This window comes from Macaca nemestrina, chromosome 11, assembly GCF_043159975.1.
Source record: "Macaca nemestrina isolate mMacNem1 chromosome 11, mMacNem.hap1, whole genome shotgun sequence".
Lineage (NCBI taxonomy): Eukaryota > Metazoa > Chordata > Mammalia > Primates > Cercopithecidae > Macaca > Macaca nemestrina.
In genome coordinates, this window is record NC_092135.1 from 4,023,714 (window position 1) to 4,095,454 (window position 71,741).

A 71,741-nucleotide genomic window follows, 5' to 3' on the forward strand; every position below is an offset into this window, starting at 1 on the left:
CACCCCCAGACGCTTCTACAGCGGGAACTGGCCACTCCCCCAACAAGAGGTGGAGTCCAGTTCTCCTCCCTTTGATTTGGGCTGACCTTACGGACTTGTTTGTAATTAGTAGAATGCAATAGAACTGACTCCTTGTGACTTCCAAGTCTAGGTGAGAATGGCCCTGCAGCCTCCACTGGTCCTGCTGGGCAGCTCATTCTCTGGACGTTCACTCCTGGGACGCTCCTTCTTAGGATCCAGCCATCATGCCGGGAGAAGCCTTAGACACATGAAGAGGCCACATATGGATGGTCTGGGCGACAGTGGTCCCAGTCCAGATACCAACACTCGAGTTAACAAGTCTCTGTATGACTCCAGCCCCTAAGCCTTTCGAGTGTTCCCCGTTAAGGCTCCAGATATTGTGGAGCAGAGCAAAGCCACGTCCAGGCCTGTGTCCTTTTGTCCAGCAAGAGATTCTGGGAACACAGGGCTCTGCAAAGTGCACAACACAAAGACTGGTTCATTCAACAGGGGAAGGACTCAGCCTTATTAGTGGTGGCCCAGGCCCAGTGGGGCCCCTAGCTGACGGGGCCCTGCAAAGCAGGATTGGAGAGCTCAGTCAGAGCAGGAAATCAAAGTGGTGGTGGCCTGTTGCTGCCCGTGTGGCCCAAGTCCTGGGGACTTGTGCATGGAGAAGTTTGGGATCTCCAAGTGAGCTTTCACTACAGAACACCCGGAAGCCGCACAGAAGCTCACAGGCCTAGGCCCCAGTTGAATGAACACCGTGGCCACTCCCACCCACCCCACCCTCCAAAAAGAAAAGGAGATGGAGCGAAAAAGGCAGACAAGGTGTACTCTGACACCTCCTGCTGGAGGGTAGGATGGTGGAAATGGGGAATAAACCTTCATGCCGTCTTTGCTCAGATGGATTTATTTCAAATCTTGTTCAGACATTTCTTTTCTTTTTAGACAGAGTCTAGTTCTGTTGCCCAGGCTGCAGTGTGTGGCACGATCTCTGCTCACTACAAGCTCTTCCTTCTAGGTTCAAGCGATTCTCCTGCCTCAGCCTCCCGAGTAGCTGGGACTACAGGTGCATGTCACCTCACCTGGCTGATTTTTTTTATTGTGTTTTAGTAGAGATGGGGTTTCACCATGTTGGCCAGGCTGGTCTCGAACTCCTGACCTCAAGGGATCCACCTGCCTCAGCCTCCCAAAGTGCTGGGATTACAGGCGTGAACCACCGTGCCTGGCAGACATTTCCTTACTGTATGATCCTGGGCTCGATGCTTCACATCTTGAGCCTCAGTTTCTTCATCTTTAAAATGGGGCTAATTAGAGTGCTACCTCTGGAGAGTTTTGAGATCTCTGTCAAGTGCTTAGCATAATGTAGGCCCTCAAATCTTCGAAATCCTTTCTCTTCTCTTTGGAAGGAACTTTAGGCAGCTGGGCCCAGTTGCCAATAATGACAGCAATGCACTATGAAGGGCATACTGTGTGCCAGGCACAGGGCTTAAGGCACAGACCCCTTTGACACCACCGTCACTGGGAAGCTACCTGCTAGTAGGCCAGTGTGCTGGGGCAGGGGAGTGGCTCAGCTGCAAGGGAAGGCCTGCAGTGTCACTGACTAAGCTTCAAAGGAGTCTCTTGGCATCAGTAGAAAATACGAGGTCCCAGGCGGTAGTGCTCGGGCTTCCTCCTGTTGGTTCTCCAGCCACGTGACTGGGACCTCAGGCACATGTCTGTGCCATAAACTCATGGGTGAAGATGCCCATACCTAAGGGTGAGCTAGCACGGATCAGAAGAACTGACTGCTACTGGCATTTGCATCTGGGAAACAGTGGATCCCTCTGGGGCCAGAGCATATGGCAAGGTATTTAGCTTTGAAGGCTGTGACAGGTGGGGCTGCTGTGGGCCAGGCCCTCGTGGAGACTCCTCTGGTGCCCAAGGAGAGGCCTCATGACAGAAGAGAATCCCACACTCACGGATGCTGGGCGAGTTTCCCAGCCTCCCCAGGCGTCTCTCCTGGCACGTGGCCTTTCCCGCATGCCTGTGAAATGCCATTTATTGTGTGCCTGCTGCCTGCCAAGGGCCGTGCCAGGAGCTCCGCAGAGACGATGGAATGTGGAGCCTCCTGCCACCCCTGGGAGCTGACGCTGGCTCTTGCAGGGCCTGCTAGGAAGATCGAAACTGGAGAGTAATGAATGGGGCACGCACAGCCACGGTCTAGCCACGGGCAGATGCTCAGCAAGGGTCGGTGGTTATTGTTAGGTTTGGATTGTTGGCTCTGCAACCACTCAGGGGAGGGTGCACTGGGGCCCTGCCCTCTCTTCCTGGTCAGGGGCTGTGCTATGGGGTGCTGCTGCCTGCCAGGTCCCGCCCCTTGCCTTCCTGATCAGTTCCCTCCTCCCTGCTCTTTATCCTCCTTACCCTCGACGGTATTCCAGTATTCAGCAGAGCTGTGGGATGCATTTTCCGATGGAAGGTTTCCTGCAAAGTGGTGAGGAAGGTGGTCAGTCTGGTCTTGGGCATCTGCTCTCAGCTCCTCGGGTCTCCATGCCTCCTCCCACTCCTCCCCAGACTCTGCTCCTGGCACCTTCTCGCCACTGTCTGAGCCACAGTTGCTTTTTGGAAAAAAAGATCCGCCCTCCGTCACTTACATGTCAGTATGTACAAGCGTGTGTCCTTTCTGCTGGGGGTGTTGGACTTCTTCGCTGTGGCTGGGCCTTGCCCTTGGGAGTTTACGCTTCAAGGGGACACAGTCATCATTTCAGAGCCTGCTGTGTGCCAGGTGCTCTATCCACTGAGTCACATTTAATCTTTACAGTAAGTGTATCAGTCAGGGTAGGCAAGGTCAGGCCCTGGTAACAAGCACCCGCAAATCTCAGTGGCCTAAAACAACAAAGACTGCTTTGTCTTTTATGTTACTTAGCCATACAGCTTGGCAGAGGTCTCTGGTCACTAAAGCCTCTCAAAAGCCGAGCAGATGGCACAGTTCCTCCCTTGGGTGTTAGGGGTCACCCTGCCAGGGGGAGAAGTGAGGGTCCTGAAAGCCTCCAGCCGGGAAGGGGAAGATGTCACCTCCACACACGGGTCATGCACAGATCTAATTATATGGCCTCTCCCAGCCTCAAAGATGGCACCTTATGACGTGGCCTGGTGGGGGGCTCCTGCCGAGGACCTGCCCTGAGGAGAAGTGGCAATGTCTGGTGACCAGTGTGGGGGACTCCCAGCCCAGCCTGTGAGGAAAGTCTGCATTCCCACGTGACCCATGGGAATGGGAGTCGCTCCTGCAGGCAAACAAGGAGGACACAGCAGACGGAACCCAGATCCTGGACCCGAAGATCCATGCGGTGGGTGAAGAGTTTCATTTTCCCAGCTCATTAATCTTTACTGGAAAAGTCATTTGGAGGATTTTAAGAGGGTATTGAACCCACACAAAGCTCCAGCCTAGAAATTGGTCATGTCCTCAGGAAACCCAAAGAAGAAACATTTGGGAGCAGTTGATGACAGGGTCCCTGCCCTCTCCCCTGCTGTTCCTCCCAGAGAACTCTGTGACTCCAGAGGGGGCAGCAGAGACAGAAACAGCAGGGGGCCTGGGGCCCCCATGTAGAGGCCCACTGCATGCTGAGCTCATGCCAGCGCAGGGTGCTATCCTCACTTGACATGTGCCGGAAGCAGGGCTCAGGTTAAGGGACCTGCCAGGGCCACACAGCTAGGAATCTCAAGGTGAGGTGATCAGAACCCCATCCTGACCCTACTCCCTGCATTCCCCTCTAAAGCCCTGTAAGATAACCCCCTCATCCCCAATGCCCCTGGCCCAGGAGCTCTTGCCTAAGCAGGTGATTCTGGGTAGGAAGATCTGGGGGTATTTATGGACCTAAGAGCCTCTCAAGAGGCTCTCAGTGCCCAGCAAGAACGGATGGCTGAGTCTGGCAGTTCCCAGTACAGGGAATAAGGCCAGCTGGCTTGTGGCTTGGTGAGTCCCAGAGAGGCAGAGAAGGCAGAGGCCAGAAGCAAAGGGAAGACTCTCAGGTCCTGGGAGTGCTGTGGGTCCTGGCTCAGAGGAAGGGGGTGCCGGGTGGTGTCACAGGGTCCATGCGCCGTGTGAATCCTGGGAGCTTGGAGCATGGACCTTCAGGCCCCACTCCAGTCTGGGGCAGCCGTTCTTGAAAGCTCCTTCCACAGCAAGGAAACCCCATCACTCCAAACAGGCCCTGAGGAACGAAACATTTGCCACTTAATTTTTCCTTTCTGCTTTCCCCCTCCTCTGGCATTTTGCCTAAGTCTCCAGGACCAGGTGTGCTTTGTAGGGCAAAGAGCTAAATCTTCAGAGCAAGACCCTCTTCCCTTCCCCACTGAGCAACTTCCACCCTGCTCAGTGCCCTGCAGAACCTGGCGGGGTTGGAAATGGACAGGGTTAAGTGTGTAGATACTGTTGCCCTCGGTCTTCCCAGTAGCCATGTGTGGTAGGCACGTCTATCTCCATTTCAAAGGTGGGGAAACCGAGGCCTGGGGAGACTAGAGTGGCTTGCTCCAGGCTGCCTGGTTAGCAGCGGGTGAACAAGGCACTGCCCTAGGTGTCTCACCTCAAGGCCAGTGCAGCCTGCACACCCACTGCTGAGAGAGGAGGGAGGGCCCAGAGGTGTGGGGGCCGTGTAGGGTGCAGGGCAGCATGCTTCCCAGCTCCTGCGTGGTCCTCCTTCTGCTGTGGGGAGAGTGTGACCCACTGGGGAATCAGGGTTCTCTCAAGAAGGGGTGGGGAACTTGTGAGCCGCATTTTGGGGAAAGTGGGGTTGGCTTTCGACTGGGGACGGGCAGCCCCAAGTTGACAGAGTGGAGGCAGCTGCTACAGAGGAGGAGAGGAGGATTCCCCAGTCTTGAAGGAACGCAGTTTTCTGACAGGTAGACTTGGGTCACTCAACTTTGTAAGGAGTGACTTTCTGACACCTGGAGACCCCATCTGCAGCAGTGTGGGGTCCAGGTTCACAGAGATTCAGGGAGAGTCTCGGCACAGCCCCTAACCAGCCACGTGGCCTCAGGCAAGTCAATTACCCTCTAGGGGTAATAACAGAATTGTAATGGGAATTATTTAAAATAGGTGGTGGAAAGAGCTGAGCCCACGACAGCAGGTAGTAAGCATGAGTGCCAGGGGTGAGCTCTGTTGTTATTACTGCAGTGGGATGGGGCTAGGGAGCGGCTTAGCACTGGAGCTCATCCAGCAGTGATGGGATGGTGTGGCTGGTGCTACAGGGGAGACCTGCAATGGGAGAAGGTAGAATCTGACCACATTTAGGTCCTTTCATCTCACTTTTGATAATGTTTTTGAGGTGCTGGGTGATCCCTGGGCAGGTTACATGGTTACATGGCCCTCTGGGACCTCAGTTTCTTCCTTTGTAAGCTCTCCTCTCTTGCCAGGGTGATAGGATGGCAATTCAACCCAACAAGAGTCCTGTTGGTGACTGAAGCACTGTGTCTCAGAGGGAGAAGGAAGAATGGCTTTGTGCTGCAGAGGCAAGGGGTTAGGATGACTTTCTTGGGGCACGGTGGTTCTGCGGATTCTTTGGGCTCTGATCTAAGCCCATCCACTGGCTTTGGTCCAGGGGCATTGGCTTGAGAGCCTCATCTTCCCTGCATTTGGCTCCAGTGCTCACTGAAGCAGAGTGCACGAAACTCCCCGTAAAAGCCTGGTAATGTGGCTCAGAATTGGGCCCTGCAGGATTATTAGAACCATCCATCTTAATTATACTGAAAATCACTTATGCGTTTTCCCTAATAACACTGCATTCACATCTCCCAGCTCTGAGCCGTCTCCTGGCAGGGCTGTCACTCTCAGGGTGGAGTGTTTTTTGCAAGTCGCATTTCTTTGTTCTCTCTCCCTTGGTGGGACGATGGACTGGGCATGACGGGATCCTTTCCTGTGGGCCATGGATGCAGGGCCAGGCCCTGGGGAGACTGAACCCTCCTGAGTGCTAGGTACTGCCCGGATTCTTCACACCCAGCATGTGATTTAACCCTTTGCATAACCCTGTGAGATCCATGTGCTTATTTACAGGCGAGAAAACAGAGGCTCGGAGAAGCTAAGAACTTACGCAAAGCAACTCCCTCAGAAATGGGGGCTTCAGGAAGAAAAGCTCCTCCTCTACTTTCCTTTGATGTGTTCGCAGACGCCCCATCCATCCTTCCACCCCACCGTTGCAGTTTCCATTCTGGCTTTGCCAGGGAGCTGTGAGAAGAAATGCTTTCCTCAGGCTGGGTGAGGTGGCTCACACTTGTAATCCTAGCATTTGGGAGGCCAAGGCAGGTGGATCACCTGAGGTCAGGAGTTGGAGACCAGCCTGGCCAGCATGGTGAAACCCTGTTTCTACTAAAAATACAGAAATTAGCCTGGCGTGGTGGCAGGCGCCTATAATCCCAGCTACTTGGGAGGCAGTGGTTACAGTGAGCCAAGATCCCGCCACTTCACTCCAGCCTGGGCGAAAGAGTGAAACTCTGTCTCAAAAAAAAAAAAAAAAAAAAAAAAAAAAAGTAAAAGAAAAAAGAAGAGCTTTCCTCCCTTGGTGCATCCTCCCCACAGAGCCCCAGAAAACATGCATACAGCACACACGCAGATACATGCACAACACACGCACACAACACACACACATGCACGCACACATTCTCTCTCTCTCTTTCTCTCTCTCTCTCTGTCCCCACCACCCACAACTCCCTCCCTGTCTAGTATAGGGTCTCGGTTTTTAGTATAGGGGAGGGCTAAGGCTGGGTCCCTCACTCGCTACTCACAGGGGGGCAACCTTGAAAGTGACAGTAAATTGGACCTTGCGCTGCCCGGGAAGAAAATGGACTTGTGGTGGGTCTCAGGAGGCAGGAGCCGGGGCAGGCCTGGGAGTAGACCTGGAAAGCTCCTGTCTGTGGCTGCTCCAGTCCGGGGGTTCTGGCCTGAGGGGGCTCCTCCCACGGTCTTGAGACTACTGGGTACATAGAAAGCAGAAGCCAAGAGACAAATATTGGGAGGGAGGGAAAACAAGACAGATGTAGTGTATGCCAACCACATGCCATTTTGCCCTAGGGGAAATGAGTGGAGACTGAGCTTTGAAGGGCTTGGGCCGGGAAGAGAGAGGGAAGCGGGAAGGGGCAGGAGGCCCTGAGCGCGGAGGTGTGGTGTGGGGAGGGAGGGACGGGGAGACAGGAACCAGGTGGAGCCTCTGGGATCAGCAGGTGATTTAGGGGAGGTGATTCTTGCAGGTGAGGAAGAGGGTGGAGGAGGCAAGAGGGAAGAGTCTGGCAGGGATCAGATACTGGAGTTCAGGCACGATTTACTGCCAATGGGAGGGTCACTCAGAGGGGGCTCCGGAAAGGCAGGGGCAGAGCCCCGTCCCTTCTGGGGCGAAGGCCAGCAGCCAGCCTTGGGCAGGAGCAGGCGCGCTGGGAGCTGAGGCCGAGCCGGCGGGCGCACGCGAGGGGGCGCTGTGGGGCTGCACCACCCGGTCGGCCAGGCCACGCCCACCCCGCTGAAGAGCCGCCGGGGTGCGTTTGGGGCTCTGGGTGATGGGCCCGACCGAGGATGGGGGGCTGGGAGGGTCGGCCTCGTGTGCCTCATCAGTCCTGTGGGGCCGGGTCACGCTGGGCACAGAGCCTTTGCTTGCAGCTGGGCCAGGGCCAGGTGACCGGCTGCTAGAGGGCGCTCAGCCTCTCCGGACATGGCCTGGCGCCTGGGTTCAACGCGCGGGGCCCTGGGTTGCAAGACTGCGGAAGCGCTTTCCAGCACAGATTTCCAGGGCCTGCCCTGTGGGTTGCCCCTGACGCCCCCACTTCCCTTCGCATCCCAGACACTCTGGTCCAGGAGGTGCAGAGTTCAGGGCCTGCAGGGCACGTCCCCCCACGAAGCCATCCTTGGGCGAGCACCAAGAAAGCTGGCTGATGAATGGGCTTCCACCCAGGGGTCCAGACAGCTGCCTGGCCTGCTGACTCAGCTCGGGAAAGCTGCCGAGGCAGAAACTTCTCTAAGAGCAGAAAAATAAGGCGCAAGGCCCTGGTGCGGTCTGTGGTGAAGGAGCGAGGTTTGAGAGAGGCCTTGAACCATGGAGGACCCTGGAGGGGCCTGGAGCTCCCAGCCGGGCCTGCTCCAGCCCAGGAGGGAACAGCAGCAGCACAAGTCCGTGTGTCCCGGATGGAGGCTTCATTTGTCCAGAGCCCTCCAGGCGCCTTTGGGAGCTAAGATGTGGGTCTCCCGGTTCCCATGTGAGGATTCCGAGGCCCCGTGGAAACCCATAAGGACATCCAGCAAGGTAGGATGGACCCACTGGGCCTGGCGTGGAGCCCGCCTGTGCACTTTGCATACTCACTGCCTCCTCAGCCCCTCACACCTCCCCTCTTCGGCTGCTCCCCAACTTCGAGACTGGGAGTGTGGCCAGAGGCTTCCTAGAGAGATGGTCAGGGCTCTGCAGAGAAACAGAATCAGTAGGATACACACACACACACACACATATATACACACACATATATATGATATGATATTATATCTATGTATGTATCTATGTATGTATGTGTCTATCTATCTGGAGAGAGAGAGAGAAAGAGAAAGAAAAGAGGAGGCAGGCTGACAAGTTCAAAATCTGTAGAGCTGATGTGCCAACTCGAGGGCCGCCAGGCAGGAAGAATTCCCCCTTGCTCCAGGTCGGGTCAGGTCAGCCTTTTCTCTTATTCAGGTCTTCCACTGATAGGATGAGGCCCACCCACTTAGGGAGGGTCATCTGCTTTACTCAACCTACTGATTCAATGTTTATCCACAGACACATCTAGAATAATGTCTGAACAAATGCCTGGGCACCCCGTGTCCTGGTGGAGTTGATACGTAAAATAGGCAGAGCTGCTGCAGGTGCCTGGGCATGAGCTCCACTGGTCTGTTTTTTCATCGGTAAAGGGCATGTCGTGAGCATGACTGAGGCTAATGAGTGGACACCATCTATAAGCCATGATGTGTGTGGCCCATGGTGGCTCTGTCGGACTCACCCTAGGCAGTCTCCATTGGCCCTCCCAGAAGGGACCATGCAGGCAGTAGTATCAATACTTTTTTTTTTTTTTTTTTGAGACAGAGTCTCACTCTATTGCCCAGGCTGGAGTGCAGTGGCACAATCTCGGCTCACTGCAACCTCCACCTCCCGGGTTCAAACAATTCTCCTGCCTCAGCCTCCAGAGTAGCTGGGATTACAGGCGCTTGCCACCATGCCTGGCTAATTTTTGTATTTTTAGTAGAGACAGGGTTTCACCATGTTGGCCAGGCTGGTCTCGAACTCCTGATCTCATGATCGCCCACCTTGGTCTCCCAAAGTGCTGGGGTTACAGGCATGAGCCACCGTGCCCGGCCGGTATCAATGCTTTTAAGGACTCACCAGCTGCTCCTTGGCCAGGATGACTGTAGCTGATGTCTGCAGGAATGATGGTCATAAGCTAAGATGACACCTGCTCCCTGGGGGCCACAGAGCCACCATCTATAGATCTGTGAGGTCACTGACCTCTAGGGTCAGTCGGTCCCGCAGAGGCTGATTTTATCTGAGGGCAGAGGAGCCAGGGAGAGTTATGAGCAGGGCTCAAAGCACATCACATTTGCTTCACGGAGAGGGCTGGGGGTGCTTCCCTTCCCTTTATGGTGACGGGTCCCAGTCTGGCTCAGTGTGTAGCCCACAGGCCTCTGTGCTGGTCAAGGAGGTAACTACAGTGGGATGTTCATCCCACACCTCCTGCCCTGGTGTGCCCTGAAACCAAATCTGGTATGAGAATGCCGGTACTTAAGTATGTGAAAGATTTAAGGTATTTTGAAAACAACTATGTAGGGCTGCCAGAGGGGAACAGATGTCATATTGGCACAGAAACAACTCACTGGGACCAGCTGCATCCTTCACTCACCATCACCTACACCATCAAGGAGAATGGCACTGTAGGGAACAAGATGAGGGCCATGAGCACTCCGGGCCTGGAAATGTGCTGGTCACCACCATTCTAGATAAGAGGCTTCTTGTTACCCCCTACCTGCAAAACTCAGTTTCCTCACCGAGTGGGGCACAAATCTTTAATAGCCACATAGCTGCCCTCAGGGGTACGGTCTGACTGGGGAGTCCAGACCTGGCCATGGGAGGCCGTTCTGGACACTGCCATGTGCGCAGAGCTGAGTTCCAACTACAGGCAGCCATAGACCAGCTTCCTGCACAGCTCTGAGGCCTCAGCCAGCCAGAGTAATCCTGTGCTATGTTTACCTCCCTCTAACATGGTCCCTACCCTATCTATGCACCTTGCGTTTTCTGTAAGCACCCAGCATCCAGGACAGGGCCGGGCATAGTGTAGGTAGGCAGGAATGTTTATTGAGTGAATGGATGAATGGATGGATGGCTGGGTAGTGAACAGATGGAGAGGTGAGTGGATAGATGAATAGGTGGGTTGATGGGTGGGAGATGGATGGGTGGATGGCGCCAAAGGGGAGCCATGTCAGTATGGGTAGAGGGAGCTTCACCGATTGTTTTCCCTACCGCAGGGCAGAGGCTGTCTCTCCCCTAGGGCTTGTGTGGCACTGGGGTCCCCTTTGTTCTCTGTCTTTGAAAGGCCAAGGTCAGACAGGCACCTGATTAGGTAGGAGGCAGGCGATGTCTGAATCCCTTTCATACTGTGGTGCTTGATTTACCTGTACATAAAATGAGAGCGCACACCCTGACGCTTGTTGCCATGGCAGGGCCAGGGGAGCACAGAGTGTGGGGTCCCAGGGATCTGCTGCTGGGTTTCCAGTAAGCATGATGTCATTCCAGAAAAGGAGAGCTTCAGGGTCAGTGGAGAACGCTGGAGATGACCCAGGGAATAAACTCAGGGAGACAGTGCATCTTGGCCTCTGGTTGCGGGCTGAGATATGAGATCTGGGGAGGCGAGCAGGCTGCTATGGAGTGGAGCTCCCAGGCCTGCCCTTGCTTCATCTGAAGGCTTTCAGGCTGTCCACTTTCCATGCTGGGAGAGGCCTCCCCTGGGATTTGAGATCCTTGTGAACTCCCCTCTGTGGGGAGGTGGGGTGACAGGCATATCTTCCTTGACCAGGAGCTCTTTCTCAGATATAGGTACTGATGCAACCCTTTACCATGCTATGTGTCCCTGTTAATTAGCCAGGGCCTGCTCTGTGGTGACTCAGCGTGCTTTGCCTTCCAGTCTCCTGGGTTGATGCGGGGCATGTGGGCTACTCTGGTGTTTGTCTGAACTATTGCTGGATGCCCAGTACAGGTAAGCACCAAACAGATGCTCTTGGGTTCAGGAGGCCCAAGAGGGGAGTCATTCACGCTCTCAGGGCTCCTGGTGGGGGCTTTCTGTGTAGATGCTGAGCTGACTGGTTGAAAGAAAAAAGGGCACAGGTGCACTTAGTCCTCCTACCTCTCTCTCCCCCACTGTCAGGAATCTGTGTTGCTCTTGGGGTGAGAAGGGGACAAGGCTGAGTTGAGTGGGTTACGGAATGGCTGCAGGGGAATGGCGCCATCTGCCCGAGCCATGGGCCAGGTGTGGAATCTTGGGGCATGTCAGAAAGGAGAGAGGCTTTGTGGCCAGACACACCTGGCTTACAACCCCCCTCTCAATGCCATGCATGTGACCTTGGGGGCATCCCTTAACCTCTATGGGCCTCAGTGTCCTCATCTTCAAAAATGCAAATGGCAACATCTATTTAGGATATTTCTTATTAGGATTGATGAGATTTTATAAAAAAAATTTCTAGCACGTGGCGGGCTCCCGGAAAAACTAGCTCCTATTGTTTTTTCCAATGCAAGTAGTTGCGGGTGAGCAAGAATTCCGTTTCCCAGCCTTTCCCATGTTGCAGAACACACAGAACTGTTTGTCTGGCACATGGGTATGTGGAGGCAGGATGTGTTAGGAGGCTCTGTTGGCTGCAGATGCCCCTCGTCCTGCCCACTGGGAGCCATTCCTGGCCAACCTGGTCTCCCTCGGGGGCACCTTTGAGCTGAAGACCCTTGCCCAGGGGTCTACATGGAGCTGAACCGCTCTCTCCCTGCCTATGGGGTGCGGACTCATCTCTTCACCCAGGATGGATTCCAGATAGGACTCTTGAGGATGAGGCAGAGGCTCCTTCTTCCTGCTGTGACCTCCTGCAACCTGCACACATCAGGGGCACGGAGGAGGCAGTTGATTGTGCTAATCATTTCGCAAATGCCTCCTCCAAGCCAGGCAGCCTGCTGGGCAGTCCGCATGCATCGTCATCACAAATCGTTGAAATCTCAAAAGAGAGAGAGGCACAGAGAGATTAATTTCCCATGGTCAACAGCTGCAACGAGCCAGATCTGGATTTTAAGAAAGTCTGAATTTTTAAAATTGTGGTAAAATTCACATAACAAAATTTACTGTTTAAGCCTTTTAAAATATACAGCTCGGTGGCATTAAAGTACATTCACATCGTTGTGCACCCATCACCACCATCCATCTCCAGAACCCTCCATTTCCCCAAACCGAAGCTCCGTCCCCATTCAACACGAACTTCCCATTCCCCTCCCTCCAGCCCCTGGCACCCCCATTCTGTTTTCTCTCCATGGATTTGACTATTCCCGGCATCCCATAGAAGTGGAATCATATAGTATTTTCCCTCTGTGATTAGCTTAACATGATGTCCTCAAGATTCATCCACATCGTAGCATGTGCCAGAATTTTCTTCTTCTTTAAGGCAGAACCACATCCTTTTGTATGTGATACCACATTTTGTTGATCTGTTCATCCCTCGATGGGCACTTGGGTGGCTTCCCTTTCGGCTGCTGTGAATAATGCTGCTAGGAACATGGTATGCAAATATCAGTTTGAGATCTTGCTTTCAGTTCTTTTGGGTATACACCCAGCCGTGGGATTTCTGGGTCATATGGTAATTGTATGTTTAACTTTTTGAGGAAACCCCCTGCTGTTTTCCACAGCAGATGCACCATTTTGCATTCCCATCCCAGTGCACAAGGATTCTAATTTCTCCAGATTCTCAATGCTTGTTATTTTCTGCTTTGTTTTGTTTGTTTGTTTTCTTTTCATTTGTTTTTTGATAATAGCCATGTGAATGCAAATGGCTCTATTGCCCTGGGGATTGTGGGAGGTCAGGAGTGGAAGCGCTTTGAACACAGCAGTAGGAAGGCAGCTCTTCCGTGTGTCTCAGCTTTGAAGCATCTATTGTGTCTTGCCTGTCCCCTCTTCCACTTCTTCCAGCCCTGCCAGGTGGGACCACTGCGCGCCCCTGCTGTCTCCTGTCTTCTCTTGGCTGCCCTACATGTCTTTCCCTAGACGAATCTGACTGACCAGCTTGAGGGCCTGAGCATGCTCTTTGCCACCCAAAGGCAAAGGCCCTTAAAAGCCCCCAGGTTGCACCACTGTAGTGGGTTTCATGTGAGTGGTTGCCTGGTCAGGATCTGGCCTTGCCCACCTCCCACCTCACCCGAGCCACACGCCCTGCCGGGTACTTGGCATCCAGCCAGCACACCCGTCAGGCCCAGGAGGCTGCCCCTACCCTCCTTGTACCTTTGCTGTTCCTATGCCTGAAGTGTCCAGAGCCCCACCTTTCATCTGGGGAGCACCCACTCATTCTTTGAGACTCTGCCCAGCCTGCAGCTCCCATACAGGCTGACCTTGCTCCCATGTGCCCCCATCAACCACACAGGGCATATATGTGCATGTGTGTGAGGTTGCAGGCGTGTGTGTGGGGCATGTGCATGGGAGTGTGAGGGCATGTGTGTGGGAGGATTGTAGGAATATGTGTATGTCTATGTGTGTATGGTTGTAGGAGTGTGTGTGTTTGTGTATGTGGTTGTAGGAGTGTGTGTGCATGTGCGCATGGTTGTAGGTGTATGTGGGTCTGTGTGTGTGGTTGTAGGTGCCTGTGTGTACATGTGTGCATGGTTGTAGGAGTGTCTGTGTATGCGGTTGTAGGTGCCTGTGTGTGGATGCATGCATGGCTGTAGGGGCATGTGTGTGCATGTGTGCCTGGTTGTAGGAGTGTGTGTGTCTGTGTGTGTGGTTGTAGGAGTGTGTGTGTGGTTGTAGGTGCCTGTGGTAGTGGATGCATGCATGGTTGTAGGGGTATGTGTGTGCATGTGTGCATGGTTGTAGGTGTATGTGTGTTTGTGTGTGTGTTTGTAGGTGTGTGTGTGTCTATGTGTGGTTGTAGGTGCCTGTGTGTATGTGTGCATGGCTGTACGGGCATGTGTGTGTATATGTGCCTGGTTGTATGAGTGTGTGTGTCTGTGTGTGGTTGTAGGAGTGTATGTGTCTATGTGTGTGTGGTTGGAGGGGCATGTGTGCATGATTGGGGAGTTTGTAGGAGTATGTGTTGCGTGTACTGGCCAGGTTGTGCTGTATTGATAAACAACCGCTCATCTCAGTGGCTTTACAAAAGAATTTAGTGCTCCTTACAGATGGCTGGCAGGGGCTCCACTCTTACTGTCACTCAGGGACTGAGGCTGATGAAGGTCCCATCTCACATGAGTTCTTCCATCACCGAGATGAATGGAAAGAAGTGTGGTAAGGCGTGCATTTTCTCTTAACACTCCTGCCCAGGGGTGATACGTGTTGTTTTGCCTTATGTTTTATTGTTCAGAACAAGTCACGTGGGGAGACCTGGCACACTTGTGAATAGCTCTGTGAACAGCCATGGGGGCCGTGAGCCCCTGGGGACCAGTTGGAAGGGCCTTCGTTCCTCTCTCAACACCTGGGAACTGAGGCAGGACCCACGGTCCCGGGACGAGGTCTGGAAGCACAGACCGGAAAGCTGAACATTCCGCCAGACTCTCTTCCTGGGCTAGAAGTTTGGATATCCTTAGAGGCACTCAGATTAAGTAAAATTCCAATTTGAAAAATACCAGTCTGTTTTGGACATTCCAAGAGGAGAGGGTACATTTCGCACTTCGGTCCTGGGGACGTGTCTAGCCAGCAGATGTGAACCTGATGATAGAAGGCGTGGACTCTGGGGCCGGGGAGTCCACAGCCCTCGCCGTGACTGCTCAGCCGCTTTCTGGCTGTGGTCTTGGGAGGCTTCACTGCTCCGCTTTGTTCACCCATCTGTAACCTGGGGCTGGTAACCATGGAACCATTCGAGCCGCTGTGCAGAGTGAACGAGGTCAGCCTGGACAGCATGTGGCCCCAGGCCTGGCCTGGAGAGGACGCTTGGCCTCCGCTCATCATCCCTGGGGTTGACCTCATCGTGCTGTAACCAGCCCTGCTGTGTCCCTTGCTGGCTGTGTGAGCGTGGACAGGTTGCTAAATGCCTCCTTTGGTTCTGAATTTCTTATTTGAAAAAATGGAGATAATGGCACCTCCATTCAGTGCTGTCCTAAGCTTATGAGGCCGGTACTGAGCCAGTACCTAGGGAGGGTGGGAGGTGTGTGGGGAGCACAGGCAGGGCTGGCTGTGTGGCCACGCTGGGGATGCGGCCCGCCACACCTCACATCTGTGCAGAAGCCTGCTCAAAAGTGATTCTACTCTTTTCCTTAATTGGGACAGTGCCCTTCCTTCCTTTCATTAAAAAATAAAAAATCTCCATGGGACGTGGAATCCTAAGAGCCGGCCATAGCGAGTGGTGGCTCTGTGGACCTCTCAGTGTCCCTCCTGTGTGATGCGGGAGCTGGAAAGACTGAATGGGCAGGGACTGTTCACCATGACAACATCTTTTTCCCCATGCCGTCGGCACAGAACTAAAGTGTTCTCGACAAAGAGGGTGGGGGAGAGAGGCCATTAATTCCAGAGTGCTGGGGAGCCAGGATGGGCGCCTGCATTAGAAAGTTCAAAATCACATTTTATTTCCATTTTGATGAGATTTTTATGAGTTCGAAGAGATGAAGTCGAATCCCATGAGTGTAATGGACCCAGAAAGATCACAGATACAGGATTGAATCCAACGAACCATGAGGAGTTTAGTAAATTAATTAAATTTAAGAAAATAATGATTTTTTTTTTGCTACTGGATTAAAATTTCTAAAACGTCTTAAAAAGGCTATGGCATTTCTCATTCATGGGAAGTAACAGTGACGCCGGCACTCCCTCAAACTCTTTCTTGTGTTTGTTTTATGAAACTGCATTGGTGGGAGAATGTTCACGGTAAGGGTGGCGAGGGGCCGGGTGGAGGAAGCTCCTCCAAAATGCTCCTACTCGGTTTGGTCCCTGAATCTAAGTTCTTGAACCCACAGACGCTGGGTCACAGCTCTCTCTGCCAGCGAGGATTAGGCACGCAAAGCAGTTTACTGTGCATGGCTTACCATTTCGGCACACTGACTCGGGATGCAATTTCTACTGCTTGCTCAAGTCTGGTAAGATGGAACACTCACACAGTTACATGAAACAGCTTGATTACTCACAGACAGGGAGCAAGCGGCAATAGAAGCTAGGATTCATGACAAGGGTCCCCTGAGGCTCAGGAAGCTGCTCAGGGCAGATGGGTTCTTGTCTGCACGTGCCCACTTGCACCACAGCTGAGGGGCTCTGGAAAGCAACCTGCCCTGGGTTTTATACCCCAAGGACACCAGGACACTCTGGGCTAAAGCACTGAAGGACATCCTGTTGCAGGAGAGACTGGCACAGAGCTGGGGCTGGTCTGGGCTGTTCCTCCTTCCTCAGGACGTTGCATTCCCAGCACATTCTATGGTTATTCTTGAGAACTACAAGAGAGAAAGTGGGAGAGAATGGATTGACCCAGGGCCACCCACAGGACTGTCCTGCAAGGGGCAAGGTCAGAATAGTTTTGAATTGGGGTTGTTGTAGTTGTTGTACAAGCAAAGCTGACCAGTCACCCCGAGGGGATGCAAAAGAAGCCCAGGCTTACAGAGGAGAAGTTTGGAACAGGAAAAACTGGTTCAGGGTTCAGGAGGCAGCCCCCATCTGACTAGAATCCCACTGTGATCTTTGCACTTCACCTCCTCGGTGCATTTTTGCCTCAAGAGGAGGTAGTGGTAATAGGTGGGGGGTTTCATGTTGAATAAATACTTCGTTTATGCTAGAAACTCTACATATATTTAACTAAATCAGCAACCAAACTGTGACCTAATTATTGCCACATTGCAGACAACAAAAATCATACAACTACATTGATGTGTTTCACTGTAAACTCAAGACCACAGTCCCCAAAGTGAACTCTTCATTCTGCCCAGCAATCATGTTGGTTTGGTAAACGGGCTGTAAAGAGCCAGGTGGTAAATATTTCAGGCTTTATGGGCCTCCTGCTCTCACTCAGCACTGCTGCCACGGGCACTAGGGAAATGAAGAAGTGTGGCTATGTTCCAATAAAGCTTTATGTATGGAAACTGAAATTTAGATTTCATATAATTTTCACATGCCAAAAAATTGTTATTCTTTTGATTTTTTTTTTTTCTCAGCCATTACAAAATGTGAAATCCTTTCTTAGCTCCTGGGCCATATATGAACCAGGCAGCAGCAGGATTTGGCCTGAGGGCCATGGTTGGTGGACTCCCGCTGCAGGCCAGCCCTCTCCCAGATCCTAAAGGACTCTTTCATCCTTTCCTCCACAACTTCCTCCCTCATCTTCATGCTCCCTCTGAAAACCTTCCTTCCTTCCCACTTCACTGCAAAAGGAGAAACAATCAGAAGAGATTACATCCACAGACCCCAGCTTATCATCCCCCACCTGTTACCATCTTGTCCCACATCCTCTGCCCTCCTGCCCCTTTGCCATAGAGGGTCCACCTGGGTTCTAACTTCAATTCAGCCCCCCATCTGGGGGTCTAGAGCTCACATCCTCTGTCTTCTCCAGGAAATCACTCCAGCAGTCCTTGCCGTCCTCCTGGCTCATTCCCATAAGCATTCAACTGTGCAGTCATCTCTCTTGTCTTAAAAAATAAACAAATATGTCTTCCTCACATTGTCCCATCAGCTACTGTTAGAAACAAATGCTTGTTCCTCAGTGCTGAAAAGAAGAAATAGCACTCAAACATAAATTTACTTTTCTCAGCAAGGCAATTTTTACTTTTATAGAAGGGTGCAACTCATGGATGGTACAATGGTGAGAACACACCTGAACGAGGGAAGGGAAAGGGTTCTTATTCCTGATGCAGGTAGCCCCTACTGCTGTGTTTTTCCCCTATTGGCTAGGGTTTGACCACACGGTCTAAGCTAATTCCAATTGCTTATTTTTAAGAGAGCAGGGGTACGAGCCAGAGTGGTGGGGTTAGTAGTTTGGCAGGAAGGGCGGTTATAGAACAGGTGACTCAGGATGAGTTAGGACGGAGGAGGTGACCAGGGGTAACTCAGGTCAGAGCAGATGACCTGGGGAACAGACGTGAACTACTGATTAGAATTGGCGGGAAAGTTGTTTACTGAAACTAGAGGCAAGGGGGCGAAGAGAACCAGGAAGTTACACTTTAAAATGGAGAACCAAAGAATAAGAGAGCTAAACATACTGACATACTGATTATTTGAAGAGAAACTTGGAGTTCACTATATCTAACATACTATACCATTTCTCTGCTCCCATTTGTAGCAAAGCTTCCTGAAACACTTGTATGTGTACTGACTCCAAAGCTCCTCCTGTCGTTTTCTCACTTTAAAATGTTTGTTATTTTTATATTGAGGCAAATTTAGATAGAGGAAAGTAAACAGATTTCAGTGTACAGTTCAAACGATTTTGACAAATATGTATTCCCATGGACAGTATATGTATTCCCACGAACCCAAATCAAGATATAAAATATTTCCATCATCCCAAAAAGCTACCTTTCAATCCTTTTCAGCCAAGGCAGTCATTGTTTTGATTTCCATCACAGTAGATTAGTTTTTCCTGCTCTCGAACCTCCTATTTATAGAATGTATCTGGTTTCTTTCATTTAAACAATGTTTTTGAGATTTGATCCACCCAAGTATCAGTGGTTCAGCCTATTAGTTTTTGTGGGGAGACCCTTGTTTAAATATATTACAATTTGTTTGTTTATTGATTATCCTGTTTATATATATATATATATTTTTTTTTTCTAGCTCTGAGTTATTATGAATAAAGCTGTTATGAACATTTTTATGTAGGTTTTCTTGTGGGCCTACACCTTAATGTCCCTTGGTTATATTCCTGTGTAGAGTAGGTGTTTGTTTAACTTCAACAGAAGCTGCTAATCACCTTGCTAGAGTGTTTTAAGCCTTTTCACCCTCCTGACACTAACACATAAGAATTTCAATTGCTCCACATCCTCATCAGCACTTTGTATTGTAAATTTTTAATTCTAGCCCTTTGTGCAGGCGTGAATGACATCACTGCATTTCCCAGGTGATGATGTTGAGCACCTTTTCGTGCACTTCCTGGCCATTTGTTTGTTTTCTTTTTTCTCCTTTAAAATAATTGTGTTGTCTGTCTTTTTCTCATTGACTTTTAAGAGTTCTTTACACATTTTGGATGTAAGTTTTTGGTCTGATATTTGGTTCAATAATTATATCACAGAAAAATCTATAGCTTTTCTTCTCTTTTTTAAAGAGTAGTGTCTTTTTATGAGCAAAATATTTTAATTTTGATGAAGTATAATTTATTCGTGTTTTTAATTTTATGACTTATGCTTCTAGGACCTGTCTAATAAATCCTACGATTGTAAAAATATCCTCCTATTTTTTCCTTCTAGAATATTTTTAGTTTTAGCCTTTATATTTAAGGCTATGATCCATCTTGAATGAAGTTGTGTGAATGGTGCAAGGTGATAGACAAAGTTAATTTCTTCCATGTGCTATGCGGTTATTTCAGCACTGTGTGTTAAAAATACTGTTCTTTCCTCACTGTTTTTGTGCCTTTGCTAAAAATCACTTGGCCATACGGGTGTAGGTCAATTTCTGGACTTTATTTTCTGTTACTTTGATGTCTTTTTCTATCCTTGAGCTAATAGCACACAGTCTTTACAATTGTAGCTTCAAATAAAGTTTGGAAATCAGGTACCGTAAGTCCTCCAATTTTGTTCTCTTTTTAGATTGCTTTGGCTATTCTAGTCCTCTGCATTCGTGTATAAATTTTAGAATCAGCTTGTCAGTTTCTATAATAAATCCTGCTGGGGTTTTGACTGGTGATTTCATTGAATCTATAGATCAATTTGGATTAGAATTGGCATCTGTTACAATAGTCTTCCAATCCTTGAGTATAGGGTATCTTTCCATTTATTTAGGTCTTTACTTTCTTTTAGCAATGTCATATACTATTTTTTGTATAGAGGTCTTGCACATTTATCAGTTAAATTTGTTTCAACATATTTACTTTTTTGAATGCTATCGGAAATTGCATTAGTCCATTTTTGTTACTTAGCATATCTGAAAGTAGGTAATTCATAAAGAAAAGAAATTAATTTCTACAGTTATAGAGGCTGAGAAATCCAAAGTTGAGAGACCGCCTCTAGCAAGACCCTTCTTACTGATGAAGACACTCTGAAGAGTTCCAGTATCACATGATGAGGAGGCTGAGGTGCTCAAGCCTAGCTCAGGTCTCTCTTTCTCTTCTTGTAAAGCCACCAGTTGCACTCCTGTGATAACCAAACAATCCACTAACCCCTTAATCCATGAATGAATAAATGCATTAATAAGGGCAAGGCTCTCATGATCCAATCACCTCTTCTTCTTCTTATTATTATTATTTGAGACAGAGTCTCATTCTGTCGCCCAGGCTGGAGTGCAGTGGCACGATCTCAGCTCACTGCAACCTCTGCCTCCTGGGTTCAAGTGATTCTCCTGCCTCAGCCTCCCGAGTAGCTGGGACTACAGGCATGCACCACCACACCCAGCTAATTTTTGTGTTTTTTAGGAGAGACGGGGTTTCACCATGTTGGACAGGCTGATCTTTAACTCCCAACTTTGTGATCCACCCGCCTCGGCCTGCCAAAGTGCTGGGATTACAGGCATGAGCCACAGGGCCCGGCCTCCAGTCACCTCTTAAAGGCTCACCCCTCAACACTGCTACATTGGGGATTAATTTCAACATGAGTTTCAGAGGGGACAAATATTCAAACCATAGCAAAAACAATATTTTTTAATAAAAAATTCATTTTCCATTTGTTGCTAGTGTTTAAAAATAATACTGATTATTTTATTTTGACTTTTAACTCTCCAATCTTGTTAAATTCACTAATTATTCTAGAAATGTATAGGTTTCTTTGGATTTTTCTACAATCATGTCATCTGCAAATAAAGATGGCCTATGTCCTTTCTTTGTCTTGCCTTAGAGGACTACTAAAACCTTCAGTACTGTACTGTATAAACTTGATAAAAATGAATATCTTTGCCTAGTTCCTAGTCTTAAGAGGGCAAATGTTGAATATTTCATCCTTATATATGTTGTCGGCTATGTATTTTTCATAGAAATTCTTTTTCAGATTGAGGAAATTTTCTTCTATCTTTTGCTTGCTGAGAATTTTTATTTATGAATAACTCCTAAGGTGTGTTTTTTTTTAAATTTAATTTAATTTTATTTTATTTTTGAGATGGAGTCTCACTCTGTCGCCCACGCTGGAGTGCAGTGGCAGGATCTCCGCTCACTGCAAGCTCCTCCTCCCGGGTTCACGCCATTCTCCGGCCTCAGCCTCCAGAGTAGCTGGGACTACAGGCGCCCGTCACCACGTCCGGCTCATTTTTTTGGTATTTTTAGTAGAGACGGGGTTTCACCGTGTTAGCCAGGACGGTCTCGATCTCCTGACCTCGTGATCCACATGCCTCAGCCTCCCAAAGTGCTAGGATTACAGGCGTGAGCCACCGCGCCCAGGCGAATAATGCTTTCTCTTAATCTCTTGAGACTATCACATGGTTTTACATATTTATTGTGTTAATATGTTGAATTATATTGATTACTTTTAAAAATGTTTTTAATTTTTGTGGGTACGTAGGTGTATATATTTATGGGGTGCATGAGATGTTTTGATATAGGCATGCAATGAGTAATAATCACATTCTAAAGAGTGGGGTCTCCATCCCCTCAACATTTAGCCTTTGTGTTGCAAACAATCAAATTACACTCTTTTAGTTATTTTTAAATGTACAATTAAGTTATTATTGACTGTGGTCCCCCTGTTGTGCTATCAAATAGCAGGTCTTATTCATTCCTTCTATTTTTTTTGGTACTCAACATTTATGAATTTTTAATTCTGAGCAAACCTTGCATTCCTATGATATACTCCATACATTTGTTTTTCATCTGTTACTGGATTCAATTTGCTAATATTTTGTTAACAATTTTTGGCATCTCTATTTATATTAATCTGCAATTTTTTTTCTTGTACTATTATTGTCAAAGTTTTGTATTAGGATTGTTAATCTCATAAAATGAGTTGCGAGTGTTTCCTTTTTTGTTCTCTGATAGAGTTTGTATAAGTTTTTTTTTGTTTTTTGCAATTTTGGTAGAATTCACTAATAAAGCCATCTGAGTTTGGAGGCTTGTTTGTTTGCTTTGGGTGGGTTTTTTGTTAATGTTTAAAGTGAGACTATTTTAATTTATAGCTTCTATTTAAAAAATAGAAAGCTCTTGAGATTTTTATTGTTTCTTAGGACAGTTTTAGGAAGTTGCATTTTTAAAGGAACTGTTCCATCATCTAAGTTAATGAATTTCTTGACATAAAGTTGTTCATAATACTTTATTATTATCCTTTTGATGTCTGCAGAACATTTCTAATTTCATTTCATTCTTGATACCGCTAATTTCTCCCTTATTTTATTTTGTTTTCTGGATCATTCCTGTTATTAATCTCTCAAAATAATTGATTTTTTGCTTTGCTGATTTTCTTCATGGCTAGTGTATTTTCTATTTCAGTGATTTTTATTTTTATTTTTGAGATAGAGTCTTGCTCTGTGGCCCAGGCTGGAGTGCAGTGGTGCAGTCTGGGCTCACTGCAACCTCTGCCTCTCAAGTTCAGGTGATTCTCCTGCTTCAGCTTCCTGAATAGCTGAGATTATAGGCACATGCCACCACTCCTGACTAATTTTTGTATTTTTAGTAGAGATGGGGTTTTGCCATGTTGGCCAGGCTGGTCTCCAACTCCTGACCTCAAGTGATCCAACCGTCTTGGCCTCCCAAAGTGCTGGGATTACAGGCGTGAGCCATCCTGCCTGGCCTTCTTGTGATTTTTAAAAACTCTCTAATATTCATTATTTCTTTATTACTCTATTTGCTTTCGAGTTACTCTGTTTTTCTTTTGCTTCGTTCTGAGGTGGAAGCTTAATCCGCTGATTTAAAACTTTCTTGCTTCCTTTTACGTAAAATTAAAACTATAAATTTCCTGGTAAGCAGTGCTTCAGCTGTTTTCTACATATTTTGATTTGTTGTGTTTTTCAGATAAGAAGAGTTAATGATTTCCTTTTGAGTTTTTCTTTGCCCTGATATTTGGAGGGATTTTTTTCCTAGTTAATTTTTAAAATAATTGCTTTTTTTTTTTTTTTTTTAATTTAATTCCAGAGTGCATGAAAGCCTGCCTTGTAAGATTTCAATCCTTTGAGGCATATTTTATGCACCAGCATGTGGTTTATTTTGGTTAACGTTCCATGTGCACTTAAAGGGAGTGTGCATTTTGTGTTCTACATGCATCAATTGGTCCAAATTCGTTAGTTTTGTTGCTTCATTCACTGATATTGTACCGATTTTTAAAAATCTGCTTTTTCTACCAATTACGGAGTGTTAAGGTCTCCAATTCTAGCTGTGAATTTGTCTATTTCTCCTGTTTAATCTGTTAAATTTTGCTTCATATATTTTAAAGCCTTGTTGTCAGACGCATCCACATTAGGGCTGTCATATGCTCCTGATTGATTAATCCTTTCATTGTTGTGAGACATTCCTCTGAATCCCTGGCCATGTCTTGAAGTCTGCCATAGCTATTATTATTTTCGTTACTCAAACTTTCTTGTTATTAGTTTCTACAAAGTGCATATTTCTCTTTTTCTTTTGACTTACATCGTTGGCTAGATTTAAACTCTGTCTTTTGTAAATAGCATAGAATTATAGATTGTTTTTTTAAAAAATCCAGTTTAACAATTTTTGTCTTTTAAGTGCTTAATTTCCATTTGAGATAATTATTGAAATTGTTGGACTTAAGGCTATCATCTTGCTATTTGTTTTATATTTGTTCATTTGTGTCTGTTCTTTTGTTCCTTTATTCCTGCCTTCTTTTGGAGTAATCTAGCATTTAAAGAAATTAAAAAAAAATTCCATCTTATTTTCTCTGCTATTTAGCTATGCTTTTCTGTATTATCAGTATCATTTTTGCTAATGTAAGCAATAATATCATAATCTACCATAAGTTATTATATTGCTTCATGTATAAAGTAATTTTCCTTTCCTCCAGCCTTTTTGGCTATGACTGCCTTATATTTTACTTCTACATATATTATACATTCTATATATTTATTATGTATTTTTATTACTTTTACTATAAACAGACAATAATTTTTGGAAATTAGTTAAAAACAGTATTCTTTTATGTTTACAGTCATATTTAGCATTTCTGGTGCTTTTCATTTCTTCCTGCATGTCTGGGTTTTCATCTGGCATCTTTTCTGTTCAGTCTGACGGACTTCCTCTAACACTTTTTTGTAGTGCTAGTCTGCTGGCAATAGATTTTCTCATTTTTTATATTTGCCTGAAAAATTTTTTTTTTTAGCTTTGATTTTTTAAAGTGTTTTTCACCTGACAGAATTCTGAGTTTGCTTTTTTCCCCTTTTGGCACTTAGAGATTGTATGCTTGTCTTCTCAGTTCCTTTTTTTTTTGTTTTTTTTCTGGTTGAAATGTGGTTGTTTCTCTAGATATAAAGTGTCCTTTGCCTCTGAATAACTTAAATATTTTTCTTTAGTTTTTATTTTCAGCACTTTGCCTATGACATGTTAGGAATGGTCTTCTTTGTGTTTGTACTGCTTGGCACTTTGGGATATCTGGGTTTAGATATTTCATCAATTTTTGGAAAAAATTTTGGTTATTTTCTCCTCAAGTATTTCTTTTACCCTCCCACTCTCTCTTTCTTTGATATTGCTCCATAAGTATTGGACCCAAAAAAATTCTCTGTGTTTTTAGTTAGATAATTTCTGTCAATATGCCTTAATCCACTGTTTTTTTTTTCTTTGTGTTAAGTCTGATGCTAAACTCATCTAATACATTTTTCATTTGTGTATTGTGTTTTTCAGTTCTAGAGTTTTGATTTGGTTCTCATTTTGTAGTTTAAATTCATCTTTTGAAATCCTTCATATGTTTGCTCACCCATTCTATTCATTTTTTTCCTCTTAACTCTTTAATATATTTACAACAGTTAAAAAAAAGTCATTGTCTTCTAATTCCAAAATTTGGATGATCAACATTATTCATGCTTTTCCTCTCAATTGTAGATACATTTTTATGCTTCTTTGAATAACTAGTATATTTTTAATTGTATGATGGATATTGCAAATATCTTGCAAAGACTCTAGATTATGTTAGCTATCTCTAGAGGTGGTTGAACTTTACAAGATGTGTATGTATGTATGTAGCAGTTGAATTACTGTTGGATCAACTTGGTCTCATATTGTTTCCTCCTTTTCTCTCCGTAACTCTTAATGCCAGAGGGTCCCAGTGCTCCTTTCTTCTCTGCCCTATTTATACTTTCCTCCCGGGTGAGTACATTCAGTCTCATGAATTTAAAATACTACATATGCTGACGATGGCATATGTGGAGTATTTTGTAAATCAGCCTTGACTTCTCTCTTGAAGTCTATCTTTTTTCTAGATTCAACAACTGCATACATCACATCTCTTCGTGGATGTCTCATAGACATCTCAAACTGAACATGTCTAAAACTGCCTAATGTTAATCCCCAAGACCATGGGGAAAATGTCTCCAGGCCATGTCAGAGACCTTCACAGCTGCCCCTCCTGTCACAGATCTGGAGGCCCACAAGGAAAAAGTGGTTTTGTGGGCTGGGCCCAGAGTCCCCATGTGTGCAGCCTCAGGACTTGGTGCCCCTTCTACCAGTGACTCTAGCCTTGGCTGGAAAGGGCCAAAGTAGAACTTGGGCTGTAGTTTCAGAGGGTGGAAGCCCTGAGCCTTGGCAGCTTCCAAGTGGTGTTGAGTCTGCGGGTGTACAGAAGTCAAGAACTGAGGTTTGGGAACCTCCGTCTAGATTTCAGAAGATGTATGAAAATGCCAGAAGATGTATGGAAATGCCTGGATGCCTGGGCAAAAGTTTGCTGCAGGGATGGGGACCTCATGGAGAACCTCTGCTAGGGCAGTGTGGAAGGGAAATGGGGGCTTGGATCCCCCACATAGAGTCCCTACTGGGGCACTGCCTAGTAGAGCTGTGAGAAGAGGGCCGCTGTCCTCTAGACCCCAGAATGTAGATCTGCTGGCAGTTTGAACCGTGCCCCTGAAAAGGCTGCAGACACTCAATGCTAGCCTGTGAAAGCAGCCAGGAGGAGGGCTGTACCCTGCAAAGCCACAAGATCGGAGCTGTTCAAGATCATGGGAACTCACCTTTTGCATCAGTGTGACCTGGATATGAGACCTGGAGTCAAGGGAGATCATTTTGGAGCTCTAAAATTTGACTGCCCTGCTGGATTTCAAACTTGCGTGGGCCCTGTAACCCCTTTGTTTTGGCCAATTTCTCCCATTTAGAACGGCTATATCTACCCATTACCTGTACCTCCATTGTGTCTAGAAATAAGTAGCTTGCTTTTGATTTTACAGGCTCATAGGCAGAAGGGACTTGCCTTGTCTCAGATGAGACTTTGGACTGTGGACTTTCGGGTTAATGCTGAAATGAGTTAAGACTTTGGGGGATGGTTTGGAAGGCATGATTGGTTTTGAAATGTGAGGACATGAGATTTGGAGGGGCTGGGGCAGAATGATACGGTTTGGCTGTGTCCCCACCCAAATCTCAACTTGAATTGTATCTCCCAGAATTCCCACGTGTTTTGGGAGGAAGCCAGGGAGAGGTAATTGAATCATGGGGGCCGGTCTTTCCTGTGCTATTCTCATGATAGTGAGTAAGTCTCACGAGATCTCATGGGCTTATCGGGGTTTCCGCTTTTGCTTCTTCCTCATTTTTCTCTTGCCGCCACCATGTAAGAAGTGCTTTCACCTCCCGCCATGATTCTGAGGCCTCCCCAGCCATGTGGAACTGTAAGTCCAATTAATCCTCTTTTTGTTTCCAGTTTTGGGTATGTCTTTATCAGCAGCATGAAAATAAACTGCCCAACTATGCTAATGGCCTGGCAGCTGGGCTGGGCGAATTAAAATTTTTCTTTTTAATTTGAGCTTATGCAAAGCAGCCTGAGAGGAAGGGGTGGTTTTGTCCATTTGTGTCTCCAAAGGCATTTCTGTGGTCGCTGGGGCAGGGGGTTGGTGAATGAAGACACTCAGCAGGGAACCCTGAGTATGGAAAACAGGTCAAGTTTTGCCATCAGACAGGCTAGAGTTAGGGACTGTCTACATTTTTTAGTAGTTGTGTAATCTGGGGCATGTAATATCAACTCTCTAAGCCTGTTTTCTCATTTGTAAAATGGGTATGATGAAGCCTCCCTTGTAGGATTAACTGCCTGAGACATAGGCCACACTGCTAGCTCTGTGGAGGAGGGTCAGAGGCAGCAGAGACTGGAAGACAGTCCCTTCCCTTTTCCTTTAGCTTCAGGCATTTCTTGGCTTCCCAAGGAGTGCCCCCTAGCAGACTGGATGATCCTGTGCAAGGGCAGTCCTTGGGCCTTTGCTGTGTGGAGGATCAGCCTGATTTTACAGGGCATATCTTTTTGAGGGACTCTGACCTCATCTGGAACATCTCTGAAAAGGCTAACCATTCCTTCCGCCATTTCATCCACACCCCTTAATTTTTTATTAGAAATTATATTTTAAGCATATGAATAAATATATAGTAATATCTGCATATATGCTTTGAACAGTAACAATAACTTTGTGAACACCTGTGTATCCACCCCGCAGCTTGAGCAATAGAACATTACCAGTAACTGGGAGGTCTCCAGAGTACATCTTTCTCAATTGCAATCACTCTCTTGAAATTGAGCTCATCAATCCTTTACTTTTTTGGGGTAGTTTTTGTTGTTTTATAGTTTTATTACATGGGAATGTATCTCTAAAGGTTATAATGTTTAGTTTTGGAGGTTTTTGAGCTTTATCTGAAATGGAATAATTTTGTACCCATTCCCTTTGGGCTGTTTTTATTCCATTGGATACTATGTTTGTGAAATCTGTCTCTATTTGATATAGTATTCTGTTCATTCGTCCTCCTATTGATGGATGTTTGGGGGATTCCTGTCTTCGTACTCTGTGAGCAACGCTGCATTTTCTACGTGTGGTGGTGATCCTACTCACATGTTCCTGCTGATTCCCATTTGGTATCTAGAAAGAGGATGGATGGGCCACACAACATGTGTATGTTCAAGTCACAGGACAGTCACGAATCATCTTCCATGATGCTTTCCCTGTTTACATGTCCACAAGCAACGTGCTCTCATTATTCCATATTTCCATCAACTTTTGTATGGTCAGGCTTAATTTTTGCCAATCTGAAAGGTGCTGAATACATCCTATTGTGGTTTCCATACTCTTTCTTTACAGGAAACTTCAAGGACCAATGTGAAGGCTAACTCCAGCTGGGGACATGTGACTCCAAGTCCCAAATATGCAAGGCTTGTCTGCCTCTACCTTTCCTAATCGGACACCAGCTAGCACTGGCTGATGGGGCAGAGGCTGGAAACATAATTTGATTGGCCTTGTCTCTTTGAATTTGGAGATTTGAACCCCCAACCCTGCATCTTTGCCCAACCTGCTCTCAATTGTTGATTAATTTACCGTAAAGCCCTGGAGTGGCACAGCCCAGTGAAGGGTGAGAAATAGGGTTGGTTTGTGGTTAGTGACTGGCAGGCCATCCATCACTCTGAGGGGAAATTCCTCTTTTAAGGAGAAGTAGTGAATTGTTTCTGGTCCAAGCATAAGTCAGGCAGCCATGTGGAACAATGACAGTCCTCGTAGCCCTGGGCTGGGTCTCTGATAGGTCATTTGTTGCTGTTGAAAGTGTCACACTTTGCAGATTTGCTATGGATAGGCAGTTTGATGAGTGGGGAAAGAAGTCACAGTGACTTGATCTCAGCTTCCTAATAGAGTTGTTCCAGGGCCTTCCTACTGCCTACCAACTCTCATCTGGCTCTGTTCAGTGCCATGTTGGGCCCCCGTCTTCTTTAAGATGGCCAATAGCTGTTCATGTTTTTATTCTTTGTTTCATTAACACAGTGGCTCCCAGCTGGGTGATTTTGCCCTGCAGGAGACATTTGACAATGTTTGGAGAGGTTATTGGTTGTCACAGCTGGAAGGCACTACTGGCCTTTAGTGGGTGGAGGCCGGGGATGCTGCTTAACATCCTACAATGCACAGGACAGCCCCTGCAACAAACAAACGATGCACAGGACAGCCCCTGGCAACAAAAAGAACCATCTAGCCTAGACTGTCCACAGTGCTGAGGCTGAGAAACCCTGCATTAATTCACTGGAGGGTCAACACACATTTGTTGACTACTAGGGATGGGTCAGGAACTACTCAGGCACAGAAGACAGTTGTTTTTCAGCTCACGTTTTTGGGATCTTTCATTCTCAGTGCCTCCTTGGCTACCTGGACCCAGGACGTTTCATTCCTACATTGTCTCATTGGCCAAATGGGAAAGCGCTTGCTTTTCAGACCCCTTCCTTGGCCATTCCCTATTCTAATCAATGCAGATCCTTCCACGAGCCCAAATCTGAGAGGTACAAGGAACCCAGGAGCCAGTGGCCCAGGTGCAGGGGGGTCAGCCGGAGTGCAGGCGTGGAGGCTGACCATGGAGACTGGTACTGTGGCCGTGTGTGATGGGTAGTGGGGTGTAGATGCTGAAAGCAGGAGTCTGTGGTGGATGGTCCGGGATCTAGTCCTGGCCCGCCCCTTGCTAGCTGTGTGAGAGTGCCTCAGGACCTTGTTTCCTCATCTATAAAATGCAGACAGGAAGAGCACTGAAGATCTGGTGGTGTTATGGGGTTACATGCGCCAGTCCATGTGGACGGGTCTTCTCGGTGTCTGAAAGAAGGTTCTATTTTGTGAGTGGCTGGAAATGTGGGGACTAAGTGTTTGGGAACATTCTGGCCTCATTCCTTCTGAGGCTGCCTGTTTCCCCCTTAGAATGTTGCCATTTCCATGTTCTTTTATTTCCTTTTAGTGAGTTTCAATACAGAACAGATGATATCGCAGAGGCCCAAGCGCTGCTCACTTATTTCTTTTTGGTTCCGGGCCCCTCACTAATGGCATATACGTGGGGGTTCATTCTGGAGCCTGGGGCAAAAGGAAAAATTGGGAATTAGAATCTTATCTTTGTTCCCATTTTAATGTTTTATTCATTACGATTTTTTGTATTAATTTAGACTTAAAAGTATTTTTATTTATAATTTATTTACAAATATAAAATTCTAATTTATTATATATTTATAATACAATATATAATGTAATACAAATGCAATAAATATTATTTTCCTTGATTACTGAGTGTTTTGGTGCCTCTTTAAATTTTGTACCTGAAGTGAGCACTTCACTCACCTCACCCTAGCACCCTAGTTTGGGGTGGCAGCCCTGTTCTGTGCACCCCATGAGGGGGTTGGGGGAGGAGGTACCGGACCACCCCACTCTTGGCACTGCCAGTGCAATGAATGGATTTCTTCTGCTAGGGATTTTGGCATATGATGGCTAATTTTAGCTGTCAGCTAGACTGGGTTAGTGGATACCCAGATGGCTGATAGAGCATGACTTCTGGGTAGACCTGTGAAGTGTTTCTGGAAGAGGCTGGCATTTGAGTCGGTAGACTGAGAAAGGAAGGTTCACTCTCACCCAATGTAGGTGGCACTGTACAATCCACTGAAGAGCCATATAGGGCAAAAAGGAAAAGTGAATTCCGTGTCTCTTCCAGAGCTAGGACACCCTTCTCCTGCTTATCGGAACTCCAGGGTCTCCAGCATTCAGACTCCTGATTTGCACCAGCGACCCTCAGGTTCTCAGGCCTTTGGCCTCACTGGTTCCCAGGCCTTCAGACTTGGACTGAGCCAGGCTACCAGCTTCTCTGGTTCTCCAGCTTGCAGGCAGCAGGTCACAGGACATCTCAGCCTGTGTAGTTGTGTGAGCTAATTCCCATAGTAAATCCCTTCTCCTTTATCTGTATCTATATCTAACTCATTGGCTCTGTATCTCTGGAAAACCCTGACTAATATGACATATCCCTGGGCCAACTTTATCCAACTAAGCCTGGCTTCCTCTTTCAAAGTTCCCCATGGCTGTGAGTAACAAGTTATCTTTTCAATGGCAGTCGTGTCCAGGCTATTGGCCTCACTGTACCTGAGTTACAATAAAACCCACATTTTACAATAGCTGGTCATTTACTGTCTCCAGGGATTGCCTCGCCCTGGGCAGGGCAGCCTCTCAGAGCCCTGATGTCAAAGGGCCCAGATGTCAAAACATCAGAATCCAAGAACAGGCTGAGTTCAAGGAACCTGTCCTCTTGCCCATACCTGCCCAGAGCAGGGCTCAGTAACCAGGAGAAGCTGTAGCTCTAGACTGGGAGCCGGAGAGAGGAGGATCCCTGCCTTTTTGGTGGTACCGACTTGGATTCTAGCTCCTGGAGTGCTTTCTCTAAGACAGAGCTTGGGACTGGGGGCTGAGCTAGTTCTGTCCGCAGATGCTCCCTGTTCTTATGAAGATTTGGTAGGTTTTCTTGAATAAATGCTTCTCCATGTTGGTATGTCAGCAGAGCAATTTCCAGAGACTTTAAATGATTGTTTTTATAACTTTCTCCAGGTGAACGGTTGTTTGCTAGGGAGAACATCTGCTGCGGTCCTCACGCTCCATCCCAGAGGTCAGTCTCCTGCAGTTAATCCTAATACAAGGTATGGTTCGTTTTTATTGTGACGGTTCTGGAAAAACTTCATGGTTTCTAAAGTTTGCTATTCAGTCAATAAATATTGATTAAATGCCCACTGTAATGTGTATCTGTTGGGCAGATAAGCAAAATATGCAAAATATAAACCAGTGCCCTAATAGGCTAGAACCGGACTTCCCTCTCATGTGGGTGTCCAGCAGGTGGCCAGGGTTGCTGTGCAGCCTGACGGCACTGGACTCAGACTCCCCTCTCTCTGCTCTGATGGGTTCAGTGTGCAGTTTCCATCACATAGTCCAAGGGAACTGGTCCCGCTCCTTCCTTCAAGTTTGCCTTCTGGATAGTGGCAGAGGAGGATGGGGAAGGGAAGGACGTCTCTTTCTCTTTAAAGACATGTCCTGAAATTTGCATGTGTTGCATCGACCAGAACTTGGTTGTCTGGTCACAGCCAACTGCAAGGGGACCTGGGGTCCAGCTGCAACCCAGGTGTTCTGTTGTTAAAGAAAAAGGGGGCTGTGGACATTGACTCACTGGCTGTTAGTGCCACAGCCAGTGTGTGCCAGGCATTGTGAGCTGCTGGGTATACTTGCAGAAGCAAAATAAGATGAGCCCTTTTGTGGAGAACCAATGAGATCTGTCCCTTTTAGACATGACCCCAAGAGCTGCGTATCCCTGGAAGTGGGCCTGCTCAGAGCCTGGTATCCAGGAATGGACTCTCACAAAGCTACAGTTTGGGGAGGGATTTGGACAAATTCATCTTCTTCCCAAAATCTCCTTGTGACCACATTAGCCATAGCAGAAGTGGAGAGACTCACGCAAGCCCACAGTGCACATTTGTTCTTCATTCAGAGGACTAGGAGGAAGAAGTAAGCTTTTACTAAGTATCTCCTCTGTCCCAGCTCCCGGCTCCTTGCTGTGGACATGTGATCTCTCCTCCTCCCACTCCCACCTCCCCTCCGCATACACAGAGTGAGAAGCAGGTGCCACTGTCCTTCCTGCACAGAGGAAAAGCCTGTTATTCAGGGAGGTTAGCCACATGCACAGAGATGGGGAAGGAATGTGGTGTGGGGCAATTGGATGACCTTGACTGTAAGTGTCCCTTGGTCACCCCAAGTGTGGGGCAGTCTGGAGGCTCATCTGGAGCAGCTTCCCACAGCCCTGTTCAAGAAGCTGCAGCAGGGTGGCAAAAGACAGCGGTACCCAGGCACCCGGGCAGTGGGCAATATGCATGCCTGGTGTGTGTGTGAGCGGGGCTGGAGAGAGGCGAGGCCATCGGCCTTCACCATGAGCAATCCCTGACAGCCTTTTTAGTGATTTGAATACACAGACTGCTAATTACATTCAGAGAGGATATGAAATTGGGAGGGAACGTAAACACCAGTGAGAATAACAGAAAGAATTCAGCAGAATCTCAGCGGTTATAAGAATGGGTGGAAAACAATGAAGTGAAATTCAAGCTCAAAAACAAATTAGATGAGAGATTTTTAAGGTGCCAGGGGTGACAGAAGGGGGAGAACATCCTACCTGAGTTTTAATGTGTGCCCACAAATCCCTGCCAAGCAGAGTTGCAGGTCAGCATCCCGGGCAGGAAGGACAGACGGTATTTCAGCCCCAGTGTGCTCTGGGGCAAGCTGCCCGCGCAAGGATGGGAACCTGGAGACCCTGGCACACCATCCTGGGCCTGGAAAGATGAAACAGGCAGAGAGAACAAGAGGGAGAAATATCCCACATATTATTCAGGAATGAAAGATGCCGGGTGAGGAGACCCAAGGAAATAAAAATGTATTCAGATCCCAGCAGCCCCAAGCGATCTTTCTGCCCATGTGGTGGTGAGGAGGGGGCCGGTGGGGATAGCTCTCCACAGGGTCGGGGTCATTAAATCTTTTTGTGTCTCTGTTTCTTCATCTGTCCAACAGGTTTTTCTCTGGGGCAGGAGGGAGGGGGACCTCTCCACTGCGGGAGCTTAGGAGGGGCTGGACAGTCGGAGCTGGAGGAAAGCAGGGAGAAAGGGCCTTAAAGGGGGCAGATAAGTTAGAACCCATTTCGTTTCTGTTTGGCTGGAGGAAGGGAGGCGGAGGCGGGTTACCCTTGTTTGGCTTTCCCAGCAAAAATCCCTCAGACAGATATGGATTCTTCTGGAGGTGATCCCATGCCACACTGGTAGGAAGTGGGAGTGGGGCCTGGAAGGGCAGGACGCCTTGGTTGTCAAGCAAATTAGTGCAGTGGATGCTTGGGTTTACTCCCACTGGGGAACTTTGGGGCCAGTGAAGAATGCACACCTCACAAGTACCCCACCCAAGGGTGAGGGAGCTGGGGTATGTGCACACTGCACCCTGTCATTGATTGGGGGTTGCTTTCTAGGGGGATTCATTCCCCAGCACCTCCGTGCTTCAGCAGCCAGAGAAAGACCCTAAGCAAAGGAATGTAAAAACTGGCACCTGGGACTAGTCCAGGGAGCCCTGAGGTTGCAAGAAACAGAATGGAGGAGTGGGCACTGATAGGCCCTGCAGCACTGAAGTGAGGGAAGGGAGGGACCAGAGTAGCAGCCTGGCCAGATGACAGATGACAGGGATCCCGATATCCCATTCAGCCAGCAAGCAATGACAGTGTCTATTTGCAGGGAATCTAGACCCTGTGGATAATGACTTGCGTGTCAGCTTCATGGAAAAATTGGACTATTAGAAACAGCTGCCAAGAACGGGAGTACATTCAGGGGCCTAACCATGCCCAGGGATTCTAGCTGCCCTGGGAAGCAACGGTTAGGAGTGCAGACCTCAGAGATCGAAGCTGCTTCTGGCGTTCCCAGGCTGTGTGCCTCAGTTTCATCCCTTCACTCATAGGTGCTTCTGTTTCCCAATCTGCAAAACGGGGATAATGTTTGTCTGCACCTCTGGAACAAATGGCCAGTCCATGCTTCAGTTGTAGGACATCGGAAATGTGAGAGAGCCGTGGACCTCTTGTCTTCCAGATGGAGACATGGCCATAGGACTCTCACGGGATGGGCCACCTGTTGGTGGGGGACAGCTCCAGGCTGCTCCAGCTTGGCCTGGCTTTGTTTTCTGCCAGGTGGACTCTGTGTGCATGACGCATAGGATTGCCCAGGGTCAGCATCTGCTTTACCCCAGACTCTGCCCTTCCAGGGACTCTCTAAGAGAGGATGGCCAAGCTTCCCTTGAGCCCTGTCAGGGTCCGCGTCCCAGACTCCTCTCTGGGTGGGGTTCCATCTGTCTGGGTTCAGCAGCCACCACAGCCCTTGCCTCCTCCTCCTCTAATCCCTGAAATCCCCTGACATGAAGCCTGAGAACTGCCAGGGTCCAACTCTGCCTCCCAAGGAGCTCAGAGACCTGGGTGGTGTGTGCCCTCAATGTGTCCCGCCATCATTATAAGCTTCAATGAGTATTCTGCCTTCAGAAATCCCCAAAGGAGAAACACGCACTGGTTTCCACGTCCACGTTCAGCCCCCCAGCTCTGGGGGTACATCTCAAGTCCTCTCCCAAGCATCTCCCCACAAACCTCTTTTTTTCTGGGCTCACCTACAGAGACCCTGCAGCTTCTAGTGCACCCAGCCTGTAGCCAGGCAGGGTGCCAGGCTTCCTCCCTGGAGGGTCCCCAATCTGTGAGGGGTACCTGTGGAACCTCTCACTCTTCAGCTTTGCTGGGGAGGGGCAGTGGCTGTGGGCACAATGTCCCTACATGGCACTTCTGTTTATCTCGATTCCTACAGTGGTGCTCTACTTCTTTCTTCCTTCCCTCCAGTCCCCTCCTCACGTGGACTGGGATGGGGCTACTGTTAGCTGTGGAGGGGCCAGCCCACAACAGTGACCCATGACTAGTCGGGTGGCCTGGCCTCTGCATTCAGTCAGGACAGGGCACAGGAGTGGCCCAAAGGCCCAGGGGCCTTAAGAGACTAACCAGGGGCAGGTGTGAGATGAATTGTCTTAGTAAAGTCGGAGAGGAGGGGAATGGTCCCTATTGAAACATCTCCATTCTGCGGGAAGGGTTGGTGGGGAAGTAGGTCAAGCGTTGGTCCCTGAATGCCAGGAAGCCACCTCTCATGGAAATTACCTGCCTGAAAATTGGGTCATGCTTGCACAGCTGGGACCTGGGGGATCCCCAAGCTAATCTACTCTGGCCTCCCCCCACCCCCAAGCATCAGTGAGAGTGTCCAAGGCTGGACTATTTTTAGCCACTTGTGAGCTGGTCATGTGCTGAGCAGGAGTTGGAAGGTGGGCACTGCTGAGCATCCTAGAACTACAGAGACCCGAGCTGTCCCCCTCCCAAGGCCTAGGTGAGGCATGGAAGGCCCAGGCCTTGGAAAGATGGTGAACATGACATCTCCATAAAGCAGAGTTCCAGACAGAGTCTTCTAGAAGGTAGACCCACTGCGCCACTGACCTAAGCGTACCGTTGGTTATCATTCTCTGCCAAAAACCTTCAGGCACTCCAACCTCTGGCTGAGAAGGGTCTCCAGACTTGGGTGCTCCCACTCATGGCACACACTGCCTCCTATTCCCACCAACCCCAGCCACCTGCAGCTTTCCAAACCCTCCAGGTTCCTCCTGAGCACACACTGCAGTGCCCTTCCCTCTCATGCCTGGCTGGAACATACTGACTTCTGCCTTAAAAGGTCTGTTCTCTGAGTATTTCACCCCTTAGGATCCAAGCATCACACCTTGAAAGCGTTTGTTTAAATGTCAGTCTCCCTTGTTGGGCTGTGACTCCTCAATGCCTTAGGTCAGAGCTTGACACGAGGCAGGTACTCAAAACGTGTGATGGATGGACCCATGCCATGCTCATCTATTGGGCAAGGGTAATGATCGGCATGGGAAAGTCATGAGAAGCTCTTGGAAAATAGACACTTTCCTTCAAATGCTGGAGCTGCTCACTGCCGCGGGGTGAGGTTCTGGTCTCAGCAGGGTTCCTGGCCGACAGCCTCTGTGTAGGGAAGGTGGGTGGGGAATCTGACAGCCTTGGTGTAGGTTTGAAGGATTTGGGGGCTGACCATGAGGTGGCAATAGTAACATAAGCTTTATGTGAGTGACACTTTGACAGATTCTCATGTCCCTCACAGCAAGAGGTCATCTAGAGGCTCTGGTATGAGGGTTACCACCTAGAGGAGGAAGAGGACAAGGGAACCCCTGGGGGAGAGGGGGCTTGACGAGGGGGTCCTGTGTCTAGGTGAGCTTGTTTAGCACCTTTTCAGCTCAGAGAGCTCCAAAGGGCAGCAACAGCTTGGGGTCTTAATAGCTCTTGGGTTGATCTTATCTGTGGCTGCAGATGCTGGGTGCAGTTCTGCAGATTGTGCAAAGTAAGCAGGCTATAAACAGCTGAGAATCTACTTATTTGGGCTATTTTAAAACAGTTGAATGTGTAAACATTTGAATGTGATTCCAGCAGGCTTTTGAACTAATGGGTCTTAGCTTGCTGTGAAGAAGTAACCAACCTAGGGGCCAAGACCCAAAAGTCTTCTTTGGCTCATTTATCTAACACGGGGGGAGGGCAGGGCTCAGCTGGGGTCAGCGTGGTTTGTATCTTTCCTGTTTATGCCACAGACTTCTCTGTTGGCTGAATAGATACAGTTGTGGGGATTCCTACACATATTTGAATACCTGTAGGATTTTAGGACACCTAAACACATATTTACTGAGTTTCTAATGATTAAGATATAACGTTTGTCCTCAATTATTGGACAACTTGATGGGAGGAACAGACCACAAATAGCTGATCACAAATCCATATGACGCATGACGTCTACAGGGCACACTGGTGGCCCAGGGAGGGAGGAAATGAGCAGTGCTTGGCAGCAGGGATACCATACCCAAGATTGTGAAGATTTAGAACTCAGAGTGGATGTGCTCAGATATAGCAGGTTCACCCCACAGGGGCCATTTAACCTCAGTAGGTTTCAGGGCCAACTGAACAGCTCACCATGCAGAGGTGGGGCCCAGAACTTGGAACCTGCTGATGTCTGCACAGCTCTGCAACCTCTGCAAACTGCTTTCCCTCCATAAGCTTCAGTGTTTACTTCTGTACAATCAGGGAAAAAATCTGCACCTCTTCTGCACACCCTCTAAACGCTGGTGCCTCTCAGGCTCAGGCTCTGGCCTTCCTCTACGTACAGTCTTTCCCAAGGGAAAGTCTGGTGTCAAGGCTTTAAATATCACCTTGGTGCTGATGGTCCTAATTTTTTTAATCTTCAGCCCTGAGCCCCTGGCCTTTCCCTAGAGCTCTAGACTTGTATTTCCAATTCCATTCAGGTTTATAATTTCTTACCTGAAATTCTGTGCACCAGATGTGTTTTAGAATTCAGAATTTTTAAACTGTAGAAACTTAATAGCTCCAGCAGGATCTGTTAGAGCATCCTGTAATCAAACATATTGATATTTGTGCAGTGAAACGTGGATATTCACTCTAAGTGGGATTACAAAAATCTGTTAATAGCCTCTGTATTCGTTCATTTTTGCATTGCTATTGAACTACCCGAGACTGGGTAATTAATAAAGAAAAGAAGTTTAATTGACTCACAGTTCTGCAGGCTGTACAGGAAGCATGGCTGGGGAGGCCTCAGGAAACTTACAATCATGGAGGAAGGTAAAGGGGAAGCCAGCACGTCTTACCTGGTGGGAGCAGGAGGAAGAGAGAGTGAAGGAGGAGGTACTACACACTTTTAAACAATCAGATCTCGTGAGAACTCACTCATTATCATGAGAACAGCAAAGGGGAGGTCCGCCCCCATGATTGAATCACCTCCCACCAGGTTGCTCCTCCAACATTAAAGAGCATAACTTGACATGAGATTTGGGTGGGGACACAGAGCCAAACCATATCTGGTTGCTTCTCTGAGCTTCATTTCATATCAGGTCAGAATTTACTGGTAAATGAATTACGAAACACCGTTTGGTTTTCTGTGTTTTTGTAGATTTTGGAATTATACATTCAATGAGGCTTGGTGGACCTGTGCTGTCTCTCCATTCATTTTCTGATAGGTACCCCAAAGTTAACATGCTTACTGTGACCTTTGATTTTAACTCTCCCCACCCTAAGTTGTTGATTTGCTGTTTTTCCCATCTCAGCTAATTTTATCACCATTCATACAGCTAATTTCTCAAGCACAGATTCTAGCAGTTACTTTTCTTTTCCCTCAATTTCTCTTTCTTCTTCTCCAATGTCTAACCCCTCAGTAGGTCATTGGCTCTTCTTTAAACCAGATCCCAAAAATTCTCTGCAAGGGTCTTATAGGGCCCATCTTATTATACCCCATCCACAGCCCCATTCATGCATTACACAGTGATCACAAGGATCTTTTAAAATCCCTTTCCACTGAAACAGGTATATAGAAGATAGTATCAGTCTTCTGCTTAGTCCACTGAAAATAGATAAAATCTAACATTTCCAAGTCCTCTCAGACCTTCAACACTGGCCCTGCCTACTCCTCTGACATCATCTCATATGATTCCATCTCTTAGTCCCCACACTTCAACCCCACTGGCTTCCTTTCTGTTTTCCTACTATGTGAAGTCTTCTTGCCTTGGGGGAATTTGTGCCAGGGGCTCCTAAGACTGAAATACCTTCCCCTAGATATTTGTATGTTTGGCTGAAGGTTCCTTGCCACTGCCCATAATCTGCTTAAAAAATTACTTCTTCTCTCTTCTCATTATTCATTCTGTCTCCATCAGATTTTATTTTCTTCATAGTACTTGTGGCTCTAGAAGTTATATTACTCATTTGTTTACTTGTTCATGATTTCTCTGTGGACATAAATATCCCTGTAAACTAAACACTTGAGAGCATGGTGGGGAGGGAACTGGCTCGCTCTGTTCCTAATGTCAGATGCCTAACACAGTGACCTGCCTGTAGTAGGTGCTAAACAAATATTTGTTGAAGAAAACAATGAATGCATACATCTCCCATTAAGGGGGAATGCTATGAAACCTTATATATGAATGATTTGGAACCCAGGCCTTGTCCTGGACAAAGCTGGGTTTGAACTGACCTCTGGCCATGTGACCCTGGAAAGCTACTCAGTCTCTGTAAGCTTCCATTTCCTCATCTGGAAATGAACTTCATAGGTTGGTGGCAAAGAGGAGGTGAATCTGTGTGAAGCCTATTGCACCATCTGGCATGGTATCCATGGTCAATCAATGCCAACCACTGCTACATTGCAGAGCACAGGGACACTTTGTGCTGTGAACATGGCCACACCAGGCGTGGCTGGATGAGCCCAGGTCAGCTCCCCTTACTAAAGTGAATTGGCTTGGTGAGTGAGAGGCGGTTGATCTGGGGATACTGCCATGGCCCTCAACATGCTTCCTGACACGAGTTTTGCAAGCCCTGTCTTGGTGAATAATGGGGAGCAGGAGAGCCGAGTGGAGGGTTGAGAAGGGGGAGGGCTGGGGTGGAGGTGGTAGGTTGGTGAGAGAGGTTGAGGGTGGGGGCTATTGCCAGCAAAGGTGCAATGTCTGGAATCTGATGTGCTGGGGACACCAGCCATGCAGGAAAGTAAGGCTGGATCCCAGAGCAGTCCCTGGGGAAGCAGATGCAGCCAGAGGGATACACATTGACAAAGAGCTGAGTGACGTGTGGTGTCCAAGGAGCAGGTCCAGGTGATGAACCAAGCATCCTGCTGTGGACTGGAGCTGAATCTAGGATCTAGAACTCAGGAGAATGAAACAATTTAGGGGGAAAAAAAGCAAATATGGAGGCAGTGAACAAGTTCTGGACACCTTCAGGATTGAGCTGTATGGGAGTTGGCAGAGAGTTCTTCTTCCTGGGGGGCCCTTCCTGGCATGGGGGTCGTCTGCTAGTTTAAAAGGCCAAGGCTAGATGGACTGGTGGTGGGAATGGGGTGCATGTGATATGGTTGGGATAGACTCAGGGACATGGTAGGTTGAGCTGATAAGGGTAGGTTGGGGGATGAAGTGCCAGGGGAGGGTAGAAAGGGCCTTGTAGTCAAACAATGAACCACCTGCTGCAGGGATTCCTGGAGCAGCGAGCTCATTGTGTGGACACATCCACATCAGGGAGTCAGCTGGATAATTGTGGGGGAAAAGGCCATAGACTTAGTGTTTACAACAGAGGCTTTGAGGCCTGTAAGAACTGCAGTGCAGGCCGGGCGCGGTGGCTCAAGCCTGTAATCCCAGCACTTTGGGAGGCTGAGACGGGCAGATCACGAGGTCAGGAGATCGAGACCATCCTGGCTAACACTGTGAAACCCCGTCTCTACTAAAAATACAAAAATCTAGCTGGTGAGGTGGCGGGCGCCTGTACTCCCAGCTACTCAGGAGGCAGGAGAATGGCATAAACCCGGGACATGGAGCTTGCAGTGAGCGGAGATCTGGCCACTGCACTCCAGCCTGGGCGACAGAGCCAGACTCCGTCTCAAAACAACAACAACAACAACAACAACAACAACAACAACAACAACAACAAACTGCAGTGCAGGCAAGAGAGGATGCTCACCACCTCACACTGAGACCCCCATAGCCCTGATCCTTAACATGCGAAAGCTATAGGCTGTGGTCACAGGTTAGCAACTTCACAGAAGTGATTGGCAGGAGGTGCTGTGCCATATATTTGAAAGGAATCATGGTATTTGTCCATCAAGACATTGAGACCCATAACAGGGCCGCAGTATTTGCCTGCACAGTAGATGGCTGAGTGTCAGCTCTGAGTGTGTGTGCATTTGGTTGATGTTCCCATCAGTGACTTTGACAGACGACAAAGGTGTGCCTAGAGATCTGGCGGGTGAGGTCCTTCCTCAACATCTCACTGCTGGATAGGAACCTGCACCTATGCCTTCAGGTGTACAGAACAGACTTAGTCTGAAGGATACGAGTGTCCTGAGCTGAGGGCTGTCTCAGAATAGCTCCTTCCACACCCTTCTGACCAAAGAGGAGAAGCCCTTGCATGTGGCCTCGATGGCCCAGTGCCCTCTTCTGACTCTCCCCAAAGTGACTGAGGCTGCCTCTGCCCCACCCAGCCTCCTGTTGGCTCCACAGGAGGAGTACCCCTGCAGGAATACCCCAGCAGCAGCCGCCCAGGGAGCCAGGCGGAATCTCTGCTGCTTCAGCAAAGCGCAAATCACTAAACAAAACACAGCCCTTCCTGGGAGGCTGCCTGTCACTGAGTGTATCAATGAACAGTCATGCTCCATCCATCCTGGGTACAGCTGAGTGCATGCTTGCTGCCCTCCCCGACTCCTAGGATGCTCTCTCGCTCTCTTTTTTTTTTTCTCTCTCTCTCTCTGCACCCCCTACCCTTCTCATCTTCCAAGGTCTCTCCAGGGCTGTTTCCTCATTGTCTCAGCTCTGGAGCCCTTGAAATTGAGCGGCACCCCACAACCCTGTCTGTTCTGGGGCCGTCTTGGTGAACTGGCAGGTATTCCCAGGCTCCCAGCTCTTTCCTGCCCATCATGTACCATTTAGAATCTGGTCTTTGGCCACCACCTTCTTAGCTGTCCCATCCTCTGCTCCATGAGGAGGGGTCTCCCTTCCTCAGTCAGATGTTTTGGCTTCTGTGATGCAGAATCATGAGAACGGAAAGAAGATGATTAAAGTCTGGACTCCCTGGTAAGGTTGGGCAGAGGCAGCAGGAGGCAATGTGGAAGCTGAGACTGGGAGGGGAAGAAGGGGATTTGGCACGGGCGCTGGAGCAAGGCTGAGAGTAACAGGGAGGCATGTGCTGCATTTGGAGTCTGATATTCATCAGAGTTGTGAGTAAAGTGAATCCCCCTTCATACCTGTGGGTCTGAGCTCTGTTTCTTGAACAGGACCAGGCGGGTCTCTGGGTTCCTAAGGGTCGCCATCCTTTCTGGTTTCTACTAGAGTGGGTGAGCTGGGCATGTCCCCTAACTGGAGTGCAGCCACTGTGAAGGCAAGGAGTCACATTGTACCTTGTCCCCTAGTGGGTGACAGAGACCTTTTGAGAGTGCTCTGCAGTGGGCGGGGCTGAGCAAAACCTAGTGACATCTAGGACTGACTCCATGATCCTTCCCATCTCTGTCCTGCAATCCTGACCCAGCCTGTTTCCATGACCACAGGGCACCAGCAGAAGACGGAGCACTGCCCTTAGCCTAGACATTCTCTTCCCATTGCTTACTCTTGGCAGTGCCTGGGGGCTGTGTGTGATTCCAGAAGTCAGGCTCACTTGCTTTAGAAACCAGTTCTGTTGGAGATGGTGTGAGTCCAACAACAAGGAAGATGGTTTTGTCTTTTTCTTGTAGCTGACAGACTCATCCCTTCCTGCTCCGCCGCCTCCTTTGTCTTTCTCTCCTCTGCTCTATGAAAGGCACCAGGCAGGCACCCGGGTGGTGTTCTTGGGGGACCCAGTGGTGGATCAGTCCCAGATCCATCTTTGAGGCTCAGAAAGCCAGAGGAGAACCAGCTGACCTGACTGGGCTGCAGCCAGCTCGGAAACTTCGCCTCACCCTCTTTCCACCATGACATGGGCGTGTGATTGTCCCTTCTCAGCCAGAGTTTCAAGGGACCCTGCTGGAGATCACAGAGTCGAGGGAAGCTGTGAGGCCTGGCCTGACGCCTTTGCACCTGCCATCTCTGTGTCTTCACAAAGGTGGGAATGATAGCACCAACTCTAGAGGGATGGGGGGAGGCCCTAGTGCAGATTGCAGAGCTTGGACAGACAGGGGGATTCTGATCAGAAGGCAGTTACTATTGCTAAGAGAAGGAGACAGGAGGGGACAGTTCAGGGGTCTTGCCTCCTCAGTGGCTGGAATTGGGGGAGGGAGAGAACAAGCAAGAAACTGCCTTTGCTTTTGTGAGTCCACATGGAAGCATTGCAGACCACAGCTTGCCTATGGGCAGGCTCTGCTTCATGAGAAAGCAGATACAGGTGGGGGCTGAATGGTGGCAGGCCAGCTGGGACCGGCTCTTTTTATGTCATCTTGAATATTATGCTTCAGATAATACGATTGCTTGCTCAGCATAAATACAATGGTCTCATCGCACTTTTTATTGAGATGAAATTTATATCCTGTGAACTGCATAAATCATGATTTTATGACCCACTGAGTTGTGACAAATGCATACACTTCAATCAAGATAAAGAACAATTTCATCATTCCAGAAAGTTCCTTCATGCCCCCCTTTGAATCAATCCTCACCTGTCATAGACAATCACTCTTCTGATGTCTATCATCAAAGATCAGTTTTACCTGTTCCTGAACTTCATATACATGGAAGCTTACAGTGTATGCTCTTTGGTGTCTAGTTTCTTTCATTGAATAGAATGTTGTTGCATATGTGATGATGTGGAAACTTTGAAAAATCGCTTCCAGTTGTCAGACATATCAGTCATTTCCAGTTTCTGAATAGTATGACCAAAGCTTCTATAAACAATATTTTACAGGTACTTTGTGTGGACATATATTTTCTTTTCCCTTTGGCAAATGCCCAGGAGTGGAATTGCAAGGTCATAGGGAAATGGAAGTGTAGAGAAACTTCCAGACAGATTTACCAAGTGGTTGTGCTGCTATACATTTCCACCTGCAGTGTGTGAGAATTCTCATCATCCACATCCTTACCAAGCAGCAGTGTTGTCAGTCTGTGCTATGGACTGGACATGTGTGTACTCCCGCATTTCACATATGGAAACCCAGTGGGATGGCGTTTGGAGGTGGGTCCTTTCGAGATAATAAGGTCATGAGAGTGGAGCCCTTAGGAATGGAATTAGTACCCTTATAAAAAGAGATGTGAAGGCCAGGCGCAGTGGCTCATGCCTGTAATCCCAGCACTTGAGGTGGGCAGATCACCTGAGGTCAGGAGTTCGAGCCCAACCTGGCCAACATGTTTTATTACAAACCCCACCTGTACTAAAACAAAACAAAACAAAACAAATTAGCTGGATGTGGTGGTGCATGCACCTGTAATTCCAGCTACTCTGGAGGCTGAGACAGGAGAATCGCTTGAACTGGAGAGGCAGAGGTCGCAGTGGCAGTGAGCTGAGATCGCGTCACTGCACTCCAGCCTGGGTGACAGTGCAAGACTCTGTCTAAAAAAAAAAAAAAAAAAAAAAAAAAAGGCAGTGGGTGGGGGAGGGAGGGAGAGAGAGAGAGAGAGAGGTGAGAGATTATCTCTGTGCCATGTGAAGATACAAAGATACAAGCAGTCAGGAAAAGGTCCTCCCCAGACACCCAATTGGCCAGCACTTTAATCTTGGACTTCTAGCTTCCAGGACTGTGAGAAGTAAATGTCTGTTGTTTAAACCTCCCAGTATATGGTATCTTGTATAGCATCCTGAAACTGATTAAGGCAGTCTCTCTAAATTTAACTGTTTGAATGAATATGAAGTGGTATTTCATTGTGGTTTTAATTTTAATTTCCTTGAATACAAACGAACTTGAGAAATTTTTATGTGTTTATTGGCCATTTGTATATCTTCACCTGCTCAAGTCTTTTGGCCTTAAAAAATTTAAGTTGTTTATGTCTTTATTACTGATTTGCAGGATTTTAAAAATACATAATCTGAATAGAAGCCCTGTATCAGATATATACCTTGTGAATATTTTCCCCAGTCTATCACTTACTTTTTCATTTTCTGAATAGTGCCTTTGAATAAACAAAATTAAACATTTTTCATTAAGTAGCATGTGATTCCAAACTTGAACACCATAAATCAGAGGAACTAGTGATTTTTCAAAGGAATTTTAAAAACTTTGCTCAGAAATTTAAAAAAGATTTAATTGACACATAATAATTGTATATATATATGGGGTACAATATGATGTTTTGATACACCCATATCTTACGATATGATCAAATCAGAGTATTCAGTGTATCTGTCACCTCAAACATTTATCATTTCTTTGTGATAAGAACATAGACAATTTTCTTTTCTAGTTATTTTGAGATACACAGTGTCATATTGTTGACTATAGTCACCCTACACCAGAACATACTCCTCCTTTCTAACTGTAACTTTGTACCCATTAATCATCCTTTCTCCATCCTCCCCTCCCTCTCCCTGTCCTCTGGTAACCAATGTTCTAGTTCTATAAATGATATCAGCTTTTTGAGATTCTACATGTGATATGGTTTGGGTTTGTGTGCCTGCACAAATCTCATGTTGAATTATAATCCCCAGTGTTGAAGGAAGGGCCTTGTGGGAGGTGATTTCAAGGGCAGATTTCTCCTTTGCTGTTCTCGTGATAGTGAGTTCTCACGAGATCTGGTTGTTTAAAAGTGTGTGACACACCCCCCTCCACTTTGTTCTCTTCCTTCTGCTCCAGTCACATAAGATGTGCCTGCTTCCCCTTCACCTTCCCCCATGATTGTAAGTTTCCTGAGGCCTCCCCAGTCATACTTCCTGTACAGCCTGAGGAACTGTGAACCAATTCAACCTCTTTTCTTTCTAAATTACCCAGTCTCAGGTAGTTCTTTATAGCAATGTGAGAACGGACTAATACAAGATGTGAGTGAGATATGTGAGTGAGATCACGCTGTATTTGTCTTTCTGCATCTGGCTTATTTCACTCAGCATAATGTCCTCCAGGATCATTCATGTTGTTGCAAATGATAGGATTTCATTGTTTTTTTTTTTTTAAAGGCTGAATAGTATTCTATTGTGTGTATATACCGCATTTTCTTTGTGCATTCATTCGTTAATGGATACTTAGGTTGGTTCCATATCTTGGCCATTGTGCATTGTGCTACAATAAACGTGGAAGTGCAGATATCTCTTCAACAAACTGATTTTCTTTCACTTCCTTTGAATATAAACCCAGTAGCGGGATTGCTGGATTATATGGTAGTTCCATTTTAAATTTTTTGAGGAACATCCATACTGGTTTTCATAATGATTGTACTAATTTACATTCCCACCAACAGTATATAGTAAGTGTTCCCTTTTCTCCACATTTTCACTGAAAGTTGTCATCTTTTGTCTTTTGGTAATAGCCATTATCATTGGAGTGAAATGCTGTCTCATTGTGGTTTTGATTTGCATTTTCCTGATGATTACTGATGTTGAGCATTTTTTCATAAACCTGTGGACCATTTGTGCGTCTTCTTTTGATAAATGTCTGACATGGTCTTTTGCTCATTTTAAAATAGGATTATGAGTTTTTGTTGTTGAATTAATTTTTAAAAATATATTCTGAATATTAACCCCTTGTTAGATGTATACTTTCCAAATATTTCCTCTCATTCTATAGATGTCCCCTTCACCTTGTTGATTGTTTCCTTTCCTGGGCAGAAGCTTTTTAGTGCTATGTAATCCCATTTTATCTATTTCTGCTTTTGTTGCCTTGTGTTTTTGAGGTCTATCCAAAAAAATATTTGCCCAGTCCACTGTCCTGGAGCATTTCCCCTAAGTTTTCTTCTAGTAGTTTCATAGCTTTGAGTCTTACATTTAGGTCTTTAATTCATTTTGAGTTGATTTTTTAAATGGCAAAAGAAGGGATCCAGTTTCATTCTTCTGTTCTCAGATATCCAATTTTTCCAGTACCATTTATTGAAGAGACTGTCCTTTTCCCTGTGTGTGTTCTTGGCACCTTTGTCAAAAATCTGTTGGCGTTTTTTTTTTTTTTGTATGTGTGTAGGTACCTATGTTTTTTATATATATGTATTGATTTATTTCTGGGCTTCTGTGCTGTTCCATTTGTCTGTGTGTCTGTTTTGACGTCAGTACCATTCTGTTTTGGTTACTATTGCTTTGTAGCATATTTTGTATTTTATTTTTTTATTTTTATTTTTTTTAGTAGAGACAGGGTTTCACCGTGTTAGCCAGGATGGTCTTGATCTTCTGACCTCGTGATCCGCCCGTCTTGGCCTCCCAAAGTGCTGGGATCACAGGCTTGAGCCACCGCGCCCGGCCTGTAGCATATTTTGAAGTCAGGCAGTGTGATGCCTCCAGCTCTCTTTTTCTTGCTCAAGATTGCTTTCGCTATTCAAAGTATTTTGTGGTTTCATATAAATTTTAGAATTGTTTTTTCTATTTCTGTTATTGGTATTTTGATAGGAATTGCACTAACTCTGTAGATTGCTTTGGGTAGTATGGACATTTTAACATTATTTCTTCCAATCTGTTTCCAAAGATAACACAGGATATCTTTCCATTTGTTTGTGCCCTCTTTGATTTCTGTCATCAATATTTTAAAGTTTCAGTGTAGAGATCTTTCACTTCCTTGGTTAAGTTTATTTCTAGCTATCTTACATAGTTTTTGTAGCTAAAACATTTAAAAATGTTGGTAAAGTTTTGATTTTTCAGTTTTCTTCTTTCATGATTAGAAATAGTGTCTTTTATAAAAAAAATCTTTTCCTATCCCAAAGCTGGGAAGGTATTTTCCCATATTTTTTTCTAAAAGTGTTACAGTTTAAACTATTTGTTTAGATCTGTGATCCATCTTGAACTAATTTGTGTAAGTGTGTGTGGTATGAAGTAGAGTTTGAGATTAATTTTTTTACTTTGTGTTTTTCCAGTTCCAGCACTAATTTTTAAAAAGACTTTTCCATAAGATTTTTTTAATGACTGTCAAAAATCGACTATATGTGTGTGAGTCTATGCCTGGACTTTTTATTCAGTTCCATTAATCTGTGTTTATGTAAATACCATACTATCTTGATTATTGTAACTTTATTGCAAGTCTTGAAATCAGGAGTTGTGGGTCATCCAACTTTGTTCTTTTGTTTCAAGACTGATTTGGTTACTCTAGGTCGTTTGCATTTCAAAATAAAGTTTAAAATAAAGACATTGATTTCTATCAAAGAGTCTATTGAAATTTTGATGTGGATGATATTGAATTTATTGATTAATTTGGGAGAATTAACATTATAACAATATTGACTCTTCCAAATCATGAACGTAATATATTTTGCCATTTATTTAGGTCTTTAATTTCTCCTAGCAATGCCTTATAGTTCTAAGTGTAGAGGTCTTGCATGTCCTTTCATATATTTATTCTCAAGTACTTTATTTTTTAAAATTTCTTGCAAATGGTATGTTTTTCAAACTGAATTTTTAAATTGTTTACCATCAATATATAGAAATGCAATTAATTTTGATTATTGACATTGTCCCTGTGACTTTGCTAAATTAACTTATTCATTTCATTATATTTTTAGATTCTTCAGGATTTCCTTTTAACAATCATGTCATCTGAAAACAGAAACTTTTTTACTTCTATTTTTTGGTAATCTTTTTGCCTTTTAATTTCTTCTTCTTGCCTTACTGCATTGGTTAAGACTCCTAGAGCAATATCAAATAGAAGTGGTAAGAGCAGGCATGCTTATGAAGAAAGCATTTACTATTTTGCCCTTAAGTATGATTTTTAGATGTAGAATTTTGGTAGATGTTCCTTGCAAGATTGGTAACTTTTCCTTAATTTCTAGTTTGCCAGGAGTGTTTTGTTGTTGTTGTTGTTGTTGTTGTTAAGTGTTGAATTTTTAGTCAAGTGGTTTTTCTCTTAACTGTGGCGATGATCAGACAGGGCTTCTCATTTAATTCTGTGAACGTACTGAATTATATTAATTAATGTTTGAAAGTTGAATTGACCTGGCATTGCTTGAATAAACTCCACTTGGTGAACTGAACGCTATGTACAGCTAATATTTTGTTAAGAATTTGGTGTATATGATCATGAGGGAGATGAGTCTAATTTTCTTATCTTCTAATTCTTTGTTAAGCTTTGGCATCAGAGTTACTTTGATTTGATAAAATGAGTAGACGCGTGTTCTTACCTCTTACATATTCTGAAATAGTTTTTCTTAATGTTTGAAAAAAATTATCAGTAGAATTATGTGGATCTGTAGTTCTCTTTTCGGGGTTTTTGGATAATGAATTACATTTCTTTAATAACTATAGGTGTAGGTGTAGTAGCTGATCTCCAGGAGGGCCATCAGTGATACCTCCCTGTTGGTATTCACAGCCTTGTGTAGTTGTGTAGTCTCCTCCAACGTTGTACCAGGGTTTACCTGTGTGTCCAATGACATGCAGCAGACTTAATGATATGCCACTTATGAGTGTATTATAAGGGACCGCAGCTTCTAGCTATGTTTCTGTCTTAGATCATTCCCTCCGAGGAAAGCCGGGAGCCATGTTGTGTGAACACCCAGGAAGCCTGTGAATAGGCCCTTGTGGAAAGAAATAGAGCTTTTGGTTGACAACCAACCAGGAGCTGAGGCTGCCAGCAACCCTGTGAGTGAGAGTAAAGTTGAATTCTCCAGCCCAGTCAAGCCTTGAGGTGGCTATAACCCTGCCTGGCAATTTGACTGCAACCTTGGGAAAGACGCTAAGACAGAACCACCCAGTGAGGCTACTCCTGGGTTCCTTAACCTCAGTAATTTATGAAATAATAAATGTTTCTTATTTTAAGCTCCTCTATTTTGGAACAATATTTATTACCCAGAAATAGATAATTCATACAATGAAGCTATTCAGATTTTCTATGTTTGCGTGTGTCAGTTTTGGTAAATTATGTTTTTCAAGAAATGAGTCTATCTCACCAAAGTTGTCACATTTATTGACATTATTTTTCACACTATTCTGCTAGTTTTCTTTTAACAGTTATTGGATCTTTACTGATATATCTTCTTTTATTTTTGATATTCATAATTTGTGTTTTCTCTTTATTTGGTCAGTCTTTCTAGACTTTTTTCAATTTCAATTCTTTAAGATAATAGATTTTGGTTTTATTATTATTTTCTTTTTTATTTTCTAATTTATTGATTTCTGTTTTAATCTTTATACTTTGTTCTTTTCTGTTTACTTTGGTTTTAATTTAATTCATGTTTTGAGTTTCTTAACTTAGAAAGTTAGATCACTAAAATTATCTTTTCTTTTTTTCTAATATATGCATTGAAAACTCAAAATCTCTCTAAGCATCACTTTAGCTGCATCCTACAAATGTTCACTGATTTTGTTAATGTGGTTCCTTTGTGTTCTTAAATGTGCTACATACATTTAAAACTGTTAACAGTTTTAAAGTCTTCGTCTGCTGTTTTAAAGTCTTTGTCTTGGTCACGTTAGGACCTATTTCTATTGACTTTTCTTTTCCATTCTGGCTAACTTTTTCCTGCTTCCTCTCGTACTTAGTAATTTGGGCTAATGCATTACCCCTGCCTCAGCCTCCTGTGCAGCTGGGTCCACAGGTGTGTGCCACCATGTCCAGCTAATTATTTGCTTAGTTTTATTTTTAGAAATGAGGTCTCACTGTATTGCCCAGGGTGGTCCCAAATTCCTGGTCTCAAGTGCTCCTCCAGCCTCAACCTCTAGAGTAGCTGGGATTATAGGCACAAGCCACCATGTCTGGCTACTTTTTCTTTAAAAGGTTTTTTTAGAGATGGGGTCTTGCTATATTGCCCAGGCTGGTCTCAAACTCCTGGGCTCAAATGATCTTCCCTCTTCAGCCTCTTGAGTAGCTGGGGGCATGTACCACTCACTGCACCCAGCTTAGTAATTTTGATTGTATATTAGACATTGTGATGACACACTGACAGATACCTGCATTGTTTTCTTCCTTGGTCAAAGAGTGTACAATGATTTCGACTATCATTGTCCATGATACCAGTTCAAAGGAACGTAGAAATAGAAAATAGAAATAATATGATTAAGCTAGGCTTTTATGGAAGGCGGTTATGCTCACCGCTATGCCACCAACATCACTTAGGCAAGGCTTTTATGAATTGACATTTAACCTTCAGATGAGAAGGAATGAAAGCACGAAGAGTAAAAAATAAAATCTTCATGAAGGAACAGTGTAAGAGATTGATACCTGGGCTTGTCATTTTTGGCAGCTGTCCTCTGAAATGTAATTAGTTTATATCTAACTGCTGTATAGAGTGAATAAATGTATTTAATTATTTAATGTAAATTACGCAACTAATATTTTCTTGGAAATTCACTAGGAAGTGGTGCTGCTCAAACCCAGACTTTTATAAGGTCATTCAAAATGTTACCAAAGCATGGATGAATGATTGTAACCTCATACTTCCAAGAAATTTGGAGTCAAAATCTTTAGGACTGTACTCTTCAGCAATGTTTTTCTAAACCGTATTTCATACGTAGTGGGCCATAAAATCAATTTGGTGTGCTATGACCAGCATATTAAAAAGTGATATAAAATACAATAGAATAAAATAGTGTATAACAGCAAATGACAGGAAATAGGAGATGCACTGCATATTATATAACTACATTTTTTTTTTTTTTTTGAAATGGAGTCTTGTTCTGTCCAGTCTGGAGTACAGTGGCACAATCTTAGCTCACTGAAACTTCCGCCTCCCGGGTTCAGGCGATCCTCCTGCCTCAACCTTCCAGGTAGCTGGGATTACAGGAGCCCGCCACCACGCTTGGCTCATTTTTGTATTTTTAGTAGAGATGGGGTTTCACCATGTTGGCCAGGCTGGTCTCTAACTCCTAACCTCAGGTGATCAGTCTGCCTCGGCCTTCCAAAGTGCTGGGATTATAGGCGTGAGCCACCGGCACCTGGCCGACTAAATTTTTTTGATACTTTGTTTGGTTTTGTAGGTGTATGTGTTTTGAATTATGATTAAAAGTGTACTTTTAAAGTTTCTTTCATGAAAGTTTGAAAAACACTACACCATGTTGTAGACCTTTGGAGTCTTCCATTTCATAGAATGATCACGAACAAACCAAGATGATAGGGAACTAAAGTATCTTGTAATCCAGAGATCTTTGGAACAGGTGGGAGGAGTATGGAGAGAAGAATGGACATGAGTGATCCATTTGTGTGTTTCTTCATTCATCCATTTGTTGATTAATGTGGCAAGCATTTCTTGAGTTCTCCCACGGATTAAGCATACTGTGTGTCTTTAATAACACACAAAAAAGAAAAGAAATGGTTCCTGCTCCCAAGAAGCTCACAGTTCAGTTGGCAGAGAACCAGGTGGACAGACATATCTCATACAGTGTGATGAATCCTATGCTATGGTCAAGATGTCGTTGCAATTCAGAAGTGCCTAACCAATCCTGGATTGGAGGTCCTGGAAGACTTCTAGGAAGAGTTGATGTCTGCACTGGGCCTTGAAGTTTGAATAGGGGTTATCCAGCAAAGAAGATGGGAAAAGTATGCTCTACAAGGAGGGAGTGGTACAAACATTGCCCAGAAGCAGGGGGAGTAAGGAGTTTTGGGAGCCATGCACACATGTGAGTGCAAAAAGTGGAGTATTTGAGACTGTAAGCGGGGCTGAGAAACTTATCTTTTATAAGCAGATTGTGTTTTTAAAAGTCACTGTAGACTTATTGGTGGGGAGCAACCTGAAAGCAGGTGACTGTTGCAGGGACTGGTCCTGGGTTGGAGAGAGGGGAACGCATGCATTTGAGGGAATCTGAGCAGGTTTCATTTGGGGATCAGCTGACAACAGGATGAGGACAAAGATGCATGAGAGCAAGATGTCTTAGATGACTCATGAGGCTCTGCGTGGGACCTCAGGGGATGTGTGTGCCATTCTCTAAGAATGGGGATCCAGCAGGAGTAACAGTTTTGGTGGTGGGTGGGGACGGGCTAAGAAAATGATGTTCCCATTGTTATCATGTTGCCATGGTTACTGGAGCCTATCCAGATTGAGATCAGATGGATTCACAGGGCTGGATTTCAGAGACACGAATTTGGGAATTTGCATTACACAGATAGGGTTTGAAATGTGAACATGACCAACCCTGTCCAAGGTCTGGGATTCAGTCAGCTGGAGAAAACGGGGAATCTCATAAATCATTGCATAAATAAAAGTGCGAATCTTCAGGCCCTTATTTACAGTGGCTTTAGTGTGCTACATTTCCAGGGAAATATATGTTCTTGTCATTCCAACTTCAAGAGAAGTAAATGAACTCGAATCACATGAGTGGGTTTAAATGCCAGCCTGGAATTTAGGAAGCTACTTTGCACCTTCTTTGCTCTCATCATCATCATCTTCTTCTTCTTCATTAAGAGCATGCCATTTTCTCTCTGCCTTTGGGTATATAGATTAAAATAAGGCTGATTGTGGAGGAAAAAAAAAGACAGAGGCAGTTAAGGGAACAAGAAGTTCATGTTATGAGCACAAACACATCTTTTAGTGAGCCTTGCTAAACCATATATCCTGCCGGAGATCTGGAGAAAACCAGGTGATGATGAGCTGAGATCTCTACCTCTTCCTGGACCCACCTGATGACCCAGGATTGCCAGGATTTTAGGGGACTCCACCTGGTTGCAGGACTCCCTGGTCTGCAAGCTGCTTTGGGGCAGGGACTCAGTCTCCCTTATTTGTTACTGTATTCCCAGGACTGAGTCCTGTGCCTGGAATAGGCATCCAGGGAAGTGTGGAATGAAGGAATCAGTGAATGAATACAAAGAGTAGCAAAAATAACCGAACTAGACACCGCAAGTGACTAGGAGTCTGGTTTGAGTCCTGATCTTAGCTTCTTAATCTTTACATCGAGGGTCATAATGTTGAGTAACAGTTCACTTACAGCTGCCGTGAGGATTAAATAAACTAATATCGGTAATGACTTAGTGCAGTGCATGGCATGTGGCTGACAGTGGTTCAGTAATTCAAACTGCTGCTGTTATTATGTTGCTGTTGTTGTGCGTTCCTAGTAGGTCACTACAATATGTTGGCTGACAGATTGCATGAGCTGCCCACACTTTAGCTTCCTCGTTTGTAAGGTAGAGATGGTAAAGCCTGGCTCGTCCCCTCTTGGCTGATAAAATGATGAGGAAATGATAGGCCTGGGATGCTGATGTTGAATCTCATTATCTTACTCTCCGGGGAACTTCTCTCCAGGGGAGGCGAGTAACTCAGGGTGAGTGGCAGAGCCAAATGGGAGATGAATGTGAAAATATTCTGGAAGGCTGAGGTTGCTAAGCAGAACATAACAGTAATTGTAACATAATCCTCATATAGCTTTTGAGCAGCTGCGGGAGCTTTGAAATCTCACAGCCTCGTTTCCTAGCCTCACTTCCCCTGAGCTGCTGCATGAGCTCATGCTGTCATTTATATTCCCTGGACCTCAGCTGAGATCAGGGAGTTGAGGCCGAGTCTCCAGGTGGTCGTGAAGGTAAAGGAGAGAATGGCTGTGTGTGAGCCCTCAGTATGCCTGGTATAGGCGTTTGACTTGTGGCAGTTGTCGCTGTCTGATAGCATAACTGAGAAGGGGTGAGACCAGGATAAGGACACAGGTCTGTGGCAGCAATTTGAAGTGTCTCCTATGTTTTAGGAGGAATATGTGTCACCTGGAGGACTCGGACTGCCCCAGAGCACGTGGAGGTCACTCTCAGGGTGTGGATGATGAGGCAGGAGGTTGCAGCCCAGAAATAGCCATCACGTTCTCATCTCAGAGGTGTCCACAGAATGTCTTTGAGCTAAGAGGGGCCAGGCCAAAGGTGCAAGGCAGGCAGGACCCTCAAGGACAGTTGTCTTGGGCATCCCCATGCCTCCATATCTGACCCAGCTCAACTCTGCCCCCCAGTCAATTTTGAGGTGCCTAAGGGCAGCCAGTTGTCAGCCAGAGTATTAGGGTGGTGAGCTGTAGAGTTGAGTGGACTCTGGAGCCATTCCGCCTCTCTCATTTGGGTCTGCCACTTCATAGCTGTGTGAGACGGGGTAAGTTACTTGACCTCTCCGTGCCTCAGTTCCCTCATGTATAATATGAACTTAGCAGTAGAACTACCTTGGGGGTTAAGGTGTATCCACCACACGTGACAGGGGCAGCAGTAGGTAAGTGTTCAGTATTAGGGTTGCCCTGGAAGGACAATTAGGATATCAGAATATTAGAAGAATAGCATCCCAAGCCCTGGGATCTTTAAGGTGCCTTTCAGCCCTACCACCATGCCATGGGCCTGGCACCCTTTCCTCTGCCCATGCAGTAATGGTGGTCGCCTGAGGCAACAGCTGATGAATGATAAACCTGGAAGGTCCCAGGGCTTGCAGCCGCTCTGTCCTCTCAAGGCTGGCCCACATCTCACATAGGCTCCAACTCGTACTGTCAACTTCAACTTGACCTGGGTGAGCGTAGGCCAGCCCAGCACAGTGTAGGGCCTGAGGCAATGCCTGACCTGGAAGCTCAGGTTGAGCTGGGGGCCACGCAGAGCTCTGGCAGCAGGCAGTCTTGGTAGCTTAGGGCAGCCCATCCACCCCAGTGGGCTGTGGACTTTTCCTGCCCATCTGCCATCCCCTTTAGGATACATCTCCCCAGCCCCAGGCTCTGTCCCCCTCTGATTCCATGGTACCAACCATCTGCTTTTTGGGAGCTTCGTCCGATGATCTCGTGAACCTCTTTGTGTAGCCCAGAGCCAGCCAGATGCTGCCACCCAGCTAGCTGTCCCTGCTGACAGAGCCTGGAATGGGCAGTGCCCCATCCGATCCTCGCCCTGCAGTGTCGAGCCTCCGTTTAGTAGGAATAGCAAAGCTGCTGTTTTCAGGGAGGCCGACTGCCATGCACTGAACTTCCCAGTGTGTAGATATCAGCCTGGTTGGTAGCTGTCCCACCAAAGGACAGAACCCTCATGCCAGGAACTGGGCTGGAGGGCTGGCGTGGATGTTGTCTTAAGCAGGAACTGGGCCGGAGGGCTGGCGTGGATGTTGTGATCACTCCCGGCAAGGGGGTCTGATCGAGCCAGGGCCCAAAACACAGGGGTGTGTTAAGCATTTGCTTCATGCCGGGATGGGCTGGTTGGGGGTCCTCAGCGGTGCATCTGGCTGTGGGCAGGCCAGAATCGTACTCCCCTAGCGTGGGCCTGGCATGTGGCAGGAAGATGTATGCCACGTGCTGGTGCCCCACACCTCTCTCCTGGAGGAGAACCAAGGTGTCTCCTGCTCTCACTCCCATTTCTCAGGTTCCATCACAATCCTGGTGCCTCTGCTAACACCTTTTTCTGACTGACAGCTTGCCATAGGATCCCTTACCCTCACCTCCAGGGTGACAGCTTTGGGCATTGTGATTTATTTTTAAATTTTCTCTCCACATCCCACAGAATGAGGTCCTGCATGCTCCCTGGGAGAACCCCTCTATCACCTATTGTGGTGAGGGCATGCTTAGGAGATCATTGCCTTTACCTCCCCAGGGTCAGCCACAGGCCCCAGAGGAAAGAAGATGAGCCCGCAGGAGGGCCCCAGAACTCAGCACACATCTACTGCAAGATGAGAGCTGTGGGCAGGAATGCAGAGGCGTCAGAGCCAGGATGCATTGAATAAGCAGTGTGACAAGGAATAAAATAACTATTAATAAGGTACTTTGCAGACTTGATTCCAGCCCCATTAAACTTTCCTTTACCTTATTTCACACTCCATTTCCAAAGCACCCTCTTCTCTCCCCTCACCTTTAATGGTTCTGGCAAACTTGGGCCCTAATGAAGTCTGGCAGCATACATTTAAGGCAGTGTTGGCTGAACCGAACAGAAGCTCATGTCTACGGCACAGTAGTCTGAGTTGCTGGAGACATAAATTCGGCCTCAAGACTGTCCGATGGAGTCAGCGAGGCAGGCCAGGGCCGTGACAGCCGTGGGTGATGGTGCCCCAGGCATTCCTAAAGCCCAAGGTGGCAGGCTGCTGAGTGTGGAGGCCTGCTTGCCCGGAGTGCAGAGACTTTCGTTCATTCACACGTTCATCCATCCCACAGGCACTCACTGGGGCTGTGTCCAGTGTGTCAGGAGAGCTTTCTACCTTCACAGCTTCTTCACCCTGGCAGGTGAGCATCACCTCCATTTTACAGACAGGGAGGCTGAAGGGGGCTTGTAGGGTTTGCCGGCTCGCCCGAGCTCACACAGATAATCCTAGTGCAGCTGTTAGCCAGTGAAGGAACAGGAAGACACCAGGCCCCTTTCCTCTCCAAGGTGGCCTTTCCTCTTCTCTGATGGCCTCCCCCACCTGCAGGCCTTTGGTTCTATGGGCTGTCTTTTGTGGTGAGCAGGCGCTATGCTCTCCTGGGAGGTCTTTTTCTAGTCCCCTCCAGCATTTCCTGGCCCTGCACTTTGTCTCACTTGAGTTCATGAGCTGGCACAGGGCTCAATCAAGGCTGGGTCCCCCAGGTTCCTGGCAGGTCCCTGTTGCTGGAACCTGGGTTTCCAGGGTCCCCATCTGGGGCTCAGTGTGTGAGATTTGAGACTGGGCCCCTCTGTGTGGGGCCGTAACAGTTTCATTCATCAAATAGCTAAGCAATGCTGGGTCTGGGGTGCATGGGTTCAGCCATTGGAGATGGGCAGATGGGGAAGGAGCTGGGAGAGCAAAATGAGGCAGGTGGTTAGAAGTGGGGGGGAAGAGAGACCAAACCTCAGCTTCTCATATGCAGCTCCAGGGCTCCAGGGGCCCTTCCTGGTCAAAGGAAGCCTCTTCTCTAGGCTTCTAGGCCTGAACTAACTTTGAACTCAGCTGACATTGAGACATCAGTCACTTGGAGGCTGGGAGTTTATTATCATTCTCTTCTTTTTGTCTTGATCACCTATTCTTCTCTTACTTTTCAGTTTTCTCTCGGGCTCCCTTCCCCTTTTCTTCATAAAGTGGTATAGCTGTTTGAGACAAATCTTCGTCTTTTTGATACTAATGATGATATTAGTGCTAGCCTTTGTGTTATTGTTGGCAATGGTGTTGGTGTTGGTGCAGGTAAGGGTGCTATTAATGCTGGTGATGAGTGTGCTGGTAATGATGGTGGCGATGGCTGGTGTTGCCGGTGACAGTGGTGTTGATAATGATGGTATTTCTGGGATGATGATGATATTGTTGGTGGTAGTAATAGTGGTGGTGTTGCTGATTAGGTGACAATGATGGCTATGGTGGTAGTGACAGTGATGATGGTACCATCATTACCAGCATACTCATCACAAGCACATTCACCATTGCCAACAATAACATACTATTCTCATATTGCTCTCTCTCTCCCAGGCCCGAGGGTCCTTTCTGCAGGAGGTGCGATGGTGGCAGTGGTAATGGTGATACCCACTATTTAATTATCATCTGCTATATATTATTTCATTTAATCCTCACAACAACTTTGCAAGAGAGGTCTTAGTAGCACCACTTTACAGGTGGGGAAACTGAGGCCCAGGGAGGTGCAGGGAGTTGCCATAGTCTCACAGTGAATAAGCAGTAAAACCAGGTTACCAAACCAGCTCTTTCCAAGTCTGGAGCCCTGCTGGCCCTTTATTCCCATGACCTCAGCAGCCTGAGCTCTGCACATCTGCTCTGCCAAGTTCACACAACACGGGGGAAGGATTGCTTAAAACAATCTGATTTTTACTGGCTCCTTTAGGATTTTCTGGATTAAAAACAAAATTAAAACAACACACCAAGCATTTCACTGTTTTCTAAATTATAAAGTTCAACTTGGAAACGTTTGGGAATTTTTGTCTGAGGGTTTAAGGAAAGAGACCAACATTTACCAAGAGCCTCTATTGTGCCCGTCACTTTTCAGATGCCATGACATGTCATCCTCACGTCAAGCTCAAGTGGGGCCAGCCTTCTTATCCTGTCTTCAGATGAGTAGACTGCGGTTGGGGAAGGTGTGGCCCGCAATGGGGTGGGCTTTCAATCGGCTGCTATGATTCCAGAGCCTGTGTGTTCCTTTCTCTCTGTTGTGCCGCTCCCAGAGGGCAGCCCATGGCTCTTCCAGCTGTGTACGGTGGAAGTAGGAGCTTCTGTGTCTTAGGGTCGCTGTGAGGATGTGTGACTCACATTAGTGCTTGTGTGGGTTTTGTGCACAGTCAGAGCTCAATAATGGCAGCCATCATTATTCTCAGGAAGGAGAAAGTTGGCTCACTTTGCTCCAGGTCACCTAGTGGGGGTGTCTCCAAGCCCATTGTTCTTTTTTCTGTTTGTTTTCCCTTGTTTGGAGTTTTCCTTTGTCTCCTGGCAAACAGGTGAATGACAGAGACCCTACCTACCTCTGTGGCCTCTCACATCAAGGCTCGGGACTCAGTGCCGAGGAGACTGGGACCCTGATTCAGTAGCCAAGTGGTCTTGTCCTTGCCCTGCTTCCTGTCCCTATATCCCCTCCTCTGGTCCAGCCACCTGGTCACCAGGTGGAGCTAGGCAGGAAACAAAGCTGGTTCTGTGCACCTAGCCTCATTCTACATGGATTTGAGCAGGGACTACTGTATCTGCGTCACGTTAATAGAGAACATCACGTGTTCCAATTATCCAGTGTTACATAAGAAACTACCCCAAGTTGGTGTCTTAAAACTACTCGTTGTGTTATGCTCATTATCTGAGGGTCAGGAATGTGGATAGGGCTCATTGGAATGATTCTTTTGCTCCATGCTGCATTGACTAGCTTTAGGTCTTCACTCATGCCTGGAAGGGGCAAAGGGCGGAGAAGGTAGTGGCCGGGCTCACTGGGGCCCACTTCCTCTCTGTGGAGTCAGAGTTTCTCCAGGTTGTCTTTCTAGCAGGCTAGCAGGACTTCTTACCCAGCAACTCAGGGCTCCAAAAGCAGGTGTGCCCAGAGGTGAGATGTGGAGATTGCTAGTCTCAAAGCCCAGGCCTGGTAACTGGCGTAGCATGACTTCTGACACATTTAATGGATGAAAGCAGATGCAGAGCCTGCCCAGATTCAAGGAGAGGGAATAAATATTGCATCTCTTCACCAAAGGAGTGTCAAAGAATTTGTGAGCATCGTTTATCCACCACAAGACTGAAAAATATGTTAGACCCTCATTTCCCTCTTAGGGTCTTGCTTCTCTTACGTGTCCCTGGCTCATGACAGAGGCCCCTCTTCTCCTTGCACTTGGTGACTGGCAGCTTTCTTTAGTAAGAGTCTGAGGAATACAATCATCAGAGCTGCTCTCTCATATAAACCCACAGCTCAGAAGTCTGTTTTCAGTTAGTGGAGGATGAGGAGCCTGGGTGAATAAATATCTCATCATGGTTATTGATGAAGCTGCAATTGATCTTTTGGATTCGATGGCAAAAAATTAAGGATGATTTAATTTCAGTCAACTCAGTGCAACAGGTGTTTAGCTATGTTTGGGGTCTGATTTGTTGTTGTTGTTGTTAGATGGAATCTCACTCTGTCACCAGGCTGGAGTGCAGTGGCGTGATCTCAGCTCACTGCAACCTCCGCCTCCCAGGTTCAAGGGATTCTCCTGCCTCAGCCTCCCGAGTAGCTGGGACTACAGGCGCACACCACCACATCCAGCTATTTTTCTGTATTTTTAGTAGAAACGAGGTTTCACTGTGTTAGCCAGGATGGTCTCGATCTCCTCACCTCATGATCTGACCACTTCAGCCTCCCAAAGTTCTGGGATGACAGGCATGAACCACTGTGCCCGGCCCAGTTGCTTCTTAATAATCCCTTTGGAGTCAGTCACTCTTATATGTATTTAACTCTTTTGAGATTTCTATTACTTTATTGCCATTCCATCTTTTTGCCACTGTCATAAAGAAACTGGAATTACTATTTCCTTCCATTTCAAACCATCCCATCCAAATCATTCCATTCCACTCATGTTTACCCAGCCAGCTCAGTTCAACATATCTCATTCTATCCATTTCACACCATCTCTTCCAAAACATTCCTAATATCCATCCTATCCCACATTAGTTCATTGTTTGATTCATTTGAAAGTATTGATTCCCCCCATGCTATTCACTGGATCGAGTTCATCATTCTAAATATACCTCCTGGGTGTCTGCAAGGTAGAAATACAAGAGAAGCCCACCATGTCCTGTCAAGTGAGAGCTGCCCAGGTGTGACCAGCCCACCTGACCACCATGCACTGGAGAGGCTGGAGCTAACCATGGGGCCCAGGCTTTAATGTGGGTGCTTCCGCCAGAGGTGAGAGCTATTGGGGTGTCCTCAGATGCAAAGGACAGTAATTAATGCATGTTATTTTTCCTTCGATCACTATTTCTGCGCTTTAAAAAGAACTTTAATCTTTTATCATGGATAATTTCAAACACACGAAGAATAGAGAGAAGAGTAATCCTTATATACTCCTTACACAGAACAAATCTCATTTTAATAGAAATTCCATGTCATATTATTTCAGCAATAACTGCTTGCGTATGTCAGTCTAGCCTCTATTTTAAGCATAGCCACAATACCAAAATAAACCTATAAAATAAATAATTACTCCTTAATACCAGAATGTATTCAGATTTCCCTGATTGTCTCAAAAATGTCTTTTTATAGTTGACTGGTTTCTTGTTACATTTGGCTGCTTTGTCTCTTATGCCTCTTTTAATCTCCACTGCTCCTTTTCATGTCTTTTTGTTTGTTTAAGAAACTTGGTCATTAGTCCTGCAGGATTTCAATATTCAGGATTTGGCTCCTTGCGTCATTCTGGTGTTTTTCAAGATGTTACTGTATTTCTTGCAAATGTACAAATTCCTGTACATATTTTGCTACAATGTATGCATTTAAACTTTTCTCCTTTTTATTGTAGTAAATATACAGAACACAAAATTTACCATTTTAAAGCATATGATTCGGTGGCATTAAGTACATTTTCATTGTTGGGCAACCATCACCACCGCTTAGTTCCATAACTTTTCATCACTCCAATTTAAGAAGTCACCCCCTATTTCCCCCTTGGCCCAGCCCCTGGCAGCCATGAACCTGCTTTCTGTCTCTGTAGAGCTGCTTATTCTGGACATTTCACGTAAGTAGAATTACATCAGGTAGCCTTTTGTGTCTGACTTTTCTTTTTTTAATATATTTTTAATTTTAGATTTACAGAAAAGTTATGAAGATAGAAAGTTCCCGCATACCCCGCATTTAGTTGTAGATGTTTCCAAACTCATGGATTTTATATATTTCAAGTGTTCTCATCCATCACAGATATTATTCTGTTTGATGTTTGCATTGCCTTAACTTGGCTAGTGGGAGCCCCTCAAGCTGGCTTCCGTGTTCTTTTTCATTTACGAACCTAAAGAAGACAGTCCCTTTAGGGTGGCACTTAGAAGCCAGCTGTTGAGTTAGGAATGTGCATGCATGGTGCTGGATGAGGGAGGAGAGTGGAGGGGAGGGAGGTAAAGAGCTTAGAGTAGTAAAAAAAAAAAATAGGATGGCAGCCGGGTGTGGTGGCTCATACCCATAATCCCAGCACTTTGGGAGGCTGAGGTAGGCGGATCACGTGAGGATGGAAGTTCGAGACCAGACTGACCATCATGGAGAAACTCCGTCTCTACTAAAAATACAAAATTAGCCGGGGTGGTGGCGCATGCCTGTAATCCCGCCTACTCTGGAGGCTGGGGCAGGAGAGTCGCTTGAACCCGGGAGGTGGAGGTTGTGGTGAGCTGAGATCAGGCTGTTATGCCCAGACTGTTTGTTCCCCAAAGAAGACCACCAGAGTCCAGAGTCAAAGCCAAGCGGCAAGGATCTTTACTACAAGTTCGAACTTGGTCCCTCCTTTACACAGTATACAAGAGGGCCCCGAACAATGCGAGCGTTTGCTTTTTATAGCCCGAAAGTTGTAGGGGAACAAAGAAATTCTTTTGGCTCCTGCGCTTTCAGTAACCTTGAACGGCTGTCTCCTTATCGGAGACTTTCCAGGTGGTGTTTGTACTGAGCTCAGGGAGTTTGAGAGATATATGGTGGTGGGATGGGAGGATGGGATGTGTTTGTGCTAGGCTCAGGGAGTTTTGAGCCCGGGGCTGAGGAATGTGCCCAGCTCCTTTCATTCCCCCCTTCTTTTCAGGTATCTTTAGAGCCAATCTTGGGTCTTATAAGTCTGATTCTGTTTCAGCGTCTACAGGTTGGTATTGGGCTCTGAGGACCATGAGTTGTACGGTGTCAAATCTCTCCCTAACAAATTGTAAAATTCTGTTAACAGCACAAGGTCCTACGGTAAGCAGAAATAGTAGACTTAGCAGGGGTCCAAGGAAGGGGGCTAACAGAGAAAACATAGAGGAATTCCACCATTGGTCTGCAGCTGAAGCAAACTGCCGTGTTTTTACTTCAGTGCTTAACTTGCGTAACTGTTGGACCCGGTCCTCTACAAGTCCTGATTCATTTATGTAGAAACAACAGTCTTCTTTTAGAAATATACATGTACCACCTTTTTCTGCAGTGAGTAGGTCTAGGGCCCTCCGGTTTTGCAAGGTTACCTGAGCTAGGGACGTAAGCTGCCGCTGAAGGGAGGCAAGGGACTCAGCCGACTCCTCCATAGCAACGGCAAATTGTTGGTATAACTTGTTACTTTTTATGAGGGTGTGACCTAGGGCTCCCCCCGCCAGTCCGGCCGCAATGAAGGATGCGGTGAGGGAGATTCCTGCAATGAGGGGGAGAAATATGGCTCGTGCAGGTCTTGGTCTAGGGTCTGGGTGAATAACAGCACTAGTCCAGTTACCGGTATACCCTAGGAACTCGCCAGCAGTTAGTAGAGTCAACCGGGGAACTAATGTGACAGGGAGACATAGTAGGTTATTAACAGAAGGACTAGGTAGGTTCTTAGATAAGGTTCCATTACACCAGAAGAATATGCCTGATGGAGCCTTTAAGGTGATATTAGGGGGCGTTGCAGTGATGCTGCAGAGGCTGGAATTGGTTCCTGAGAAACAGTAGGGAAACTTCTCCTGACTGGGGTTTAGGTATAGGGGCACGCTCAGGATAGGAGCATACGAGAGGTTTCGGAGGTTGTTAGCTTGGGCAAAGGTAGATGATCCCCATGGCAGAGGGACAGCTGTTAGCGGTGGACGCCCTAGAGTGGCGCACAGGAAGCAGCCAGACAGGCTATGAAGTTCTGTAAGGTTAGCAAGTTCTAGTCCTTCTTGTAATAACTTTAACCAGGAGAAAGGACGTAAGTCTTGTGTTAGTCTGTTTTCCTGTCGTTGGATATTCCCGTGGACCAGGGGCAGTACTTGCACTAGGCCTCGCCACAGATAGAGGTGACTGCTAGGCCATGTGGAGGAGGGGGAGTAGTATACAGCCCCATGTTGAGGTGTGGTCCAGCGGGAGTTCCAGGGGTCTCTAACTATCCATGTATATGGAAAGTCTCTATCCCATCTACGATAGAAGGGCCATTTAGGGTCTAACTCTTTTCTCTCTCCCCAATAACGGGGTCTGTGGATGTTACAATAGTTATAAGGACAGCCAGCATTTTGGTGCTACTAATAGTGTTTACAATTGTATTTAGTCTGATCAAACTCAAAGCATATTATTGGTGTCATAGGTTTGGCTATTTGAAAACCAGTAAAATTTAGTAGAATTGGGCTGTTGCACCCTGAGGAAGGGCAATCAGCACTGGCCAATAATTTTCCGGGCTTATGAGGTTGCCCAGGGTGGGTTCGGTTTTCATAAAGCCAGAATCTCCAGACAAAGGGATTATGAGCTGGTTTTGTGATTTCTCCAGCGGCCACTAGGGCGACTAACGTTAGGGTTAGACTACCTAACTGCATGTTTGCAGTGAGCTATGCTGCCGGCGCAGGGTGAGTTTTAAGGGGTTGTTCCTAGCTCTGTCCACAGTCCACGTGTCCGGTGCTTCAGCCGCCGCCGTGATTGGTCCCAGAAGATCAGAGGTTGGGTTTACTGGCTTGACGTGGGTGTAGGTGTAGTGGATCCACGATGCGATGCCTTTTACCTTTAGGGCGGTGGGTGTGGTTAGGAGTACCTGGAGTGGTCCTTTCCACCTGGGTTCTAGGGTCTCTTGTCGGTGTCGCTTGACCAGGACCCAGTCTCCCGGCTGGTACGGATGGGGTTTCGGCGGGGGACCGGTCTTATATAGTTCCTTCAGCTTGGGCCAGATTTCTTGATGAATTTTCTGCAAGGCTTGTAGGGAAAACAAGAGTTCAGAGACATTTTCTGTTTCGGACTTGAGCAGATCATCTTTTAGGCCGGGAACTAAGGGTGGGGGTCTGCCATGCATAATTTCATAAGGAGTAAGGCCCAGTCTGTAAGGGGTGTTACGGGCCCGGAACAGAGCGTAGGGGAGAAGGACCACCTAATTAGCGCCAGTCTCCATAGTCAATTTAGTTAAGGTCTCTTTTAAGGTCCGATTCATTTTTTCTACCTGTCCTGAACTCTGGGGCCTGTAAGCGCAATGTAGTTTCCAATTTGCCCCAAGGATGGAAGCCAAATCCTGACTTACCTTAGCGACGAAGGCCGGCCCATTATCTGACCCTATCTGGACGGGGAAGCCATACCTGGGGAGGATATCTTCCAGGATTTTCTTTGCTACAACCTGAGCAGTTTCTTGGTGGGGAATGTTTCAGTCCACCCTGAAAAAGTATCTACAAAGACAAGTAAGTACCGATACCCGTATTTTCCTGGCTTTATCTCAGTAAAATCTACTTCCCAGTAGATACCGGGCCTGGTTCCCCTGAGCCTTGTTCCCGTTGCAGCCTGGGATTGGGGGTAGGCGTTGTTAAGCTGGCAGACTTTGCAACTTGTCACGATGTTGCTGGCCATCTCGGCTGTATGTCTGAATTTGAGCTTAGAGCGTCTGATCAGGTCTATCATCCACCGAGCACCCAGGTGGGTGGTTCGGTGGATGTGTTCTAACATTTGTTGTCCTAATTTTTCTGGTAGGATGGTTTGGTCATTAGTATCAGTCCACCACCCATTCTGGATCTGTTTCAGGGGAAGCTTGTCAATCCACTGGAGATCTTGTTCTGAATAATCAGGGAAATATGGCAAGTCCCGGGGGCCCGGGTCAGGGAGCTGGAGTGCAAGGAGTTGGCTGGGAGCCTTCGCCACCTTTCTTGCAGTTTGGTCTGCCAGAAAGTTGCCTTGAGCAGTTGGAGTAGTTAGTTTCTGATGCCCTGGGCAATGCACAATGGCTAACTTTTCTGGCCTCCATAGGGCTGTTAGCAGGGCTAGGATTTCTTGCTTGTTTTTTTATTTTTTTTCTTTTAGCTGTCAGTAACCCCCGCTCCCTGTAAATGGCCCCATGTATATGTGCTGTTGCAAAAGCATATCGGCTGTCTGTATATACCGTCAGCTTTTTCCCCGCCCCTAAGGTAAGAGCTTGGGTGAGCGCTATTAATTTGGCCTTCTGGGCCGATGTCCCCGGGGGCAGGGGTTCCGCCCAGATTACCTTAGTCTCTGAAGTCACTGCCGCTCCAGCGTACCTCTGGCCCTGATGCATGAAGCTGCTCCCATCAGTGAACCAGACGAGGTCGGCGTCAGGAAGTGGGCGATCCTGCAGGTCTTCTCGAACTCCGTGCACCTGAGCTAGTATCTCGGTGCAGTCATGGAGTGGGGCGTCCAGGTCCGGGTTGGGCAGTAGCGAGGCAGTCTCTTACCCAGTGGCCAGCCTCTTTGCAGTAGGCACATTGGTCTTTTTTTTTTCAGATTATCATGCCTGGGGGGGGGCCGCCTAGGTTGGGTGTACTCTGGCTGTAGATGTTCTTTCTGTACTACTGCTGCCAGGACCTTGGTCATTTTTTTTAGTGGCCTTAAATTGCCTTTTTTCTGGAGTATCTCTGTTATTATAAACCTGCTGGGCTATCTGAAGGAGGTTTTGAATCCGCTTTTCTTCCAAGTCTTTTAGTTTTTGGAGTTTTTTTAATATCTGGGGCTGCCTGATTTATGAAAGACATTACAACAGCTGTCTGACTTTCTGGAGCCTCTGGATCTATGGGGGTGTACTGTCTAAAAGTTTCTATTAATTTTTTTAAGTAGGTGGCTGGGCTCTCTGTCTTTTCTTGCCGAATAGAATATATTTTAGCCAAATTAGTGGGCTTGCAAGCAGCTGCCCGGAGACCTGCCATTAGAGTCTGGCGATAAAGGTGTAGCCGTCCCCTACCTTCTGCCGTGTTGTAGTCCTACGCCGGCCTGGTCAGAGGAAAGGTCGCGTTTATGAGGTCAGGGTTAGCAGTCGGTTGACTGTCGTCCCCCGGGACCAGCTTTCCAGCTTTTACCTGTATTCCCTCTCGCTCCTCCGTGGTAAACAAGATTCGGAGGAGCTGCTGACAATCATCTCAAATGGGCTGGTGGGTGAACATGACACTATCCAGTAAAGCCAGTAAATCTTTGGGGTTGTCTGAAAACCGAGCACTCTGAGCCTTTTAGTTATACAGATCACTGGTGGAGAATGGCCAGTACTGGAGCTTGGGGATTTCTGTGTCATCTGGGGGTTTTATTTCCCGAAGGGGTAAAGCCACCGTGGAGTCAGGCGGCTGGGGGGGGGGGGCCTAGTCCGCGAAGTGCACCCTCGCGTCCGCCCCCCCAGCCTTTTAAAGTTACTTTCCCTTTCAGCGAGCCCGCCTCCCCTCCGCCTGCTCCGTCCCTTTATCTCTCTCTCTAATTTTTCCGTTTCTGTCTAAATCTTTGATTGACATACTTACAGGGTCTTTTTTTTAAGTTTCTATCTCATTCGCGCGCGCTTTCTCTTTCTGTCTCTCTGTCATCCCGTGTCCTTTCTCCTTTATACTCAGTCTCTTTCTCTGACTCTCCACGTCTGCCGTTTTCTCCCCTTTCTCTTTCCGATTTCCCTTCTCACTTTCTCCCTTTTCCATCTCTATGGTCTCTCTCTCACTTATTTTCTCTTCTTTCCAGTCTCACTTTCTGTGTCTCTTTTTGTAAAGGAATGTGGGTTAGAATTAGGTTGTGGGTTGGAATCCCTGTAAAGGAAATCCGCGCTGGAAGCCGGGAGCCCGGGGACCGGGGCCGCGAGCGCGCGCCGGAAGCCGGGAGCCCGGGGACGGGGCAATTCAGACAGCGAGCGCGCACCCGGGGACCGGGGCAATTCAGACAGCAGGCGCGCACCCGGGGACCGGGGCAATTCAGACAGCAGGCGCGCACCCGGGGACCGGGGCAATTCAGACAGCAGGCGCGCACCCGGGGACCGGGGCAATTCAGACAGCAGGCGCGCACCCGGGGACCGGGGCAATTCAGACAGCAGGCGCGCACCCGGGGACCGGGGCAATTCAGACAGCAGGCGCGCACCCGGGGACCGGGGCAATTCAGACAGCAGGCGCGCACCCGGGGACCGGGGCAATTCAGACAGCAGGCGCGCACCCGGGGACCGGGGCAATTCAGACAGCAGGCGCGCACCCGGGGACCGGGGCAATTCAGACAGCAGGCGCGCACCCGGGGACCGGGGCAATTCAGACAGCAGGCGCGCACCCGGGGACGGGGTCAGATTCAGACTGTTGCCCGGATCGCGAACCCGCTCCGGCAACTCAGATCGCAATTTAAATCAGAAGAGAGCCAGGGGACGTCTCCCACCGGTCTCCACTGGCTGTCCTATAGCGCGTCCGCCAGGACTGTGCCAGCCTCAGTTTCAGACCTTGCGAGTCAGAGATTCAGATTCAGAACAGACACACAGACACAGACAGACAAACGGAGACGAGCCAGCTCACCTATCAGTAGATCGATCCTAGCAGATCCGTTGACCAGGGGTCTGGTGGGCTTGGGGAATCCCGGACGGGCCCCCAGATGTTATGCCCAGACTGTTTGTTCCCCAAAGAAGACCACCAGAGTCCAGAGTCAAAGCCAAGCGGCAAGGATCTTTACTACAAGTTCGAACTTGGTCCCTCCTTTACACAGTATACAAGAGGGCCCCGAACAATGCGAGCGTTTGCTTCTTATAGCCCGAAAGTTGTAGGGGAACAAAGAAATTCTTTTGGCTCCTGCGCTTTCAGTAACCTTGAACGGCTGTCTCCTTATCGGAGACTTTCCAGGTGGTGTTTGTACTGAGCTCAGGGAGTTTGAGAGATATATGGTGGTGGGATGGGAGGATGGGATGTGTTTGTGCTAGGCTCAGGGAGTTTTGAGCCCGGGGCTGAGGAATGTGCCCAGCTCCTTTCAAGGCCATTGCACTCTAGCCTGGGCAATAAGAGTGAAACTCTGTCTCATTAAAAAAAAGAAAAAAGAAAAACAAAAAGAAAGAAAAGAAAAAAAATAGGATGCTAATTCGATTTCTAGGGAAAACGGCATTTTGTACAATATGCTCTGGAGTTTTGAACTCTGCCAGCATAGTTCCCGCTGGGCTGGAGATTCTGTCTTTATTAACAAACCCAAGCTGGCCTCCTTCCTCCAGGGCTGCGGGAAGCCAGGCCTGCTGGGCTAGCTTGCCCAGCCCATCGATAATTAAGCAGGCCCACTGCTGTCTTCCTCTAGAGCTCATCGGCCACGGGCTTTTGGGGGATGATTAAGCAAGGGCTGCAGAGTGCCAGGATGCTCTGCTCGGTTGGGAAGAGCTGCTGCAGTCCCTTCGCATCCAGCATCCAGGATGGCATCACAGGAGTTGGCAGAGGTCCTGAGCTTGCCTGCCCAGCACCACATTACTGTATGTGTACATGAAGGCAGCCAGAGAGGGAGGACGTTTACCGCAGAGGCAGAGGGGTGCCTGTCCACCGACACACTTTGTGTTGCAAATTTGCAGTGGTTTCCTCCTTTGATTCTCACAATAGTAACTGTTAAGAGTTCTGTATGACCGGAGATTCCCGTATGCATTTTGGACATAAGAGGTGAGAATGAGCCCCTATCCTCAAGGAGTTTGTTAGGGAAGCGTTGGGTAGCACTGTCAGGCCATCTAGGAGAAGCTGATAAAAGGAAAAGGCCAGACAGCCTGCCATGAGGGCTGAGTTGTGCGGTGCCAGTACCTGTAGCATTTACAGTAGCAGGTCAGAGCGGAGGCAGCATCACCATCATAATCAGCAACATCACTAGCTAGACTCTCTGTTTGGCTGTGATATGGGCCCATGCTGGGTCGGCCAGGTGGGGGACCACCTCTCTGCCCTGGGTGTGCACACGTGGGAGGCCAGAAATGATGCCAGAGGAAATGCAAGGCAGTAATGATGCCAGAGGAAATGCAAGGCAGGAGAAGCTCTGGGCTAAAGAGAGAGCCTGGAGGCTCACCCAGACAGGCAGCAGAGTAGAGAGTTGTGATGGTGGATGAGGCTCTGGGGCCTCGTGGTCCTAGTGTGTGCTGTGGGCAGGTCTCAACATCCTCGCTGGCAGATGGAAACTGCCACCTTCTTCTTCTGGGTTGCTGTGGGAATGCAGTGAGAATGTCCTGGGGCCTGGCTCAGGGCAGTTGCTAAATAGGGCAGGTTGGCACGAATAAGTCTCATTGCATATGCTCAGGAGGAAGATGGCGAACCCTGTTAGCTTCCTACAAGAGAAGCATCTTGGGGTGGAATAGCCAGGGCTACTGTGACAAGAGAGATGCACAGTGAGTTTAAGCGTGAAGCTCAACCCCTGCAAGGCCACAGAGGAAGAGGAGAAAGTTCTGCCCCAACATCATGGTGAGCCCCCAGACCCACGCTCTATGCTCTGCTCCCTGGCTTGAGTGTTCCATGGCGTGGGTGCTGTGCTTCCATGTATTTCAGGGAACTTGCAGATCCTGGGTTCCAGCTGCTGCTGCTAAAGCCAAAAGGAAGAAAATCCTTTGGTTGGCCTTTTCTTGACAGGCCACAGTCTCCTCTGTATAATTAGGTATGCCTAATTATCATGTTCTAGCATGTTCTAGTAACACATCATGTATGACGGTGTATAATTAGGTGTCACTGTGTGGCAGTCAAAGAGGGCTTCTTAGAAGAAGTACACCTGAGCCTCATCTCAGTGAACAGGGGGGGATTCCAATGGAGAGAGTGGAGAGGAGTTCCAGGGGAGTGACAGGAAAATGCACCAGACTTGGAATCAGGAGATCTGGTTTTGGCTCAATCACTCATTGACTATGCTTTTTGCTCAAATCACTTCACCTCTTTGAACCCTGGTTTATTTATCTGTATGATGGCTGTGATAATATACAGGGTTGTCATCAGTATTAAATGAGACTGCATTGATCCATAAAGCACGCTGGCCAGTGCCTGGGACACAGAAAGCACCCAAAAATGCTGACACTTTGGGAAAGAATGGGCATGGGGCTGGCAGGCCTGAACTCAGGGCCCATGGGCAGGGACCATGAATGGGCTACTGCAATTACCTTTAAAAGTTTGTATATTAGTCTGTTTTGCATTTTTATAATGTAATACCTGAGGCTGGGTAATTCATAAGAAAAGAGGTTTATTTGGTTCGTGATTCTGCAGGCCTCACCAGAAGCCAAACATAGTATCGGCATCTGCTCAGCTTCTGA

At 47.0% G+C, this 71,741-nt stretch overlaps 1 long non-coding RNA gene across 1 annotated transcript; it reads left to right on the forward strand.

Annotated features, from left to right (window-relative positions):
* Positions 1–7,994: 7,994 nt before the first annotated feature.
* Positions 7,995–33,468, forward strand: LOC105492636 (uncharacterized). Its single transcript, XR_011609492.1, has 3 exons — positions 7,995–8,264; positions 31,759–31,847; positions 33,401–33,468. It is a non-coding gene; the product is annotated as an uncharacterized lncRNA (long non-coding RNA).
* Positions 33,469–71,741: the final 38,273 nt, after the last annotated feature.